Raw genomic sequence first — 72,089 nt, forward strand, 5'->3', positions numbered from 1 at the left:
CCGATTACGCCCTGTTTGTCAGGATCAGCCTCCAGATCTTTTCTGGGTTTATAATTTTTCTGATCGAAGCATCTTCACAGATATGGCAGAATCTTCCATCTCCACGTAAACCTTGTCATCTCGGTGAGTCTAATTTCTTCTTACGCATTGTACTATGACAATGTGAACACGGGTTTGTTAGCGTTGAGCATGAGTAACGGCTGTAGATGCATGCGCATGTCATCGTCGTAAAAGTTTTGGAGTCAGTTTTAAAGTTTTCTAAAAAAAATTTGGCAAATCCCTGAGATAGGTTATCGAATTATAATCAATAGGGGACCAACCACCGCACACAGGTGGCCAGTAACCTAGGGAATGAGTTGTAAACTATAGAATTAGAAATCCTTATATTTTTGACAATGAAGAGGGTTTTAACACTTGCTTCTTTTTACAAATAATTAATAAGACAACCCGTTGAAGGACCTGTCTCACATTTAATGTGGATGAAACTTACCCTCTATCGATAAGATAGATCACTTATTGATCACTGGGGGATCTGTTTGCTGGGATCCGCACTGATCTCAAAAACAGGGCCCTGAGGATGTGACCTCTGGTCGAGCATTCATACTTCCTCTCTACTCATTCTCCGTCAAGACAGTGCTTGGCCATAACGAACAGTGCGATAAGAGAATGAATCTAAACGGTGGTGTCCATATTCGACCTCTTGTCCATTTAGACAAGGATATGTCATTCTCTGTCCTCCGTAGTACACGCCTGCGCAAGGCAATCTTGCCTTGCGCAGGCGTGCACTACGGAGGACATAGAATGAACTTCAATCCAATATTGCGGCCAGCATGCAGCCAGCGGGTAAGGAAAGGGTGAATCAAACACCTGAAAACTCCGCCCATATGACCGAAAACCAGTCCCGCCAAATTAAGGTGACAGGTTCCCTTTAAAACAGAAGTGAAGCACGTGTGCAGTAAAATAGTTGCTGGAATTGACACAGTTAGCCTTGTATGCGGAGTATGGGGCAGGCTCAGCTTCTGAGCCTGCTTCCAATATGGGTAACTGACATATCACACTATAAAGAAGTTAAACATTGTGCTGCTTGCTCTATATACATTTTAATCAAATTACTTCCCCTTAGTGATCATTTTAAAACTTTTCAGACCCAGCTAAAAAAAAAAAAAAAGTAATAATTTTTGACCGGTTTTAAAAAATAAAAAAATAAAATGCAGATTGCCTTTAATAAGTGTTTTCTTTATTATTATTATTTTTTTTTTTTAAAGTAAGGTCATAGGATTCACTTTTTGCTTCTCATTTCCTATTGCAGTAGGGAAACAAGGACGAAAAAGACACATTATGAACCAGACAGTGTGTGAACGACCAAAAAATAAAAAAAAAGTCGGCAAAAAAGCCTCCACTCTAAAATGGCCCAAAAAAGACAAGGCGGCGGTTATAAACATCTCTATAAAGCAGGTGAGACAAAATTCCTTCATCTGGGTGTCTCCTGGCTTTTGCCGAACCACAGTTTGTTTTTTACATTTCTGGATTCTGAGAGCCAAAAGTTTTTTCGTTTTACCTGGACGTAGTTGTATAAAGAGTTGTGATTCGTGCAATGATTTGTAGTATTCAGTTATTCGGGAGAGCTATTTTGGTGCTAATAAAAGTTAATAACTTAGAAAAACAATTGGCGGAAAACTAAACAAAACAATAATAAAAAAAAAAAAAAAAAAACAGCAGCAATTCTGCCATTGCTTTTATACTCTTTATACTTTGTGTCATTACCCCAAGCAGCAAAAAACTAACTACTTTTTCTCTATGGGGTGACAATGGCAACACCAAAGACGCTTAGCTTTTTTTATTTCCTTTATGGGTTAATACTTTCACACAATAACAGCTCATTTCGTAAGAAAAAAACACGTTTTCTGAATTTCACATTGAGAGAAGCATAACCTTGATTTTACTGGAGATAGATTTGCTGGTTTGATTTTTATTTGGACGCGTTGCATACTTTTTTTTCTTCTAAAACCATTATTGCTGATCATCTTTTTCTTTTAATGGCAGAACAAAAACAGCAATTCCATATTATTTTATTGCGCTTTTAAGAGGATTACAGGGCATTTTGTAAATTGCATAAAAGGGTTATTCCCAGAATTGAAAGCCTTCTGATACGGAAAAGTTTATTGATTGCTAGACGTCCAATCGGCAATGATGGGGTTGCGCCAGCCAGATTTATCGAAAGAAAAGTCTGGAATGCCAGGAGGTAAGGAGATTCTTGAATGCCGGGAGGTAAGGAGATTCTTGAATGCCGGGAGGTAAGGAGATTCTTGAATGCCGGGAGGTAAGGAGATTCTTGAATGCCGGGAGGCAAGGAGATTCTTGAATGCCGGGAGGCAAGGAGATTCTTGAATGCCGGGAGGTAAGGAGATTCTTGAATGCCGGGAGGTAAGGAGATTCTTGAATGCCGGGAGGTAAGGAGATTCTTGAATGCCGGGAGGTAAGGAGATTCGTGGGGCTTTTATCCAATGGTCATAGATTACTGATCTGGCCGACTGACCAGAGTCTTTGGAATCAATTCTTCCATCTCTAGTTACATTTAATGACATAATTTGGCTCCAACTGTGATCAAAATGAAGGCAATGTGCACGACCACCTAACGAGCTGAATGCTAGTGGTCACACATGCTCAGTCCCTCTACCCACAGCCCAATCTCTGTAAAATGATCCTCTGTTCACGGCACAGCAGACAACAGAACAAAGGAGAAGGGAAGCAGATCAGCACCTGCAGCAGTGTAGTGGTTTAACTAAGAAGACTCCTACAGGGAAGTAAGGGACTGTAATATAAGCTGCCAGAAGGGGAAGTGGATTGATTTTTATTGTCATAAGCCTGTTTTAGCACTGCGAAAAGGAACACAAGAAAGTGAAAAATGATGAGGGTTCTGTTTTCGAAGCTAGAAACAATGAGTATTACTTTAAAGCCCTTTTTCCACAAAATGATTGATGATACAACCTCTAGAACAGCATTCCATAAATACAGCGCCTCTTCATACAACGACACGCCACGTGGTCGCAGCTTGGTAAAATACACCACATCATACCAAGCCTTTGCTGTGTGAAGTCAGTCATCCACGAAAGTTGAATGAAGGGAGATGCATGTGTAAGAAAAGGCCAACACTGTTACGTCGCTTGATTTGTTTAATTTTTTTCAATTAGAAAAGCAATATAAAAAAAACCCACATGGGTAAAATGCAACATGCTGATCTGTACAATAGGACGTGTGAAAGTCGAGGATATATGGCTGAACTTGGTTTCTAAAAATGGTACTGCACAGGCAACTGTATATCCATGTGTCTTCAAGTGATCTTCCTAGTTCCTGCAATGTCAAAAACAAATGTTTAACGATTAAAATCATTGAATAAAATGCTGTAAAAAAATCTTTGAAAGTGTAGATTTAGGCTATTTTATTGCAAAGAAATTCCCAATATTTCACTATTAACTGTACCGCTCCTTAAAGCGGCAGGATTATGGTAATAATTTGGGTATGTGCGCACAGGGGACTGTAGAGAGGTTATCAAATCTGCCTTGAAATTTGAAGGATGCTGCAAATTTTACCCTTTAAAATGCAAGGGATGAGACGTAGTAAATTCAGAGCATTTCTGCAACAACTTGCGCTTGATTTGGGGCAAATTTTGGGGAATACCTTACGGATTTATCCTTAGGAGGAAATGTAAAAAAGCAGCATGACGACACTCCAAGCGAGCCACACTGGTTGTTAGCGATTACCGTATATTCATTAAATTACAGTCCTACTTGCTTCCAGCTTTCCTTAGGGTATGTGCACACGTTCAGGTTTTTTCGCGATAAAAACGCTATAAAAACTCATTAAAAACGCACACATTATGCATCCTATCATTTAGAATGCATTCTGCAATTTTTGTGCACATGATGCGTTTTTTCCCGCGAAAAAAAACGCATCGCGGTAAAAAAAAAAAAGCAGCATGTTCATTAATTTTGCGGTTTTTTAGCGTTTTTCCCGCTATTCTATGCATTTGGAAAAAACGCAAAAAAAAAAAAAAGCATCAAAAACGCGCAAAAAACGCGCGTGGATTTCTGGCAGAAATGTCCGTTTTTTGTCAGGAAAATTTCTGCCAGAAATCCTGACGTGTGCACATAGCCTTAATCCTATAATGTGAGCATGATTCATGGGGATGAGAAGTGATCGCTAGGTTCCTAAAGAAAGTCTAACACCGGGATCAACAGAGTATTGGTGAGCATGGAGGCCATCTGTCACTATGCCAGGGGAATTCTGGAAACTAATGTTATAAAAGACAATAAATCTACACCTTGTTGCTAAGATAATAAAAATATGTAAACACATGAAATCGTCCATAACATTGAAAGTCTGACAAGAAGAAGTGAACAGATCATTTTCTCGTAACAGCGGCAATTGTAAAGCAGTGGGATGTATCAGGCAGTAAGTGAACAGTCGGCTCTCGGAGTCCATATGTGGAACACATGAAAAATAGTTAAGTGTAATGACCGGAACAACAAAGTTGTGATGATGAATGACAATGTTAAAGCACCAACAAAATGGCAGCTCTTTTGGCGTGTTCTCGGGATACGGCACATCTTGTGGGGTGCGTGTTGGGATACGGCACATCTTGTGGGGTGCGTGTTGGGATACGGCACATCTTGTGGGGTGCGTGTTGGGATACGGCACATCTTGTGGGGTGCGTGTTGGGATACGGCACATCTTGTGGGGTGCGTGTTGGGATACGGCACATCTTGTGGGGTGAGTGTTGGGATACGGCACATCTTGTGGGGTGCGTGTTGGGATACGGCACATCTTGTGGGGTGCTTGTTGGGATAAGGCACATCTTGTGGGGTGAGTGTTGGGATACGGCACATCTTGTGGGGTGCGTGTTGGGATACGGCACATCTTGTGGGGTGCGTGTTGGGATACGGCACATCTTGTGGGGTGCGTGTTGGGATACGGCACATCTTGTGGGGTGCGTGTTGGGATACGGCACATCTTGTGGGGTGCGTGTTGGGATACGGCACATCTTGTGGGGTGCGTGTTGGGATACGGCACATCTTGTGGAGTGTTCCCAGGATACGGCACATCTGGTGGGGTGTTCCCAGGATACGGCACATCTGGTGGGGTGTTCCCAGGATACGGCACATCTGGTGGGGTGTTCCCAGGATACGGCACATCTGGTGGGGTGTTCCCAGGATACAGTCACATCTGGTGGGGTGTTCCCAGGATACGGTCACATCTGGTGGGGTGTTCCCAGGATACGGCACATTTTGTGGAGTGTTCCCAGGATACGGCACATCTGGTGGGGTGTTCCCAGGATACGGCACATCTGGTGGGGTGTTCCCAGGATACGGCACATCTGGTGGGGTGTTCCCAGGATACGGCACATCTGGTGGAGTGTTGCCAGGATACGGCACATCTTGTGGGGTATTCCCAGGATACGGCACATCTTGTGGGGTGTTCCCAGGATACGGCACATCTTGTGGGGTGCTCCCAGGATACGGCACATCTGGTGGGGTGTTCCCAGGATACGGCACATCTGGTGGGGTGTTCCCAGGATACGGCACATCTGGTGGGGTGTTCCCAGGATACGGCACATCTGGTGGGGTGTTCCCAGGATACGGCACATCTGGTGGGGTGTTCCCAGGATACGGCACATCTGGTGGGGTGTTCCCAGGATACGGCACATCTGGTGGAGTGTTGCCAGGATACGGCACATCTTGTGGGGTATTCCCAGGATACGGCACATCTTGTGGGGTGTTCCCAGGATACGGCACATCTTGTGGGGTGTTCCCAGGATACGGCACATCTGGTGGGGTGTTCCTAGGATACGGCGCATCTTGTCGACTGTTCTGCGATGGGTCTTGTGGGGTGTTTCAGGAATACAACACTGTGGTGTGTGAACAGTATACGGCACATCTTGTGGGGAGCGTGCCAGGCTACGGCACATCTTGTGGGGAGCGTGCAGGGCTATGGCACATCTTGTGGGGAGCGTGCCGGGCTATGGCACATCTTGTGGGGTGTGAAAAGTTTACGGCAAATCTTGTGAGGTGTTTCTGGTATGTAGTACTTCCCAAAAAGTGGTCCAAACAGCTGTACAAGAGAACTAACAGCAGGGTCTCAGGGGTCCAAGACTCACTGAAGCTTGTGGGGATTGAAGGTTTGCCATCTGGTCCGACCTCAAAGAACAGCTACTAATTGCAGAACAAGGTTTGGATGGCCATGACAGAATGGTGTCCGGGGACACAGTAATTTAATGGCTGATGGGTGAATATTATAGTGGATCTTTTAGCAAATTACACAATACAAGCTCTATACATTAATAAATAGATCTCTTAATCCTGATGAGGCTGGTGTACCTACTTTGACAATCTAGAATGGCTGTATAATACTTTGTGAATTTAATTATTAAGAGGTTGTGCACTACTAGGAAAACCCCTTCTTGGTCACAATGTTTGGCTCCCATAAAATAATAAAGCTTATACTCATCTCCCGTGCCGATGCCGTTCCCTCAGTGTCAGCACTCATGTTCCCGGGGCTCCTGTGTGGCTGTATGACACGTGACCGCGGCCAATCAGCGTTGGCGTCACTGTCCCCATCTTCGGACAAATCCAACATGAAGAGGAAGTCCGGGCTGCAGCTGATCTCGGACGTCCTCTTCATGCTCAATTAGACAGAAGGCGGAGACAGTGCGGCCGCTGCTACGTGTCACAACAGCAGCCCGTAAGCCCAGGGAGAGCGAGTGCAGACACCGTGGGAATGGCGCCAGCACGGTAGGCGAGTATAAGGTTTATTATTTTATGGGAGAAAAAACATGAGGAATGAGAAGAAGATATCCAAGTAGTGTGCAACTTCTTTAATATCCACCCACCTCTCCTTATTGAAAGCTCCTCAACGTCCTCTCCTCTCGGGTGTTGCTGGAATCTCACCCTGCTCACTACAATCTGCAGCTGTTAGAAAGGCTGGGTGGGCAGATTGAATACACTTGGACTCATGAGCTCTCTCATTCTATAGCTGAACTCATAAAAAGTTTACATTAATAAACGGATTATTTAGACATTGTCATATGGGTTTTCAAAGCAAGTTCATCAGCCTCAAAGTTTAAGACCCCTATTTAATAACATATGCAGTTTATATTGTAAAATCTGGTAACAGACTTGTTACGGAACCCCACTGCACCAAGAATATGTTGTGCAGTTATATGTATGTATAATAGGTTCCATGTGAGATGCATGTCCCTAATGCATCAGCCCACAGGCTGCGCCCCTGGGCAGAGGGGACACGATATTCCCCTTTTGTCCTCCCCCACCTTTGTAATTCCCACAGTAAATATTGGCAGGCTCCGGCCACCTGTGGCTATTGTAATGTATGTCTGGCCTGCCGCTTTTCTATTGGCCTGCCCTCTGTATCTGTGTGATATATTCTGTGTCCTGTGAGTAAAGTGTTGTCATACTGGAAATATGTGGAGAAGCAGTGATCTTTTATATGCACCCATGTAACCAAGTGATTCCAGCCAGCGTCCTTCATTCAGACTCCAGCCAAAGCAGAGTGGACCTCCTGAAACACGGGGTGGTACTGAAAGAGGTACCCCAGTTTGGTAGACCCCGTTAAACTGGTGGCAGCAGTGGGATATGATACCCCATCTACAGGAGGAAAGGAATGAATGGAAAACAACTACCAGAAGTTAAAGAGGAATACATTAAAAGATCTGGTGGAAGCCCGAGGGTTGATCGCCAACAACAAAACAAAAGCGGATTTGATAGCAGCCATTATGAAACAGCGACCAGAACCAGCCAAGATTGAGGCCATAGCCAAACGGCCCACCCCATGCACTAAAACCCAGGTCATGGCGTTTCTAGGGACACTGGGGTATTACAGGAAATTCGTTCCCAATTACAGCAGCGTAGCCAAACCCCTCACTGATCTGACCCGTAAGAACCAACCCCGCCAGGTAACCTGGACCCCAGAGTGTGAGGAAGCCTTCCGCAACTAGAGGATGCCCTCACCAATACCCCTGTATTGGCCGCACCCGATCCAACTAAACGTTTCCTTGTTCACATAGACGCTTCTATGTTTGGATTGGGGGCAGTACTGAGCCAAGTCGGGCTGGACGGCCAAGAACACCCGGTAGCTTACCTGAGTCGGAAACTACTGCCCCGAGAAGTAAGCTATGCGGCCATCGAGAAGGAGTGCCTGGCGGTAGTATGGGCACTCAAAAAGTTGCAACCATATTTGTATGGAAGACAGTTTTCCCTCCTAACGGACCATAATCCTCTAGTCTGGCTTAATCGGGTCTCCGGAGACAAAGCCAGATTGCTGCGCTGGAGTTTAGCCCTACAACCTCTGGACTTCACCATCCACTACAGACCCGGCAAACAAAACGGTAACGCCGATGGACTAAGTCGACAAACGGAACTTGTACCAACCCCATAAACTTCGGTCATCCCCAAACCGATCCGTTAAGGATCAGACTGTGTATGCCGATCGCGTCGCTGAAAAGGGGAGCCGTGTTACGGAACCCCACCGCACCAAGAATATGTTGTGCAGTTATATGTATGTATAATAGGTTCCATGTGAGATGCATGTTGCTAATGCATCAGCCCACAGGCTGCCCCCTAGGCAGAGGGGACACGATATTCCCCTTTTGTCCACCCCCCACCTTTGTAATTCCCACAGTAAATATCAGCAGGCTCCGGCCACCTGGAGGGGAGCAGAGACGAGCTGTAGATGGAGCCGGCAGCAGGTAATCAGGGGGTGATCAGGGGGGCAGGGGGTGACCAGGGGTGATCACTGGGGGGGTGATCACCAGGGGACAATGGAGCTGCCAGGCGCGGGGGGGGGGGGGGGGGGGGGCTGGGATAGGAGAGGAGCAAATGGAGGCAGCAGTAGCAGGTGATAAAGGAGTGCAGGGGGCGATCAAAGCCACCCCCCTGGGGTAGAGTATAGATCCCCCTGCACCTGCGTGTCGGGTGACCTTTCACTAACCCCGGTCATCCAAACCGCAGTAACGCAATCCTTCTGTGACACAGAATATGCGTCACAGGTCGGATTGGCTCCGACTTTCATGACGCCTTCGCTGTGTCACGGGTCGGGAAGGGGTTAATCCCCGAGGCACCTTTGTCAGGTCTGGGAGGCCTGAAAACCACCCCAGCCTGTCTGACTATCCCTGGACATAAGGAGGGGGCTGGGGAGGACAGGAGCTGGGTAGTCAGTTCCTGTGTGATGAGGATGGTGTGAACACAGCACGTCAGAGAGAAGGGGATATGGACTTTATCCTCTGTCTGCTGGATTATTGGACTCTCATCTCCTTGGACATTTTATCCCGTTACTGAACTGCATTTGTGTTCTGGACTATTGTATCCTCAGGGTGGTGGATTGTTTATGGACCTTTTAGTTTTGCCTATAATAAAGGTCTTGGGATTGTTCACACTTCCCTCGCTCTGTTGCTTGTGTGGTATTGGAGAAGGACCCCGTGACAGTACCTAATCACTAACAGGCAGGTAGTTACTGTGATGCGGCTGCAGTGCAGTGTAGCGCAACCTCCACCAAGGGGAGCTGGCGAGGGAAGAGACCGCACACTCACAGCGCAGCAACACTGAGCAGCCGCAAAGGTGTCCAGGTAATGAAAGAGTGGTCAGACAAGCTGAGTCAGAACCTGTCAGAACCAGAAGTGACAGCAATGCACATAGAGACAAGCCAGAAGTCAGAGCCAAACGAGAGCGCGGTACCCAAAAAGTGAGAAGCAAGACTAGGTCGGGGTACAAGCCAAAGTCAGTCGGGGAACGTGGTATCACGAGACGGAAAGCAAAAGGCGGGGTTCATAGATCAGGCCGAGTCATACACTGTAGGGAAACAACCAGACGGACACTAAATCAGGGATAGGGAATGGGTCTAATACAAATACGGGATATCAGAGGCAGAAGGATCCCCAGGGTATACGGGTCAGCTGCCCTAGCCTGGAAGCATGAACCATCACTGACGCTGGCCAGCAGACTGCAGAGGACTTAAAAAGCCCAGCCAGCTCCAAAACAAGGCCAAGGGGATTAACCACCGCATGACCAGTCAAGAGAGAGAATAGCAGAAAACAAACCCCAAACTGGATCATGATAGTTACTAATTACCTTCCTGGTGTGCTTGGCACCATTCTTCCCCAGCACAGAGCGGTCACAGACCGCTCCTATTGGCGATTCAGCTGCCTCTGCTGACATCACGTCGACAGAGCAGAGAATTCTTTCCTGCTCCACTCAATTGACAGGGCAGGACTTCCGACATCATTCTGATTGACAGTCAGATTCCTAGTTCCTAACTGGGGGAGCCGGCTGTCAATCAGAATGAGGTCGAAAGTCGCACCCCGTCGACAGAGGCAGGCAAGAAAAGAAGCCACGGCTCTGTTGACGTGACATCAGCAGAGGCAGCTGAATCGCAGGCAGGAGCGGTCTGTGACCGTTCTTTGCCGGGGAAGAACGGCGCCGTGCACAACAGGCAGGCAAGCATCAACTATCTGACTGATCGTGCTTAGGCATATTTTTTGTTTTGAGAAAATCCCGGATATGCCCTTTAAGAGATATTTGTATTCTTGGGACTTTACACTGTGAAAACTGCTAAAAATCAGATATTCCTTAAAAGCCCACACTTTTACATTACAGAACTGCACATCTGGCAATTTTTGTGTATACATTAAAAATGTTTTTTTTCTAGGAAATACATTTTTCCTCCCCATCAGCATCAGCTAGGCTACCCGATACTGACCCCGGTGATTGGCAGCAGCAGTAACATGCATGGTGCAAGTGAACGGCACCACACCAACATGTCAAAAAAAAAAAAAAAAAAAACACGTCCAGGGCAGAAAAACCCTTTAAGGAAAGGCCCAATATTAACCCCGAAGATATCAATTCTCATCATTGAACCATTACACTTCCCGGCTTTACAGCAGTCTGTATTCTGCCCAGGACACAGAAGAAAGCCTACAAACAGGCCGCTTCTACTCTACTACCAGATCACTGCTGCTGGCGGACAGACAGCAGCGGTATATGTAACGGTACACAGCTCTAAGAAGTCATATACATATACAAATCATTACTTACTGGTTTTTTTTAATCAGAGGTTCATATCACCGGGTCACGGTCTAGAACATAAATACATATACATGGTCACAGAGGGAGAAGTGGTGATTATTTCACTTCATCTACACCATGTATTTGGGGGTAAACAGCATTTTTACAATTAGGTTTCACTAAAAATCTTACATCCTTTGCTTCCATAGCCTGTGTTTTTGAGTTAACTAAGAATCAGTCAGTGAGCTTTAAACCTCATAAATAAGTTACAAACGCAGAACGAGCTCACCGACATGTTCTAGGTTAACTCATACAGAAGCCAGCTATGTGCAGGGAAACAAAAAAATCTTGAAAAAGATAAATATTTTTTTTTTTTTTTTCTATAGAACCACATTGTAAAAATGACAACTCAAAATACATGCTTTTATGTAAAAAAAAAAAAAAAAAAAAAGGCCCTAAAATGTATAAATATCCTTAACAGATCATGCATGTAAAGCTTATAGTATAAAATGATTGCAAAATTACTAAAATAAATTACAAAATTATAAAAAGTGCAGCAAAATATTATAAGCTATATATATATATATATAATACACACATGGTAGAATCATCTCCGTTGTGTTATTGGCATAGTTATATGGAACAACCTTGGCTTCTTAGTCATATTAGAATATGAAATGAATATGCTGCAGGCAGATTTACTAAGGTGCACAGCGTGAACATTGGATATATATCAGTAGTCCATCACCACAAACATGAAAGATCCAAGTAACAGATTATGCAGTTATCAACATCCAAATTGTCAGATCCCTGACCGCTCTCGCCTTCCTAGGCTATTGGAAGTAAGGCTGGGTCCACATTATTAAAAAAAAAAAAAAAAAAGGGTGATAATTTTCTTTTAAGTGGGGGTCCGAGTGCGGAGACCTGCACATATCAGCAGAACAGGGATTTGTTATCCCCATTACGCTCCCTTCATTCTTTATGCGACTGCTGGAAAAACGGCGAGTGCAGCGCTCAGCAGCTCAATAGAGCATGAATGGAGAGCGGGTCGCACATGTGCACCGTTCTAAAAGGGATAAAAGTGTCCAGTCTTCCAATCACTGATCAACAAGTTATCACCCATCAAGTTTCACCCTTTAATGTGCCACCCCTAAAATGACTCCAAAAATATACATATTCTCTATAATATATCATGTCCAGAACATGGCATCATTATTTTTCCTTTTGATCTCAGTCTTAAAAAAAAAAAAAATCGGTATTTTAGCGTCATATAATGCATGAATATGTCCAGATTGGATTAATAATATGCTCGTGTGATTGAGACTGTTTTGGAACAAGAATAGTTGAAATTGGAAAAAACATGAAGTATTTGTTTAACAGTGTAGTTTAGACTGTGCAAATGGGCAATAGGTGAAAACTTGCTGATCAATGGCAGTCTACCGCTGGGACTTATACGGATTCTAAGAACCTGCGTACGAAATTATCGATGGCAGTCTACCGACAGAACTTTCACCAATTCCAATAACTGAGATATGTACTGATTGCAGTCAGTCTACCACTGAGGCTTTCACCTATTCCTACAACTGCTAGGACTTTCACCGATTCCAAGAACCGGCCTAGGTCATGAGAGATAGCACTCTACCACTGGCGCTTTCACCTATTCCAATAACCGAGCTATGTATTATTGCAGTCTACGGCTGGAACCTGCACCGATTCCAAGAACCAGGCTGCGCAAATCAAAGGACCACCCTAGGTCATGAGAGATAGCATTTTCTACCACTGGCACTTTCACCTATTCCAATAACCAAGCCATGTAATGATCGATGGCAGTCTACCACTGGGACTTTCACCGATTCCAAGAACCAGGCTATGTAAATCAATAGCAGTCTACTGCTAGGACTTTTGCCGATTCCAAGAAACGGCCTAGGTCATGAGAGGTAGCAGTCTACCACTGGGGCGTTCAAAGATTCCAAGAAAGGGTCTAGATCATGAGAGACAGCATTCTACCACTGGGGCTTTCATCTATTCCAATAACCGAGCTATGTAATGAGCGATGGAAGTCTACCGCTGGGACCTTCACCGATTCCAAGAACCAGGCTACGTAAATCAATAGCAGTCTACTGCTAGGACTTTTGCCGATTCCAAGAAACGGCCTAGGTCATGAGAGATAGTCTACTACTTAGGCTTTCAAAGATTCCAAGAAAGGGCCTAGGTCATGATAGTCTACCAGTTGGACTTTCACTTACTTCAAGAACAAAGCAACGTAATGATAGATGTCGGTCTACCGCTGGGACTTTCACCGATTTCAAGAATCGGGCTACAGAATGTCCTGTTAAAAGTGAGAGGTGTCCGCCTTGTACTTGGCTATTTCCTGTACTCCCTGTATTCCCGGAGACAATGAGGAAAGCGATGGTACGTATGCGGGAAAACTCCACTCCGTCCTAATTGGGCAGAACTGAGCCTCTTCTCAAGATCAATGAGGTTGGAATGAATCCTACCGATCAGCAGGTTATCACCCATCGTACGCATAGGTGATAACTTGCCCAGTTGGAACAATTTTATTTATTTTTAATACTGTTCAAACGGTCACTAAACAGCTGATTCGACATTTTAGTGTACTTTTTTTTCTATTATTTGCTGGAGCCACTTCTAAGAAGACATTTTTTAAGTAAAGTTTTAAATAACAAGAACAGATTCTACGTGAGGGGGGGGGGGGGATTATAAGAGCTTTAACCATCTCTTTTTCTGTTTCTCAAAAGCTTGCGAATACGAGAAATGTGAACCCAGCCTAGGGAAAGATTCAGTAGCCCGACATTCATGGTCCGAGTACTTGCCGCGGTGACTGGACCAGCGGCAGATCTCCTGACCCGAAATCACCACATCATAGTCAGAAATGAGGCAGATAAGTTCCGGTCAAACCCCTTCCCCGATACAACTAGGACTGTGAATTTCGGACGTCGAACTCGACTTAACCCGCTCATGCGGTCATTGCACCTCTCAATTTGGATGATGTACTCAAGGCCTCATTCACGTGGAGGAAACGTGTCTCCCATAGTGTCATGGTGATCACAGTTTAGCTCACTTGCACTTTGGGGTCTCCAAGTCTTGTAGTCTATGGACAAAAAATACAGCCACGTTGTAGACATCTGAATGAGGCCTTCTATCAGTATGAAAAGATACTGAAAAATTAATGACCGCTCACACCTTATCGATTCCTTCTACTGGTTGTGGACCAATATACAGCACTCTGGCACATAAACAGGGTTCTCCACCCAAAATGAACCATTAAACTACCTCTTTGTTGCTTTACTAATAAAGGTATTCCCATCTTGTAAAAAAAAAAATATATCACTATATGACCATGATACGAAATAATTTTAAGATTGATGGAGATCCGACCTCTGGGACGTTAAATGATCCAAAGAATGAAGGAGCCTGAAAGGCAACAGCAGCAAACATTGCACTGCACAGTGGGTGCAAGGTGTGGAACAGGGAAAGCAGTGACGTTAATTCTCGGGATCGAGAAAAAAAGCAGTGACATATTTTAGCTATGTTTCATCATTTTAAAAGTCGGCCATCTTTTCAACTATTTGGTGGACTGCCCCCGTTTTTGGGCCACACCTGAAGTAAACAGATCTTATGCGAAGTCATATTTTTTTGGCACGTTGGGTGGAGGGTACCTACACGGAAGTTCTGTTATATTGGTCCTTTCAACCCTTTTTTTTTTTTTTAAGTAGTCACCTTCTGACCCATAATATAGGAATCTCCGGTAGTGAGGCCGATCAGATACCACGCCAGTGATGTTTACTCTATAGGTCCCTGAACTTTGCAATTCCAAGTTATTGCAGAATTTCATGCATACATTCACCCGAGAAGGTGAAAGAAAGACAGAAAAGCAAACAATTAGTAAAAAATATATATATATATATATAAATCCCCGTAATATATGGAGACAATGGTGCAAAGTGTAACATTATGGTCTTCATATAGTGCATGCAGTTATGGTTCAGGCTGTGCAGACAATCCCCCCCAAGAAGCGCCCTGAGCATTAGTAAATCTGCCAGTCAGAGGTGAATCATGCAAACATGGTGGACTTTTTGATGCAGCGTGACCTTGATTTAGGTCTTGTAGAGCTGAAAGATCCAATAAGCTTCTTTGATATTAATCCTCTGGGTAGGATTTCCACCTCTGACTCTCATAAGTAACCCAATCATTTTCCTGGTAATAAAATAGAAAGCAAGGCTTTTAAGGCTCGTGAGAGGCTGCGGACACATAAACATAAATAATAAAAACAGGATAAAAGTCATCACAGTATAAAAGTAAGATAAAAGCATGAAGCTGCTCATCTCTTCCCTTATAGGTGTAGTAATAATAATAATATTAGTAAATGCCTTCAATTAGAAATGTAGTATAGTTCTTCAGGTTAGCTATGTTGCTTATTCCATGTGCAGTAGCTTAGGTATCCATGGTCACGAAGATTAACAACTAATTGTAACCAAGGTTACCTAAGCTACTGCAATGCCCTGCACAAGGGGTGGGCGACATAGCTAATCAGAAAAACTATACTACATTTCTAATTGAAGGTATTTGATAATAATAATACAATTATTACACCTACTACATATTGCGATAGGATGTTGAAGATGGCAGTAGCCCTTTACCAATGTGGGTGCTACAGCAGAGATTTTTTGGCCAGGGTTATAATTGTTATCATGTAATACATGATTTCAATTAATTAACAGAATTATCTCTTTAAAGAGAACCATAAAGGTCCAGCCAGATTGGGTAGGTGCGGCCTAAATTCCGACCACCCTTCAAATAAGGGTATTATTTTTAGTCCTGCATTGGGTAGGCAGAGTTTTGGCTGTGTGCACCGAAAGGGAACCAATAATTCAATTGATGCTTCCCAATCCACAAGAGACAAGAATCAGAGCCTGGCGGCACAAATGCAGTTGGGTAAGTTTTTAGCGAAAACCTTCTGGTATCTCAGGGAAAACATAGATTGACGAGTTGGCTTGAGGACCATAAGACTAGACATGACTACTCCAATGCCGCCACCCGGCCGGCTTCTCCCAACTCCCTACTAGTTGATGGTCAGGTCTCTGTCATTTGTTTATAAGGGTGACACCTGTCAATCAACCAGAGCCGAGCAGGGAGAAACCAGCCAGTGCCGCACCAGACTGGCCAGGTCTTCCCCCATCGTTCCAGGACGGATCTTCAGGCTATGTTTTCTCTATTATGCTGGAGTGTTTCGTAGAAAGACGTAACTGGCTGCGATTGTGCCACCAGTCTCTGGAATTGGCAGCATGAAATGAGAGGCAGGTTCCCTTTTAGACCAGAGATACATTCGCAATCACATGAATCAGGGCTCAAATGGAGACCAACCGATGACTCGCTGATCATCCTTGGTCCAGCAGTGGAAACCCCAGCAAGAGTCTACTCATTTCACCTGGAGCAGACCCATTGAACGGGCAGTATTAAACAATGTTGCTTGAATTAAATAGTGGACCATGTAATGCCAGGTCTCAAGTGGTTGCACCTTCCTCGTTCACATCCATATACCCTATCCAAGATGTCCTCTTAGTTCTCCTGATGGGTCTGTAGACAATGTGGTTGTTCTGCTTGGCCAATGATTTGTCACACTTTATGCATTTACCAGTGGGACTAATAATACATTTCCCTTGCTCGTATTTTATCTTTACTCACAGTTCTTCTACTTACCTGAGTCGCTGTGCTTCTTGTATAAAAATACTCCTCCGCCCAAAACCAAAACCGCGCCTGCTATCGAACCGATGACAATGCCTACTATTTGACCGACAGTCAATCCTTCGTTAGGATCTAAAAAGGAGACAGAAGAGCTGGATCAAATTAAACTTACTCAAAATACAATATAAAATAGTGCAAAAATGTGTCCCTGGTAAACGGGTTTGGCTTCCTGATCTTTAGGTATATTGCGATAAGAAGTTTGCATTGAGGGTCAAATTAAACTCATTTCTAAAACACTGGGTTTGATTTAAAAAGCGACATGTGCCATAAATCTAGCCAAATTTGTGCCTAAAAACTGCCTTTCATGCCTTGCACCATCTATAGGTGTTTAAGACCCCTTTTGAACATGTTCCACAAGAGGAATGTCCTAGAGGGAAACGAGTGGAGAAAGGGCCAAGGTCTAGTGGAAAGCAAGTGGAGAAAAGGGTACAGTCTAGAGGGCAGTAAGTGGAGAAAAGGGCAGGATCTAGCGGGCAACGAGTGGAGAAAAGGGCAGGGTCTAGCAGGCAGAGAGTGGAGAAAAGGGCAGGGTCTAGCAGGAAGTGAGTGCAGACAAAGACAGGGTGTAGCAGTAAGCGAGTGGATAAAAGGGTATGGTCTAAAAGAGAAAGACAGGGTCTAGCAGTAAGCGAGTGGAGAAAAGGGCATGGTCTAAAAGGAAGAGAAAGACAGGGTCTAGCAGTAAGCGAGTGGAGAAAAGGGCATGGTCTAAAAGGAAGAGAAAGACAGGGTCTAGCAGTAAGCGAGTGGAGAAAAGGGCATGGTCTAAAAGGAAGAGAAAGACAGGTCTAGCAGTAAGCGAGTGGAGAAAAGGGCATGGTCTAAAAGGAAGAGAAAGACAGGTCTAGCAGTAAGCGAGTGGAGAAAAGGGCATGGTCTAAAAGGAAGAGAAAGACAGGGTCTAGCAGTAAGCGAGTGGAGAAAAGGGCATGGTCTAAAAGGAAGAGAAAGACAGGGTCTAGCAGTAAGCGAGTGGAGAAAAGGGCACGGTCTAAAAGGAAGAGAAAGACAGGGTCTAGCAGTAAGCGAGTGGAGAAAAGGGCATGGTCTAAAAGGAAGAGAAAGACAGGGTCTAGCAGTAAGCGAGTGGAGAAAAGGGCACGGTCTAAAAGGAAGAGAAAGACAGGGTCTAGCAGTAAGCGAGTGGAGAAAAGGGCATGGTCTAAAAGGAAGAGAAAGACAGGGTCTAGCAGTAAGCGAGTGGAGAAAAGGGCATGGTCTAAAAGGAAGAGAAAGACAGGGTCTAGCAGTAAGCGAGTGGAGAAAAGGGCATGGTCTAGATGGAAGCAAGTGGATAAAGGGACATGTTCTAGCGCAAAGAGAATGGAGAAAAGGGTATGCTCTAAATCATGATCTTGTGCACTAAATTTTCACCACAATTTTCATGTATCTTTGTGTAAGTCAACTAACAAACGGTATACACTTAAGACTAGGCAGTACAAATTTAGGTCAAATTTATCAAGCAGTATGAGACAACACTAATAAATTTGGTACATTTTCAGACTGTTCAAAACATTTACAGCATTTGTAAACCTGCCAAAGTATGTGTAACACCTAATGTGTAACATCCCACGTCTGGTCCCAGTGGGCTCAGTAGCTAAGCTTGTATCATACCAGGCATATGTTGGCTGTGATACACAGTCACCATCTACTATATTTGGCATTAAGACTTCCATAAATGTCCAGAATTGTTTTTTTTTTTTTTTTTTTTTTACTGTTTTTTGTTGGTTGGCTGCTTCCTAAAAACATGCAATAAAAGGCAACCAAAATGTTGTATATACCCCAAAATGGAATCACTAAAAACATCAGCTTACTACACATTATAGAAGGCCTCACATAGCACCATTTACAGAAAAGTAAAAAAGTTAATGCGTCTCCGAAAATGGTGACACAAAACCAATTTTTTAAAAAAATTTTTTATACAAAATATCTTAACATTTTCTTCTCAAGTAAAAAAAAAACATGTTTGGTATTACCATGATCGTAATGACCTGGAGAATTATACTGCCTAATGAACTCTTTAAAAGCAAACACAAAAAAATAATAATTGCAGGGTGTGCCCTTTACAGATGTCCAGGCGGGATCTCGAGGCTTAAGTAGTAATTGACAGTGGCATTTCAAGGGGTTATTAGGAACGTACGACGCCAGCTCAGGTCTCAGCTGTTAGCAGCCGGGTAAGGCTTTGTGCACTCATTGAGTAAATGGAAGCAGAAATTTTTTGAAACTCTTGGCAGGAAAGACGCAACTGCAAAGACACGCGTTTTTGATGCATTTTTTGACTGATTTGAGTGAGGTCAATGGTGAAAAATGCTGTCAAAAATACACAGAGAATTGACATCGAGCTGATTATTTTCTGCACCAAATCTGCAAGTCAAAAATATTTAACGTGTGCTCGGGACTTCAAGGTTTCTCATTCACTTTGCTGGCACCGGGATTGCTTCAGGTTTTTCTAGCAAATCTGCACAAGCCGTAACACAGCCCGCATTTGCCCTGTTTCTAGAAGGCTCAGCTACTGAGCCCTTTTCGCACAACTTGACACGCACCAAGACGTACGTTTCCATCGAGGAGCAATGAGGTTTTAAATGAACAGAGGAACCTTTAGTAGACTTTCCTCGCCTTAGTTCCCAAAAAGCACGGATTCAATTTTCAATAGAGGAGACCTCTATTTCATGCTTCTCCCAGCCGCTGGATCTACTAGAGGCGATGACTTGCCAATAGTGTGTGCATTAACTTCATCTCCTGTAGTTCCCGCAATCCACTGCTTAAATTTTCACAGCTCATGTTCTAGGACAAACAAGGAGGCAAGTGCCATCTTGCTATTTTATGCCTTTCCCAGCTACCGGATCTACTAGGACTTGCCAGCATGTGCTCTAACTTCACTTTCCTTACTTCTCACAATGCACTGCTTAATTATTTACTGCTATCGTGCTATAAGAAACAAGGAGACAAGAGAAGAGAGTTAGAAAAACTTGTAGACAAGCCTAGGGTGAATAGAGAGTGAGCTAGCAGACATTGCAAAAAAGGGTGAGAAGGAAAGGGGAAACACGCTGATATGGTTTCATAAGTGGACAGGCATATGAAAATAAGAGGACAATATCGAAATGCAGAAGAGAGCCCTGAAGCTTAGTCAATTGGATGGAATTTCACACTGTGTAAGAGACGGCAGAAAGAACAGGCTTGGAAATGACATGCCCTCTCTTCCTGTAAGCCATCTTGCTTGTCTGTAACTTCAGATGGATTAGACTCGATAACAGGCAGTGCACATGAAGTCGCAAAGAGGGGTGACAGCAATCAGTCTAAACTTTAAAGCAATTTGCAGGCAAAAAACTCAAAACATTATTGATTGAATAAAGTGCATCATAATTTTCATAGCAGCTAAATTAATAATCTAGTAAGCAAAAGTTTGTTGCAACAACAGTGATTGTTTAAGAAGTCATCACACATTGATAACGTCCGTTTGTCTCACCCTTTTGACCTGGATCTTTCTCAGAAGTATCTAAAAAAATAATGTCAAAGCAGACAAGCTGATCATTAAGCAAGCTACGGTAGATGCAATCTCTAAAAAAAAATACTACACCTATCTTACTTAAGGTAGGCCACGAAAAACAGAACTGTTTCCCTTCTGTGGTTTGCACACAATAATAACTTTGCCAGCGACTATGCAAAGTTGTGCCCATCTTATGATTAGGAATATCGTCTGCAACACTACAGGTTCCATATTCTGGGCATGAATTTTATTTTTTTATTTCAGTTTTGGACACTGTCTGGGAATTAGTTTTGTTAACTCTACTCATCATATAATGCCACAAATAAAGGGTCAACACGGTTAGCTCTGTTGACGATCGGTCATAACCTCTTGCTCAACGTATGGTTTTCCGTGAAAATCACAATGTTGGACAAGTCACCCTAAGAAATAATTCCCAAACTCGTGATCAGTTAAACTGTCCTGGAAGATGTCCATGTTGCAAATTGCAGCTTTCAGCAGAATCATCAACAACCTTTGGTAGAATTTTTACCGTTGACGGAGATGTGCCGTGTAGCTCTTCATCTGATAACATCCGGTCACCACTGGCACCAGCTTATCGTGGGGATGCAGTGTGTAGCACCCCCACCAATGTGATATTGAAGACCAATTCTAAGAATAGGCAATCAATATAAAAGTACTGGACAACCCATTTAACAGTTTACACAGAACCTCTAGTATTTCTATTCCGCCAACAATCCATGTATTGATCATGAAGTGGTTGTTCGTGCAACTCGTGTAAACGTTATGCCAGCACTACTGATTTGTAAGGAAACACACCAAGTTATATGGAACGGAGTTTCATTGTTTATGGTGCATTGTATGGAGTCCAATGATCATATCCGGTAGCTAATTACAATATGATACACCTTTCTCTTCTTCGCTTATCCCTTGCACAGCTAGCACATGGTACGTCCATATGTTGCACTCTTGATAAGCACTGGCCTGGATTTTTTGCGCATCAGCCATTGTTAATCCAAGAAACTCAGTATGGGGTAAGTTTTGATCCCATTGCAGTACCAGTCAACTGTAATTATAATTGTTCCACAATATTGGGATGATTTGTTTCAGAAGATCTATACATTATTGTATCCCTGGCTCCAGAATATCTCTGTATACTGCATTGATTTTCCATGGTATGCACTGACTTTACCCAGCTCTCCCTGGCTCCAGAATATCTCTGTATACTGCATTGATTTTCCATGGTATGCACTGACTTTACCCAGCTCTCCCTGGCTCCAGAATATCTCTGTATACTGCATTGATTTTCCATGGTATGCACTGACTTTACCCAGCTCTCCCTGGCTCCAGAATATCTCTGTATACTGCATTGATTTTCCATGGTATGCACTGACTTTACCCAGCTCTCCCTGGCTCCAGAATATCTCTGTATACTGCATTGATTTTCCATGGTATGCACTGACTTTACCCAGCTCTCCCTGGCTCCAGAATATCTCTGTATACTGCATTGATTTTCCATGGTATGCACTGACTTTACCCAGCTCTCCCTGGCTCCAGAATATCTCTGTATACTGCATTGATTTTCCATGGTATGCACTGACTTTACCCAGCTCTCCCTGGCTCCAGAATATCTCTGTATACTGCATTGATTTTCCATGGTATGCACTGACTTTACCCAGCTCTCCCTGGCTCCAGAATATCTCTGTATACTGCATTGATTTTCCATGGTATGCACTGACTTTACCCAGCTCTCCCTGGCTCCAGAATATCTCTGTATACTGCATTGATTTTCCATGGTATGCACTGACTTTACCCAGCTCTCCCTGGCTCCAGAATATCTCTGTATACTGCATTGATTTTCCATGGTATGCACTGACTTTACCCAGCTCTCCCTGGCTCCAGAATATCTCTGTATACTGCATTGATTTTCCATGGTATGCACTGACTTTACCCAGCTCTCCCTGGCTCCAGAATATCTCTGTATACTGCATTGATTTTCCATGGTATGCACTGACTTTACCCAGCTCTCCCTGGCTCCAGAATATCTCTGTATACTGCATTGATTTTCCATGGTATGCACTGACTTTACCCAGCTCTCCCTGGCTCCAGAATATCTCTGTATACTGCATTGATTTTCCATGGTATGCACTGACTTTACCCAGCTCTCCCTGGCTCCAGAATATCTCTGTATACTGCATTGATTTTCCATGGTATGCACTGACTTTACCCAGCTCTCCCTGGCTCCAGAATATCTCTGTATACTGCATTGATTTTCCATGGTATGCACTGACTTTACCCAGCTCTCCCTGGCTCCAGAATATCTCTGTATACTGCATTGATTTTCCATGGTATGCACTGACTTTACCCAGCTCTCCCTGGCTCCAGAATATCTCTGTATACTGCATTGATTTTCCATGGTATGCACTGACTTTACCCAGCTCTCCCTGGCTCCAGAATATCTCTGTATACTGCATTGATTTTCCATGGTATGCACTGACTTTACCCAGCTCTCCCTGGCTTCTGAATGTCTCTGTATACTGCATTGATTTTCCATGGTATGCACTGACTTTACCCAGCTCTCCCTGGCTTCTGAATATCTCTGTATACTGCATTGATTTTCCATGGTATGCACTGACTTTACCCAGCTCTCCCTGGCTTCTGAATGTCTCTGTATACTGCATTGATTTTCCATGACTGAATTCTAGAATGCATTTGGCTACTCATCACTACTACAATATTATCATCATCTGCACCATCTAATCGAGCTGTTCTCCTCTTCCCACAGGTATGCACTGACTTTACCCAGCTCTCCCTGGCTTCTGAATGTCTCTGTATATTGCACTGGCTTTTCTATGCTTCCCCTGGATCTGAGTGTCTTGGTGCAGCACATATAATCCTTTTAGTATGCTTTCTTACCTATCAGCTTGTTTCCATGACCTGTTTTCATGTATCTCATTGTGTGATCCTGGCATCTCTTTGAGTGGTCAGTCTTACCCCTCCCTCACTTTATGACCTTTGCTTAACTCTCTACATCTGGTCTCCCATACCCAGCCACCCCCTCATTCACACCTGATTGCCCTTAACTGGGGATATATTCACATGCAGGAGTCTGCTATAGACTCAGTCTGCTGCAAATCATCTTTTAACTTCCATCTTTTAACTTCCATCTTTTTAATTATGATTCTGAATTAGACTGAATTGGACTGGAATTGACTGGAAGGTAACAGAACACTAACCACTACAATGTTTCGGTTTCTTTTCTCTTTCACCCCCATACTACTTTCCTTCTTACAATCTCCTGCAATCACTCCACCTAGTAAGGAACTAGTCATTTCTTCCTCCATACTCCCCAGCCACCTCACCTTCTCCTCTGAACTGTTCCTCCACATACAATCCTTTTTATCCAGACACACACGGCCACATCATGTCCTATCCTGCTCCCACCTTCTAATGATCTGTCTGTTACTCCTCATTGCTGGCGACGTATCCCCAAAGCCCGGCCCTCCCCAATTCATCCCCACACTCGTTTCTAACCCCCTGCCACGATCCTCCGCACGTTTTCCCAACCACGACAACCTCATACCCATTCATCCAGCCCCCACTCCCCCGCTCCCCCTACTTGGAGCACTATGGAACGCACGCTCCATCTGCAACAAACTGCCATTTATCCATGACCTCTTCATCACCAACAAACTCTCCTTCCTCGGCCTCACCGAAACCTGGCTCACCCCCTCTGACTCGGCCTCTCCAGCTGCGCTCTCCTATGGCGGATTCCACCTCTCTCACACCCCTCGCCCCAGCAACAAACGCGGTGGAGGAGTTGGCTTGCTCCTGTCCGACACCTGCTCCTTTACTCCAATCCCGCTACCACCCTCCGCTACTCTTCCCTCGTTTGAGGTGTACTCTGTCCGCATCTATTCCCCCTCCAACCTCCAGCTGGCTGTCATCTACCGCCCCCCAGAACTAGCCATCTCCACCTTTCTCGACCACTTCACCACCTGGCTACTTCATTTCCTCTCTGTTGACATCCCCACTATCATCATGGGTGATTTCAATGTCCCCATTGACACTTTCACCTCAGCTACCTCTAAACTTTTATCACTGACTGCCTCCTTTGGCCTCACTCAATGGTCCTCAGAGGCCACTCACAAAGATGGCCACACGCTGGACCTCATCTTCACCCGCCTCTGCTCCCTTACTAACCTCACTAACACACCCCTCCCCCTGTCTGACCACAACCTACTGACATTCTCGTCCCTCTCCTCTCCTAGTGTGCAACCCCCACTCCACAAACTCACTCACCCTCGCAGAAATCTCAAACATCTCAACTTACAATCACTCTCTGAGTCCCTTCTCCCTCTCACAGACATAGCCTCCCTTCATGACACAGATGCTGCTGCCACTTTTTATAACACCACAATAACAACAACACTCGATTCGGCCACCCCACTCATGCATAGTAAAACTCATACAATTAACAGGCAGCCCTGGCTGACCAGCCTGACCAAAGAATTGAGACGGGCTTCCAGGATTGCCGAGCGGAGATGGAAGCGATCCCACTCTGCCGACCACTTCACTGCATACAAGCAGTCCCTCGCCAGCTTCAAGTCTGCGCTCACTGCCGCAAAACAAACTTACTTCTCATCCCTCATATCCTCCCTGTCCCACAACCCTAAACAGCTTTTCAACACTTTCAATTCTCTACTCCGTCCCCCCGCACCTCCTCCCTCCCCCCTCATTTCTGCTGATGACTTCGCCTCTTTCTTTAAACAGAAGATCGATACGATCAGAGAAAGCTTTGGCCCACAGCGCCCACTGCCCCTCTTAGCTGCTCAACCCTGCTCCTCCAAAACCAGCTTCTCCACCATGACAGAAGATCAGCTCTCCACCCTCCTGTCAAGATCACACCTCACCACCTGCACGCTTGACCCGCTCCCATCCCACCTCATCCCTAACCTTTCCACGGTCTTCATCCCAACCCTAACGCACCTCTTCAACCTCTCACTCACAACAGGTGTCTTTCCCTCATCCTTCAAGCATGCCAAGATCACACCCATCCTCAAAAAGCCCTCCCTCGACCCATCCTCTGTGTCTAGCTATCGCCCAATATCTCTTCTCCCTTATGCCTCCAAATTGCTGGAGCAACACGTCCATCTTGAACTGTCCTCCCACTTCTCCTCCTGCTCCCTCTTTGATCGGTTACAATCAGGCTTCCGTTCCCATCACTCAACTGAAACTGCCCTAACTAAAGTCACCAATGACCTACTAACTGCCAGGAGCAAGCGACACTACTCTGTCCTCCTTCTCCTGGACTTGTCTTCTGCCTTTGACACTGTAGACCACTCCCTTTTGCTACAAATCCTCTCATCTCTTGGCATCACAGACTTGGCCCTTTCCTGGATCTCGTCATATCTGACAGACCGAACATTCAGTGTCTCCCTCCCCCACACCACCTCCTCACTTCGCCCCTTGTCAGTCGGTGTTCCTCAAGGCTCTGTTCTAGGACCCCTACTCTTCTCCATCTACACTTTCGGCCTGGGACAGCTCATAGAATCCCACGGTATGCAGTACCATCTCTACGCTGACGACACCCAGATCTACCTCTCCGGACCTGACCTCTCCTCCTTGCTTACCAAAATCCCGCACTGTCTGTCTGCCATTTCAGCCTTCTTTTCTGCTCGCTTTCTACAACTGAACATGGACAAAACAGAATTCATCATCTTTCCCCCATCTCACTCTACCCCTCCACCAGACCTATCCATCAATGTCAATGGCTGCTCACTATCCCCAGTCCCACACGCCCGGTGCCTCGGGGTGATCCTCGACTCTGCCCTCTCTTTCAAGCCACATATCCAAGCCCTTGCCTCCTCCTGTCGTCTCAAACTCAAAAATATTTCCCGGATCCGTGCTTTCCTTGACCGCAACACTGCAAAAACGCTAGTGCATGCCCTTATCATCTCCCGCCTCGACTACTGCAACCTCCTACTCTCTGGACTCCCCTCTAGCACCACTCCAATCCATCCTACACTCTGCTGCCCGACTAATCCACCTGTCCCCCCGCTATTCCCCAGCCTCTCCCCTGTGTCAAGCCCTTCACTGGCTTCCTATCGCCCAGAGACTCCAGTTCAAAACCCTCACACTGACATACAAAGCCATCCACAACCTGTCTCCTCCATACATCTGTGACATGGTCTCCCGGTACCTACCTACACGCGACCTCCGATCCTCGCAAGACCTCCTTCTCTACTCCCCTCTCATCTCTTCTTCCCATAACCGCATCCAAGACTTCTCCCGTGCTTCCCCCATACTCTGGAACTCTCTACCCCAACACATCAGACTCTCGCCTAACATAGAAACCTTCAAAAAGAACCTGAAGACCCACCTCTTCCGACAAGCCTACAGCCTGCAGTGATCCTCAACCTACTGAACAGCCGCGCAACCTGCCCTACCCTCTCCTAGGGTATCCTCACCCACCCCCTGCAGACTGTGAGCCCTCGCGGGCAGGGTCCTCCCTCCTTATGTACTCGTGTGCCTGGTTATCTGCTCATGTTTAATGTATTTGTCTATATTTGCCCCGTATTCACATGTAAAGCGCCATGGAATAAATGGCGCTATAAAAATGTATAATAATAATAATAATAATAATTATTGGTTTTCTGTTTTAGCATCTTGGGTTAAGCTGTGTGCATAAACTGCGAATGTCCAAGATGATGTGAATACTTGTATTCTAACTGGAATCAAGTCTAAAAAGAAAGTGCGAAGGAAGAAAGAATTTAATGTTGCATATGGGGACTTTCATTAGGAAAATGGTAACATTGGGGAAACCAGAGAATATGGAGGCCACAATAAGATGACTCGGGGCTGATGGAATGTTTCTAGAAGGGTGTGCATATTACATCAAGGGATAGGTGGGTGTTGGCTAGTGAGACTAGGACTTACTGTAACTTCAGACACAGCTAGAATTCCTGAAGCTCCCTGGGATGTCCCAGCCACTGCGGGACCCAGGCAATACGGACTGATACGTACACGAATGTGTTTGGACCTTTCTGGATTGTCCTTCTGGGACTACGGAGGGGACCCACTGGTATCTTCTTCGGACTACTTAACTCCCCTGATGATGCTCCCTCATTGGAGTTGAAACGCGTAGGGAGAAGGAATATCTTTAGGACTACACGTTGGTTGGTGGATTCCCATAGCAGGGCTCACTTGGGGCCTGTCCTTGTTAGGACAAGAGTCCTTTTAAGGGTTTACAGGGAAGATAGCTGCGGTGTACCCTTCCCTATCCTTGGCCCCCATTTATTTGGAACCACCACCCTCATGGACTATGAGGGACTGTTTCCATATGTCCGTTTGATATGGTAAGACCGATCCAATTTTTACTTTGAGCACTGGTTCACTTGAGCACTTTTTGTTTTTGTTGTTATATGTGTCTTATTAGGATCCTAGCTTTTAAGTAACATTTATTAAAGGTTATGTTTTAATCTAGTGGATATCCTCCATAGCTAATTCTTGTATTTTTCCTGAGGATAGAGACGGGGCCAGTTCGTTTATAGGCTCTAGCTATTCTTGTGTTGGCTAGTGAGAAATTATTTTCCCTTGGAATTAACGATTCCTTCTATAGTGAGAATCTATGCGGATAGAAACAATACTCAAGTCTGCGACTGGTTATCTTGCTAAAAAAAAAAATCCCATATGGACTCATAATCCATGTAGCAAATGGGAAATCATGAGATGAATGTTGGTGCCAATCATAGGAATATTATGTGTGCAAGCAAATTCCAATGATCCACTTACATGCACCCTCACTTCAATGGACATGATGCACTGGAACAGGACCACATGGCTCTCTAAATCTAGTAAATGTAGGCAATGCGCCACTGTTTATCCCACACACAATTGGTGTCCAAAGACTTGGTGGTCTATTTTTTTTGTGCATCATCCATATTACATCACTTCCAAACAATGCATGCTTGTTACTGGTACGGGAGGGTCCAAAAGTAAACCAGAGGAATACATGAATGCGCTTGTGTGTATTACGGCATGCTAGACACAATCATACAACACTGGTGCCCTCTGCAAAGGCTGCCACCCAACTGGCAGGGAAGCATTGGCACCATCCAATAAAAATGAAAGCTGAGCTCCGATTGGGCATCAAAGCCAGTTTTCAACACGTTATGATTAGAGATGGAAGAACCCAAACAGTAAAGTTCATCGTCCATACCGAACACCATCTTGGCACCGTCCAGGTTGAAAGTTGTTTATCCCCCAGACTTGGATTACGGCGTGGGACAGAACGTTGGACAGGTGAGGGATATTGTTCTTTTTTAGTTTTGTTTTATTACAGGAGACGAGGGATCCAGTGGAATTAGACGTTAGGCGAGTATAACTGTGTTTAGTATTATTAAATAAAAAGGTAAAACTGTGTTTTGTTTAATTTTTCTAATAAAGGAATTTATTCTGATGTGTCATTATTTACCTTATATCTATAGGATTAGTAATGGATTAATAGATGCCTCTCCATTACTAACCAGTGGGCTTGATGTCACCGGACAATACAAAAGTGACATCAACCCCACTTGCCACCGCTACAGGGTAAGTGGGAAGAGCTGAGTAAAGCTCCAGGATTGGCGCATCTAATAGATGCGCCTTTTCTGGCAGGTTGCAGGCTGATATTTTTAGGCTGGGGGAGGTCAATATCCATGGCCCCTTAACAGCCTGAGAATACCAGCCCCCAGCTGTCTGCTTTAGCAAGGCTGGTTGTCAAAAATGAGAAGACCCCACTTTTTTTAAAAAAAATGATGTATTTAAATAATTAAAAAAGAAGTGTGGCGACTCTACTCTATTCTTGATAACCAGCCTTGCTAACGCTGACAGCGGAGAGTTGCAGCCCCCAGCTGTGAGTTTTGCCTGGCAAAATAACAAAAATGCAAAGGAATCCAAGCCATTTTTTCTTAATTATTTATTTACAAAGCAGGAGTCGGCTGATAAATACTTCTATCATCCGCTCCTGCTGTCCTTTATTAGTGGCAGCAGGCGTTGGCTGATGTGAGCAGTAGTCCCATCATCTGACACCAGTGACCAGAGGTAAACTTTATACCTCCGAACACAGCTGCGTGCTCACGCTGTCTTTTGACAGCGTGAGAACTGCGGCTCTGACCGGCAGTGATTATTATACTACTTATCAGAAGCAGTGTTTGCCATACTGTCATGCACATGACAGTGCGGCAAACACTGGATGTTCGGGCCCCCCATTCAAGGGAATGGGGTACGGGCACCAAAACTTTTTGTAACTGTTTGGCCGAATGTGACAGACTCGAACATCCAGGTGTCTGCCCATCTCTATTTATGATAAATGGGCCCTATAAGAGCATCTTGTACAAACCACACAAGTGAAAAAAGGTTGTATTTTTCTGGCCCACGGTAGGGTGAGTATATCTGGTCAAGTTGACGTAGCATTTTTCAAGGCTCTTTAATATGTTGAATGTTCACTTACAGGGTGGATAACTTTAGGGGGCACTAGGAAGGCAATTTTGTTCCATCTATAGAAAACCCACTGTGCCAAAAAGCATTCTCTGTGGCTTCCCATACACTAGATCTTCGCAAGGGGAACCGGTAAACTTCCCTAAGAGCCATGAAAAGTGTTAAAGAATAGTGTGGGTGCTCTAAATGAGATGATACTATATGGCACAAGCAAATAAAGATGGGCAAATGCAAAAAAAAAAAATGAGCAACTACAGTATGGAATTAAACAGACACCTATATGGTCTGTGATTACCCCGTAAGTGGAAAAACACTCACCCGGAGTAGTTTCTACTTTCTCTGTAAAAAGATGTGAATAAACACATTAGTAAAAGTATCACACAGACTACAACACAGCTCGCAAGAAAAAAAAACTCTATAACATATTAGCAAAATAATATTTCACATTCGCTTTTTAATGCCGAGAGTGTCGTATTCTGTAGGGCATCGATCCGGTATGCCATCCTTTCGGGGGGTTTTGCACAAATTGCCACTCATGCGAGGAATGGTTGAGTGTTCAAGAAAACAAACTGAAATTGTAAAAAATATATATATATTTTGCTTGTGTGAACAGGAGTTCTGCTTTCAGCTGCCGCGCTCTCCTGGCTCTGGCTCCCAAAATCTCAGGGGGTCGGTGTGAGCTAAGGGTCTTACTCTAGCCTAGCTTCATTTGAGGTTTGAGCAAAAAGTTCCATTTGGTTCATAATCTTCTATTGTGTGTTTGTTTCTGCTCACTAGTTTTGCAAGGCCTGATTTCTCCACTTTTGTTCTCCTGCCCATCCTGATCTCGACCTGATCCTTGCTTACGACTGTACCATGACATTATTCGAAAAATCCAGATTGTTTGTGTATTGGCCATTGCTGCTGAATGCTACCAGGGTAGCGGCTGGGAAAGTCCATAAACACTTGAAAGGGCAAAGTGTGAAGTATACATAATGCCTAACGATTCTCATCATGGCTTAGCCCCAAGTTAGATCCTTTCGTAACCCTCTTCTCGACTAATTTATCCAAAAGTGTGTTAGGTAATGGGGTGAAAAGTGGGTATAGACATTTTTTTTTCTATGTGGCAATAATGTGTTAGCATACAGTGGAGACAATGTTGAGCAAATATTTGCAAGACCCTCATAGTCGCCAACCAAAACCCTGCGAACTTCCACCTCCACCCGCTGGCATCTATACTGATTTTAGGCCCGGTGCGGAGCCATGTGTGCATCCTGCTGTTAAGTAGTTGTCATATCAGACCTACAAATCAAATGTGGTGCCAGCAGCTGGGATGATGAGGTTCGCCGGGCTCTGATTAGAGGCCATGGACTATCGAAGTGGTCATATTAGGGTCCTGCTGATCTTTTTGATCATCTCTAGTGGTGCCACTTTTGAGCCCGTTACAGGATTGGAGCTCAAAAAAAGTAAAAGGATTCCTTGTGAGGTTCAGTGTAAAGAGATTTATACATTTTTCTATTTTAGAGCGTCGGGTCAAGTTGTCCAGAAGAGGTTATAAACGGTTATTCTTGTGTGCAAGATGGGCAGCAGAAAGTCAGAAGGATGTTACGAGAAAGGATTTGATGTTTCGAGAGTGGTTCGAGAATGTTCTTCACGAAAATGGCCGTAGCAAAAAGAATACAGCCTGTGGAGATCACAATAAGACAACTGGGTAGATGATGGAGAGATTAGCAGGGTGCGGAAATCTGAGGTAACAGGTTAAATGGATATTAAGAAAATCACTGATCCTGCAATGATAACAGTAGCAATAAATGGGATCCAACTTTCGGGATAGATGTGGGATGGAGCCATTGGTGGGACCTGTATGTGACGCACACGGGGGCTCCTCCTCACTCTTCCTAGACAAACTATGTCAAGTGAAGAAAAGAAGGATCAAGGGTTGGAATTCAACCAGGCAGAGATGCCGTTCTCCTCATAGAGAACAAATTAAATATCCACTGGAAAGGTAACAAGAAAAAAGAATGACCGGCACTGAGATACACTGAACCGCAGTCGGAAGTCTGCCTAAATGATCTGCTTGAGCAGGACGGATGAGGTCTCCTTTGTATGAGTTGTGGGTGGTGCTGTGCATACATCAGAGCTAGTCCATAACCATAGAATAAAGGAAAAAAGATGCAGCACTCACCCATAAACTTCTTCAAAATGTGTCCTTTATTCCGCGATACAAGCCTTACAGAGTGTCAAACGGCATTCGCAGGGGTCTGTGAGGGAGCAAGAGTGAGAAGAGACCGGACTACGGCCGTTTCGCGCTACGGCGCTTCTACGGGTCCAAGGCTTGTATCGCAGAATAAAGAACAAATGAAAGCTTGGTCATCTCGAACTTTCTTGTGTTTTTTTTGTGTGTTCAGTCAACAATTAAATAAGGCTAATGGGGTAAAGTTCCTCATTGTATGGTAGAGGGTGCACCATGTTTGTGGGCAACTTTCCTTCCCCCATATAATTTCATGACAACTATGGTACGCCCGTTAGCTTTAATAAGGACAAGGACTTCATCTGATTTCTTTAGAGATTGCTTCTAGAACGCCTTTTAGATCACTTATTCCACTTTTACTTTATTTGAAAGATCTTCATGTGGATTGAAATGTTGGGAGAAATTGACAATATGCAGGTATGTTTCATAGAATACATATTCAAAAGGGAATGTGAAATCCCTCGAAAAAAAAAAAAAGATAATTTTTTATGGTATATAATATGAAAAATAGGGAAGCAGTCATGTCATTATGGCTGCTGCTCTCAGATCACAGTAATGACCAGCCAGCACAAATTTGGGTACAAGTGATGCAGTGGAGACCTCATCCAGCGGCGAACACACGTCATTAGTGACATCACCGCTCCAGACAGAGCGCCCATATCTGTGCTTACCGGTAATTACTGTGATCTGAGCGCCGCAATGACATGACGGCACCACTCAGATCACAGTGAGGGAAATTATAGCTCAGCCATCTGTGCAGGGCTACAATAAAATGGCACTTAGCTCCAGTTAGAAACCCAGGGTGTGTGTAGAGTTCCCAGCTGATGCGGCCACAGAATAGGACTTTGCCGTCGGTGTACGACCCTAGTCTCCTAAGTCCTGGGGCTGCCATATTTGCGGTAAGTGCCGTTCTCCAAGTTGTAAAAATTATATATATAAAAAAAATAATAACTTTTGAATTTTTACACTTAGAAATAAACTTTTCAACAGAAATTCAAAACATTAAAAATAAAAATTTGTGACGCATTCACGTCAAGGACTGTCCACCAGAGTGCTGTGGGTCCGCATTACACATCAAGTTTGGATACACGATAAAGTCCACTTACCATTTATCGTCAAGGACGTTGTCTCATGTGACAGACCAGAGGTTGTTTGCACGCTCACTGTGTAAAAACCACTATGGTCCTTCTGGGCATTTTTGATCTGAAATGATCCATTAGTAAAAATGTCGGCTTCCTTAAAGATCTGGCTTCCGTTTCTTCTCTCCTTATTTGAATTGAGCCATATGATCTGTTGGTCCGAATTTGTGTTCTGCCCTTTGTACCAGCTCAATAACAGGAATTGGTCAATTATTTCGGTCACTTTCAGGATAACAGTATCGTTTACGAGAGGCGACGATGGATAAACATCTATTTTAATTCCGAAGATTGAATGCATCCATGTTGCCACAAACACTGCAAAATACAAAGGAAAAAAAAATGGAGACAAGATTGACAAGAGATCTGCCATCTACTACCCAAAGTTGGCCATACACATTAGACAAATCACCAAAGTCAGGGGGACCCAAGCTGGGTTGACAACCATCCAGATATTCGAAATGGGGCATTTTTTGAAGTAGAAGAACGTACACAGATTATTTTGATTGTATGGGTTGTAGACATGTAGCATCACCGATATAATCAAAGGTTTATCATGATTTCCCAATAATTCTGTAAAAAATATTGTCTTTACGTAATTTTTTGGTAAGCTGTCCAGAAAAAAGAAAATTAAGTGGAGCAATATGTAAAAGTAGACGTGGGAATTGGTAGACATGGCTGCCGGCTAAAAAAAAAAAAAAATGTTCCGTTGACCATTATAAAGTACTAGCTATTAAACCCGTTCTACGCCCGGGTGGCGAGCATTTATATTGGTATATGGTCTCCATCCTGTCATGTGCTGCTCCATCCTGCGTCCCCATCCTGTCATGTGCTGCTCCATCCTGCTTCCCCATCCTGTCATGTGCTGCTCCATCCTGCGTCCCCATCCTGTCATGAGCTGCTCCATCCTGCTTCCCCATCCTGTCATGAGCTGCTCCATCCTGCTTCCCCATCCTGTCATGAGCTGCTCCATCCTGCTTCCCCATCCTGTCATGAGCTGCTCCATCCTGCGCCCCCATCCTGTCATGTGCTGCACCATCCTGCGTCCCCATCCTGTCATGTGCTGCTCCATCCTGCGTCCCCATCCTGTCATGTGCTGCTCCATCCTGCTTCCCCATCCTGTCATGAGCTGCTCCATCCTGCTTCCCCATCCTGTCATGAGCTGCTCCATCCTGCGCCCCCATCCTGTCATGTGCTGCACCATCCTGCGTCCCCATACTGTCATGTGCTGCTCCATCCTGCGTCCCCATCCTGTCATGTGCTGCACCCATCCTGCGTCCCCATCCTGTCATGTGCTGCTCCTATCCTGCTTCCCCATTCTGTCATGTGCTGCTCCATCCTGCGTCCCCATCCTGTCATGTGCTGCACCCATCCTGCGCCCCCATTCTGACATGTGCTGCACCCATCCTGCGCCTCCATTCTGTCACTGGCTGCTCCCACCCTGCGTCCCCATCCTGTCATGTGCTGCTCCCATCCTGCGCCCCCGTTCTGTCATGTGCTGCTTCCATCCTGCACCCCTGTTCTGTCATGTGCTGCTCCCATCCTGCGCCCCCGTTCTGTCATGTGCTGCTGCCATCCTGCGCCCCCGTTCTGTCATGTGCTGCTTCCATCCAGCAGCCCCGTTCTGTCATGTGCTGCTGCCATCCTGCACCCCCGTTCTGTCATGTGCTTCCCTATTCTGTCATGTGCTGCTCCCATCCATATGCCCCATACGCTGCTCCATAAAGGTTTATGGCCCCCATCAGGTGGCGTAAGTAACAAATAGCTGTGGCATGAAGTGCCACAGCCTCATGGCACAGCAATTTGTTACTTACGCTACCTGATTCCTTTCGGGCGCCAATGTCTTGCTCCTCCTGGTGCCGGAATCGGCGCCTGCGCAGTCCGCGCTTTCCGGCGCCATTTTCTTGAAGACACACTGCTGGCTTCCGGCTGTGTGTCTTCAAGAAAATGGCGCCGGAAAGCGCGGACTGTGCAGGCGCCGATTCCAGCACCAGGAGGAGCAAGACAATGGCGCCTGAAAGGAATAGCGTAAGTAAAAACTCACTATGGCGGCGGATTATTTGCATAATCAGGGTGCAAATATGTAGACGGCGTCCCCGTGCTCCCGACCCCCTGCCTCGGCGGCATTTTTTCTATAATGTAACGCTAGGAGCGTCGCGCCTGCGCAGTCTATTAAGGCTTCAGACAGAGTGACGCTCCCAGCGTTATATTATAGATATAACCAGCTTAAAAGTTTTACGGTAATTATAACATACTAGATGGTGGCCCGATTCTAGCACATCGGTAATTCTAGAATATGCATGTCCACGTAGTATATCGCCCAACCACATAGTATATTGCCCAGTCACGTAGTATATTGTCCAGCCACGTAGTATATTGTCCAGCCACGTAGTATATTGCCCAGCCACGTAGTATATTGCCCAGCCACGTAGTATATTGCCCAGCCACGTAGTATATTGCCCAGCCACGTAGTATATTGCCCAGCCACGTAGTATATTGCCCAGCCACGTAGTATGTTGCCCAGCCACGTAGTATGTTGCCCAGCCACGTAGTATATTGCCCAGCCACGTAGTATATTGCCCAGCTACGTAGTATATTGCCCAGCCACGTAGTATATTGCCCAGCCACGTAGTATATTGCCCAGCCACGTAGTATATTGCCCCGCCACGTAGTATATTGCCCAGCCACGTAGTATATTGCCCAGCCACGTAGTATGTTGCCCAGCCACGTAGTATATTGCCCAGCCACGTAGTATATTTCCCAGTCACGTAGTATATTTCCCAGTCACGTAGTATATTGCCCAGCCACGTAGTATATTGCCCAGTCACGTAGTATATTTCCCAGTCACGTAGTATATTGCCCAGCCAAGTAGTATATTGCCCAGTCACGTAGTATATTGCCCAGTCACGTAGTATATTGCCCAGTCACGTAGTATATTGGCCAGTACAGAGCCACGTAGTATAGAGAGTTAAAAATAAACATATACTCACCTATAGCCCGTTGAAGTCCTGCTATACTCACCATCCGCCGCCTTTCCCGCTCCTTGCCACGCTCCTGGGATCACTCCATTGCAAGCGGCAGCTTCCAGTCCCAGGACCGGTGTGAGCAGGACCTATGATGACATCGCGGTCACATGACCGTGACGTCACGGCAGGTCCTTGTCGCACACCAGCTCTGGGACGGGACCGGAACCTGCCACTTGCAATGGAGCGGTCCCGGGAGCGTGGAGAGGAGCGAAAAAGGCGGTGGAGGGTGAGTATAGCAGGGTTTTTTTAATTATTTTTAACATGACCTATTTTTACTATTGATGCTGCATAGGCAGCATCAATAGTAAATAGTTGGGGACACACAGGGTTAATAGCAGCGGTAACGGAGTGCGTTACACCGCGGGCCGTTACCGCTGCCATTAACCTTGTACCTTGTGTGAGCGGTGAGTGGAGGGGATTACGGAGCGGGTGTCAGGCAGTGAGTGCAGGGGAGTAGGGGAGGGACTAATTGGACTGTGCCCGTCGCTGATTGGTCGTGGCAGCCATGACAGGCAGCTGCCGAGACCAATCAGCAAATGAATAACCGTGACAGAAGGACAGACAGACGGAAGTGACCCTTAGACAATTATGAATATAGATAGGAGGTGATTTATCTATTAACAAGATGCAAAGTGAACGAACAAAAGAAAAATCTAAATCCCGGCAATATTTGGTGACCGCCCTTTGCCTTCATCAATACTTATACGCGCTTGTACAGTTTTTGAAGGAACGCAGAAGGAGGTTGTTCCAAACATCTTGGAGAACTGACCCCAGATCGTCTGTGTATCCTTCTGCCTCTTCATGCAGTCCCAGACAGACTAGGTAATGCTGAGATCAGCGTTCTTCGGGCCGTATCATCACTTCTAGGGCTCCTTGTTCTTATTTACGCTAAAGATCACTCTCAATGACGTTTGCTGGATGTTTAGGGTTGTTGACCAGCCGCAAAATAAATTTGGAACCTATAAGACGCCTTCCTGATGGTATTTTACACGATGCATAAGTATCACCATAAGTATCACCACTAATCTTGTCAAAAATTCCCAACTCCATTTGCTGAAGTGTAGCCACGATCTGTACTTCCCTGTTCCTGTAGACCTTCATTAGCCCTTCAGGAGCAAACTGCTTTTTGTTACAGCCAAATATTTCACATTTTAACTATCGGTTCAGTGCTCCTGCTTCCATTTTTCTCCACCTCAGTTACTGTTTTCATGCATACTTGAGTCGATTGGCCTCGTTTCCATGTCAAAGGTTTGACCACATTTCTTCCATGAAGCAAACCTCTATCAGGCTACTCCAAACAGTAGATTGGTGGAGCTGGTCCTGCCAGTTGCCACCAGTTCTGAGATGATGGCACTGCTGGACATGTTCCTAACTTGAAGGAAAGTAATCAAGATGTGTCTTTCATCTGTTGCACTAAGTTTCCTTGGTAGACCACTGAATCTACAGCCCTTAAGGTTGCCCATTTCTCGGTACAAATACAGGCAGATACTTATTCATCTTGTAATACCATCAGGGAGGCGTCTAATTGGCTCTAAATTTATTCTGCAGCCAGAAAATGATCTCAAACATCCAACCAATATAATTAAGAACTATTTTCGGCGTAAAGAAGAACAAGGTGTCCTGGAAACGATGATCAGGCCCCACAGAGCCCTGATCTCAACATCATCTAGTCTGTCTGGGATCTGTGGTTACTTTTCCAAGACATTTGGGACAACTTCCCTGCCAAAAAAACTGTGTGCAAGGACATCTACCTAAAATATTTTTTTAATACATCGCAATGTGTCGTTTAGGGGAAAAAAACGCATCCTGCAAAGTTGTTTGCAGGATGCGTTGTTGCCCCATAGCGTAACATTACCGACGCATTGCGACGTATTGACACACGTCACAACCTTCGTACGACGGTTGCGCCGTGTTGTGGCGGACCGCCGGGAGCAAAAAACGTTAAATGTAACGTTTTTTGCTCCAGACGGACCGCTTTTTCCGACCGCGCATGCGAGGCCGGAACTCCGCCCCCACCTCCCCGCACCTCACAATGGGGCAGCGGATGCGCCGGAGAATGCATCCGCTGCACCCGTTGTGCGGCGCTAACAATGCTAGTGTCGGAATCTCGGCCCGACGCAATTCGACGGGCCCGAATTCTGACGCTAGTGTGAAAGTAGCCTTACACTTCTATTTTTTAAACCAATCATGGAGCTGTAAAAAGATGGAGATCCTTAGAAGGGAACCTGGTTGCAGATTCATGGGTGAAGCCCGGGCATGGGTGGTATGTATCAGATACTGGCTGCATTACTGCAGCGTTTCTGAGAAAACATAATTGTAGAAACAAGAAGACGACCATGGACAGTGCTGAAACATGCCTCATTAAAACGGATTATCTAGAACTTTTACTATTTTTGTGGATAGGACTAAGAACTTTCTGAACGGGGACGACCTATGCCACCGATTCATCTGCTTCATCTCACCGGTCGTCAACAGAACAGCTCCTTCTCTTGCGCTCTGCTCTATTGACGGGGAGTCACTGCAGACGTCATGCCGACTGACATCTGGGAGTTGGCTAACAATCAGCATGACATTGGCAGCGATGCCCCATCAATAGAGCAGAGCGCAAGAGAAGGAGCTGCTCTGTTGTCATGAAGTCAGCAGAAGCCGCAGAATTGCTTGCAGGAGCGGTCCGTGAACGCTTTGAGATGGCAGAGATCGGTATTGGTCAGAACATGCAGGCAGTTAGCAACTACCTGCCTGTAAGTTCTTAGCCAGGAGGATAGACTGAGGGTCTATTCCTGTAACTGGGCTTATTATTATGTTGGTCCGACCCCTTGGAACACCAAGTTGATTTAGACTACCCTAGGCTCCATCAGACAGTGCACTCAAGTCAGAGTCAAAGCGGTGTCCCCGGAAAACAGAAACTCTGAAGACTGAGACTTGGAGCTGAATGTGCACCGCTCACACTTTTTTTTTTAGCTAATCATCTCTTTTTCTGGCATTTAGCTTTAGATCAGTTGAACGGAAAGCTATTTCTGCACAAATCTCCAATGATACAGAATAGAGAACAAAGCTCGTTCTGCGACTACGAAAAAAAAACAGGAAATAATGCAAATTATCTGCTGCTTGTAATAACTTGTCTTGTGTGGAGGCTGACCCAAGTATCTGAATTGCAAGATAATTTCCAGTTGGAACCGACCCAGAAAAACAATCTAACCTTACAAGGGTTTATAGGGATGTACAAGCAGCACAAAAAGCGAGCGTAAAGCAGCCCCTCTTGGATTGGACCACAGGATTTTACACTAGGACAAGACTACTGCACTGCGTCTGGATGCCAAAGTTTGATGCCCTATTTCGAACCCTAACGTGGCGGTGGACACATTCCTGTAGACCAGCAGCGTGCTACGAAGCTCCAGGAGCCTGTCAATAAGAACCACATCAAATACAAGACCAAAAAATAAGGTCTGGCACCAACAAAAACTTTCTAGGCACGCCAGCTTCTCATATTTATCCAGTTCTGATTCAATGGGGTCACAACCTACTAGGGTCAGACTCAAGCTGTCCTCATATTACACTGATGTCTACTCACCTGGACGAAGATTCTGGGGGAAAATAGACTTTTTAAGTGGAACCAGGTTCCCCAGATCCACCCAAACCACCACCACCATGTATTTATTGTTATCTCTTTACCCTTACTATTAAACCCGTCTTATTGATTACTGCACGGGCCAACATAATTTTAAACTGCTAATTAGTGGGTGACTAGTCATGGTGGGGTTGTTTCCTACTCCTTGTAGGAGTGACTACCGTAATTTATAAGAGCGGTGTAACCACTAGAACACTGCAGGTGATGCCAATTAGCTGAAGATGTCCCCTCTGTCATTTTCAGTTGGATGCTGGCTCAGTGAAGAGATGCTTGGCTGTGATGCTCTTGCCTTTGTGCATACACAGAGTAGAGTATGGATTCAACAGGAAGCCTATGCCTCTCCATTGATTCCATACTCTACTCTGTGTGCATGCTCAGGCAAGAGACCAGAGCTCCGGTCACCTGAGACAATCACCATATATATCATACATACACATACATTTGTTAGGTTGAACAATATATATATATATATATATATATATATATATATATATATATATATACTAGCTGAAGAGCCCGGCGTTGCCTTGGCATAGTAAATATCTGTGGTTAGTTATAGCACGTCACTTCTCTTATTTTCCCATCACGCCTCTCATTTCCCAATCACATCTTCTCCTTCACATCTCTCATTTTCCCCCTCACACCTCTCATTTTCTCCCTCACTCCTCTCATTCCCACCTAACACTTGTCATTTCGACCTCACATCTGTCATTTTCCGATCACTACACTATTTTCCCTCACTCCTCTCATTTTGCACTCACACATTTTCATTTTCACCTCACACCTCTCATTTTCACCTCAGTATATACATGTTTGTCATCTCCCTTATATATAGTATACACCTGTATGTCATCTCCTGTATATAGTATATACCTGTATGTCATCTCCCCTGTATATAGTATATACCTGCTGTGTCATCTCCCCTGTATATAGTATATACCTGTATGTCATCTCCTCCTATATATAGTATATACCTGTATGTCATCTCCTCCTATATATAGTATATACCTGTATGTTATCTCCTCCTATATATAATATATACCTGTATGTCATCTCCTCCTATATATAGTATATACCTGTATGTCATCTCCTCCTATATATAAAATATATACCTGTATGTCATCTCCTCCTATATATAGTATATACCTGTATGTCATCTCCTCCTATATATAATATATACCTGTATGTCATCTCCTTCTATATATAGTATATACCTGTATGTCATCTCCTCCTATATATAGTATATACCTGTATGTTATCTCCTCCTGTATATAGTATATACCTGTGTGTCATCTCCCCTGTATATAGTATATATCTGTGTCATCTCCTCCTGTATATAGTATATACCTGTATATCATCTTCTATATATAGCATATACCTGTATGTCATCTCCTCCTATATATAGTATATACCTGTAGGTAATCTGCTCCTGTATATAGTATATACCTGTGTGTCATCTCCTCCTGTATATAGTATATACCTGTATGTCATCTCCTCCTGTATATAGTATGTACCTGTATGTCATCTCTTCCTTTATATAGTATATACCTGTGTGTCATCTCCCCTGTATATAGTATATACCTGTATGTCATCTCCTCCTGTATATAGTATGTACCTGTATGTCATCTCTCCTGTATATAGTATATATCTGTGTGTCATCTCCCCTGTATATAGTATATACCTGTATGTCATCTCCTCCTGTATATAGTATGTACCTGGGTGTCATCTCTTCCTTTATATAGTATATACCTGTGTGTTATCTCTCCTATATATAGTATATATCTGTGTGTCATCTCCCCTGTATATAGTATATACCTGTGTGATGTCCTGTATTAGACCTCGGTCACACGTTATTTGCTCAGTATTTTTACCTCAGTATTTGTAAGCTAAATTGGCAGCCTGATAAATCCCCAGCCAACAGGAAGCCCTCCCCCTGGCAGTATATATTAGCTCACACATACACATAATAGACAGGTCATGTGACTGACAGCTGCCGTATTTCCTATATGGTGCAATTGTTGTAGTTTGTCTGCTTATTAATCAGATTTTTATTTTTGAAGGCTAATACCAGACTTGTGTGTGTTTTAGGGCGAGTTTCGTCTGTCAAGTTGTGTGTGTTGAGTTGTGTGTGGCGACATGCATGTAGCGACTTTTGTGAGATGAGTTTTGTGTGGCGACATGCGTGTAGCAACTTTTTGTGTGTCAAGTTGCATGTGACAGGTTACTGTAGCAAGTTGTGTGCAGCAAGTTTTGCGCATGGCGAGTTTTGCGCGTGGTGAGTTTTATGTGTGGTGCCTTTTGAGTATGTGCAAGTTTTGTGTGAGGCAACTTTTGCATGTGTTGCAAATTTTGTGCATGTGGCAATTTTTCCGCATGTGCAAGTTTTGCGTGTGGCGAGTTTTCCATGAGGTGAGTTTTGCACTTGTGGCGAGTTTTGCGTGAGCCTATTTTTTGCATGTGGCGAGTTTTGCGCGTGGTGAGTTTTGAGCGGCGACTTTTGTGTTTCGACTTTTATGTGGCGAGGTTGGTGTATGTGTGGTGAAATGTGTGCTGAGGGTGGTATATGTGTTCAAGCATGTGGTAGTGTGTGGCGCATTTTGTGTGTGTGTTCATATCCCCGTGTGTGGTGAGTATCCCATGTCGGGGTCCCACCTTAGCAACTGTACGGTATATACTCTTTGGCGCCATCGCTCTCATTCTTTAAGTCCCCCTTGTTCACATCTGGCAGCTGTCAATTTGCCTCCAACACTTTTCCTTTCACTTTTCCCCATTATGTAGATAGGGGCAAAATTGTTTGGTGAATTGGAAAGCGCGGGGTTAAAATTTCGCCTCACAATATAGCCTATGACGCTCTCGGGGTCCAGACGTGTGAGTGTGCAAAATTTTGTGGCTGTAGCTGCGACGGAGCAGATGGCAATCCCGGACATACACACACACACACACATTCAGCTTTATATAGTAGATGTTCACTCGTTGCCTACTCCTGGCCTAATGTATATTGATGAGGTGCACCAAAGAAATAAACACTCTCCTCAACACATTGTTTTCAGAATCAGTCCATTCCTCAACCCCCAATCTACTAAAATATTAGAGCATGACCTAATCATCTCCCGCCTCGACTACTGCAATATCCTCCTCTGTGGCCTTTCTGCTAATACTCTCGCACCTCTTCGGTTCGTACTTAACTCTGCTGCCCAAACTAATCCACCTCTCTCCTGCTCCCCTCTGCAAATCCCTTCATTGGCTCCCAAATTCCCAATGAACCCACTTCAATCCAAAGGTACCGTTACACTAAACGACTTACCAACGATCACGACCAGCGATACGACCTGGCCGTGATTGTTGGTAAGTCGTTGTGTGGTCTCTGGGGAGCTGTCACACAGACAGCTCTCTCCAGCGACCAACGATCAGGGGAACGACTTCGGCATCGTTGAAACTGTCTTCAACGATGCCGAGGTCCCCGGGTAACCAGGGTAAACATCGGGTTACTAAGCGCAGGGGCGTGCTTAGTAACCCGATATTTACCCTGGTTACCATTGTAAAAGTTACACTACATACTCACATTCCGATGTCTATCACGTCCCCCGCCGTCAGCTTCCCGCACTGACTGTGTCAGCGCCGGCCGTAAAGCAGAGCACAGCGGTGACGTCACCGCTGTGCTTTACGGCCGGCGCTGACAGTCAGTGCGGGGAAGCTGACGGCGGGGGACGTGATAGACATCGGAATGTGAGTATGTACTGTTTGTTTTTTTAACTTTTACAATGGTAACCAGGGTAAATATCGGGTTACTAAGCGCAGCACTGCGCTTAGTAACCCGATATTTACCCTGGTTACAAGTGAACACATCGTTGGATCGGCGTCACACACGCCGATCAAGCGATGACAGCGGGTGATCAGCGACCAAAAAAAGGTCCTGATCATTCCCCAACGACCAACGATCTCCCAGCAGGGGCCTGCTCGTTGGTCGCTGTCACACATAACGAGATTGTTAGCGGGATCGTTGCTATGTCACAAAAAGCGTGGCGTTGCAACAATATCGTTAACAAAATCGTTATATCTGAAGGTGCCCTAACACTGATCTCCAAAGCCATCCATAATTTGTCTCCTCCACATTTCTCTGAACTAATCTCCTGTTATCTCCCACTATGTAATCTCCAGTCCTCCCAAGGTCACCTTCTCCCCTCTACACTTGTACGTTCCTCATCCAATCGCCTGAAGACTTCTTCTGAGTATCCCCCAACTCGTAGAATTCTGTGGCACAACACATCCAATCATCCCTTACATTCGGAAATTTCAAGCAGAACTTGAAAACCCATCTCTCTGAAATAGCTTACAGCCTGGAATGACCTCGCTTCCACCTCCCCAACACCATTGGAGCTACTGCAACCCCTGGACCTACGGTATCCTTCTCCATTATCAAGTAGAATGTAAGCCCGCATGGGCAGGGTCCTCGCCCCTCTGTACCTGTCTGTCACTATTAGTTTGATCATTGTGATTTCTGTGTTTTGCAAGTAGTCCTCTCTCATGTACAGCACCATGGAATCAACGGTGGTCTAAAAATAAATAATAATAATACCCCAGAACCTCAATGACCTGATGGCCGCCCTTCAAGAAGAGTGGGATGTCGTGCCTCAGTAGACAATAACTCGCCTTGTGAACACCATGAGACACCGTTGTCAAGCCGTAAATGATGCTCAAGGCCACATGACAAGTTGTGGATACATTGACGTTTTTTGGAGGGTATACTCACCACTGTTCTTGGCTTTAGCTTCAATAAATTGTTTGAGAATGAGGAAATCACCATTGCTTGCTTCTACTTAAAAGTCCTACTTTTTTGATAAAATATCGTGGTAACGTGAACGTTTTACGTTTTCTAGAAATTTCGCCCAAAAGCCAAATATCCCTGTTTGTGAGAACTGCATATAGACAAGGTATGAATGAATGAATGAAGTGAACAACGGCAGCACTCACCGATCTTCTAAACAGGTGCCTTTATTGGTTAAAAATCTTCACGGCTCGGGGGTGAATGAACGAGAATGTGGGAGTAGAACGACGGCCGTTTCGCGCCGGTCTGGCGCTTCAACGGGTTCAACTGAACCCGTTGAAGCGCCAGACCGGCGCGAAACGGCCGTCGTTCTGCACCCACATTCTCTTGTTCATTCACCCCCGAGCCGTGAAGATTTTTAACCAATAAAGGCACCTGTTTAGAAGATCGGTGAGTGCTGCCATTGTTCACTTCATTCATTTATGACATCTGTCTTCTTGGCTGAAGCACCCGAGATCTGGAGGCCAGCTGGGGCTCATCAGCCTGGAGCGGAGGCAGTCAGCTGCAGCAGCGGTGCGGTCAGCTGTGTTTCTTTGTTCTTTCTCGTATAGACAAGGTATTGTTACCCTTTCATTTGCCATCACTATCAGAATATCTTGCTTCTTTTTATTAACCACAATGACTTACGTGTCATGATCCCAATGGCAGGGGATCACAAAAGGACAAGCACAAAAACAAAACAAGCTCTAGGGTGATGGAACCTGAGCTGACCGCGATCCTGAACCTCAACACACAACTAGCAGTAGCCGGGGAACGTGCCTACGATGATTCCTAGACGTCTCGCGCCAGCCGAAGGATTAACTTCCCCTATTAGAAGAAACACAGACCTCACTTGCCTCCAGAGAAACACCCCACAGAAATAGCAGCCCCCCACATGTAATAACGGTGAAATGAGAGGAAAGCACATACGTAGTTATGAAAATAGAATCAGCAAAAATGAGGTCCGCTAAAGCTAGATAGCAGAGGATACAAAAGTGAACTGCGCGGTCAGCGAAAAACCCTTCAAAAAACCATCCTGAAATTACTTGAACTCATGTGCCAACTCATGGAACATGAGGAGTAATTTCAGCCCACTAGAGCAACCAGCAGCAAGGAATCACATATCTGCAAGCTGGACTAAGACAAAAATTAAGCAAAACGTGGAACAGGAAAATCAAAACTTAGCTTGTCCTGAAGAAAACAGACGCAGGGAGCAGAGGTAAAAAGACACGCTGATTACATTGATAGCCGGCGAGGAAATGACAAAAAAGCCAGGTTAAATAGGAAACTCCCATAACCTGATGGAACAGGTGGACACCAGAGACCGCAGAGAACACAAGTCACCCAGTACCATCAGTAACCACCAGAGGGAGCCCAAAAACAGAACTCACAACACTTACGGTACTTTTCTTGGAAAGGTTTCTTACGTTACCTGTTGTGAAATGTAATATTAAGTGCAGGGCACGCACCCAAAACATACAGACTCTGGTCCACCTTGTTCGCCTTTAGAGAAGGACTTCATTATTACATTTTTGTTAAACCCCTTCAGTAAAAGGTGGCACTGGCTTCTCGCATAATGGCAAGGTGCTAAAACAGTCACAATTAATCTGGCCACTAATCCGGGAGACCACAGGAGGTTGCAGATTTCATTTCCCACTGGATGAAGAACTGACACCTACTGCCACAGATTAAAGAACGAGGTGGAGTCGGTCTATCAAAATACCAGAAGATCCTGGAGTAATTAGAGGGTGTGAGAGGGACTTAACCATAACCAAACCGTGCGATCTCGCTCTACCCACAGCTGGCAGCGGGCGGAGAGCATTATTGTAGTCCTAGATCCTCGTCATCTACATAAATTCCCACAAGGAGCTCATAAGTCTCCAACTTTACCCCATAGACCCCCGGTCAGTGACCTCTCATCCAGCCAAATCAGAACTCCTTCTTTGCACTGATGAAGGGCAAACACCCCGAAACATGTGTCTGCAAATACAGTTCATGGTTTGGCTTTTATCCTAAGTCATGGGACAAGGCTCGTTAAAAAGTCGCTATTGACTTTATGGATTGCTAAAAGTTAGAGATCTTGTCCTCTGTGCACAGTATTTGCATATCTCTGGAAGGGATACTGTAATCTACTATATAATTGTCCAAGGGTCACTTCCGTCTTTCTGTCTGTCCTTCTGTCTGTCCTTCTTTCTGTCACGGATATTCATTGGTCGCGGCCTCTGTCTGTCATGGAATCCAAGTCGCTAATTGGTCGCGGCAAAACGCCCACGACCATTGCCACGACCAATCAGCGACGGGCACAGTCCGGCGGCAACATGGCCGCTCCTTCCTCCCCACAGTCAGTGCCCGCTCCGTACTCGCCTCCAGTCAGCCCTCACACAGGGTTAGTAGCAGCGTTAATGGACCGCACTATCCCGCGGTGTAACGCACTCCATTAACGCTGCTATTAACCCTGTGTGACCAATGTTTTACTATTGATGCAGTCTATGCGGCATGAATAGTAAAAAGATCTAAAGTTAAAAATAATAAAAAATCGTTATATACTCACCGTCCGTCGGCCTCTCGGATCCACAACAGGCCTTTCCTGCTCGCGACGCTCCTGTAACCGGTCCATGCTGCGATCTCGCGAGATGATGACGTAGCGCTACGTCATCATCTCGCGAGACCGCAATGCACTCTCGAGACCGGAGCGCGCGAGGAGCGACGCTAACCGCTTCGCTTGGATCCGGAAGGTAAGTATATAACTATTTTTTATTTTAATTCTTTTTTTTTTTTTAACAGGGATATGATGCCCACATTGCTATATACTACTTGGACTGGGCAATATACTACGTGGGCTGTGCAATATACTATGTGGCTGGGCAATTTCCTACGTGGCTGGGCAATATACTACGTCACTGGGCAATATACTACGTGGCTGGGCAATATACTACGTGACTAGCCAGTATACTACGTGGCTGGGCAATATACTACGTGGCTGGGCAATATACTACGTGGCTGGGCAATATACTACGTGGCTGGGCAATATACTACGTGGCTGGGCAATATACTACGTGGCTGGGCAATATATTACATTACTGGTCAATATACTACGTGGCTGGGCAATATACTACGTGACTGGGCAATATACTACGTGGCTGGGCAATATACTACGTGGCTGGGCAATATACTACGTGGCTGGGCAATATACTACGTGGCTGGGCAATATACTACGTGACTGGCCAATATACTACGTGGCTGGGCAATATACTACGTGGCTGGGCAATATACTACGTGGCTGGGCAATATAATACGTGGCTGGGCAATATACTACGTGGCTGGGCAATATACTACGTGGCTGGGCAATATATTACTACATAGCTGGGCAATATACTACGTGACTGGGCAATATACTACGTGACTGGGCAATATACTATGTAGCTGGGCAATATACTACATGGCTGGGCAATATACTACGTGGCTGGGCAATATATTACTACATAGCTGTGCAATATACTAAGTGACTGGGCAATATACTATGTAGCTGGGCAATATACTACATGGCTGGGCAATATACTACGTGGCTGGGCAATATATTACTACATAGCTGGGCAATATACTACGTGACTGGGCAATATACTACGTGACTGGGCAATATACTATGTAGCTGGGCAATATACTACATGGCTGGGCAATATACTACGTGGCTGGGCAATATATTACTACATAGCTGGGCAATATACTACGTGGCTGGGCAATATACTACGTGGCTGGGCAATATACTACGTGGCTGGGCAATATACTACGTGACTGGGCAATATACTACGTGACTGGGCAATATACTACGTAGCTGGGCAATATACTACGTGACTGGGCAATATACTACGTGACTGGGCAATATATTACTACATAGCTGGGCAATATACTACGTGGCTGGGCAATATACTACGTGACTGGGCAATATACTACGTGGCTGGGCAATATACTACGTGACTGGGCAATATACTACGTAGCTGGGCAATATACTACGTGGCTGGGCAATATACTACGTGACTGGGCAATATACTACGTAGCTGGGCAATATACTACGTGGCTGGGCAATATACTACGTGACTGGGCAATATACTACGTGACTGGGCAATATACTACGTGACTGGGCAATATACTATGTAGCTGGGCAATATACTACGTAGCTGGGCAATATACTACATTACTGGGCAATATACTACGTGGCTGGGCAATATACTACGTGACTGGGCAATATACTACGTCACTGGGCAATATACTATGTAGCTGGGCAATATACTACATTACTGGGCAATATACTACGTGGCTGGGCAATATACTACGTGGCTGGGCAATATATACTACGTGGCTGGGCAATATATACTACGTGGCTGGGCAATATATACTACGTGGCTGGGCAATATATACTACGTGGCTGGGCAATATATACTACGTGGCTGGGCAATATATACTACGTGGCTGGGCAATATATACTACGTGGCTGGGCAATATATACTACGTGGCTGGGCAATATATACTACGTGGCTGGGCAATATATACTACGTGGCTGGGCAATATACTACGTGACTGGGCAATATACTACGTGACTGGGCAATATACTACGTGACTGGGCAATATACTACGTGACTGGGCAATATACTACGTGACTGGGCAATATACTACGTGGCTGGGCAATATACTACGTGACTGGGCAATATACTACGTGACTGGGCAATATACTACGTGGCTGGGCAATATACTACGTGGCTGGGCAATATACTACATTACTGGGCAATATACTACATTACTGGGCAATATACTACGTGACTGGGCAATATACTACGTGACTGGGCAATATACTACGTGACTGGGCAATATACTACGTGACTGGGCAATATACTACGTGGCTGGGCAATATACTACGTGGCTGGGCAATATACTACATTACTGGGCAATATACTACGTGACTGGGCAATATACTACGTGACTGGGCAATATACTACGTGACTGGGCAATATATTACTACATAGCTGGGCAATATACTACGTGGCTGGGCAATATATATTACTACATAGCTGGGCAATATACTACGTGGCTGGGCAATATACTACGTGACTGGGCAATATACTACGTGGCTGGGCAATATATTACTACATAGCTGGGCAATATACTACGTGGCTGGGCAATATACTACGTGGCTGGGCAATATACTACGTGGCTGGGCAATATACTACGTGACTGGGCAATATACTACGTGACTGGGCAATATACTACGTGACTGGGCAATATACTACGTGGCTGGGCAATATACTACGTGGCTGGGCAATATACTACATGGACATGCATATTCTAGAATACCCGATGCGTTAGAATCAGGCCACCATCTTGTTATTCTTAAATTTTTGGTTAGTCCACAAATACTTTATTAGATTATCGGCACTCCTACCATTGTTTTCATGGAACATGACCTCAATCGGTATACATTTTGAGTCTAACGGCAAAGACTCAGGGTCCTCTATTTTCACCAGGGCTGTGGAGTCAGCGTCGTGGAGTCGGAGCCCACTTATGTGGAGTTGGAGTCGGAGGTTTGGCTTACCGACTCCACAGCCCTGATTTTCACCATATATCGACACTGACTGAGATCGTTATCCAAATATCACTACATTGCCAGAACCACAGTAACGTGCAGAGAATCAGGTGCCTATACATTAAACGTACAAACCCAAAAGTGGCCATTGAGGATTGCAGATCAAAATAAACGTGTCAAAGTTACAATCGTTTTGCAAAAACTCCGTTTCTGCATCCTCGGCATTTGACCACAGATTCTGCACAGAAAAGTTCCGGATCAGCTGCACTAAATAACCCAAAGTCTAATTTGATTTTTGAACCTCTTTGGTGGAAAGGCCAATGCAGAATGTCCTAAAATCTATGCTCTCCCCCATGCATGGTACTGTACAGATCTGCAGAATTTTGGTGCAGATTTGTATTTAAACCCGAACTTGAGGCCTGAAGAACACAGAAATCTCGCGGAGAGCTGCAACAGCAGATAACAATCGCCCTACAGACACGGGATGACACCGCTATACTATATCTCTGTAGCACATGCATAGGCGGCACAGCGAGATAATAAACTATGCAGGAATCTCACACCGAGAAAAAAAAAAACTCATTTATTGAGGCAAAAGTCCCCATAAAAAGCTGATGTGAGCTCCTACAAACCACCGTGGAACCACGTGACCCCCTCATACAGCCCGAGCTGTGGGGGTAATACACTATATACTCACTCCAGGAGCGGACACAGACAGAGGGGGCCCTGTACAACAACATTAACCACTGGTGTAGGGGTTGTCCATCTGCAGAGATCAGTGATTGGCTGCAGTGCTGTCAAGGCGACATCAGCGCTGCAGACGATAACAGACACTGGGGAGAAGTGGCGGAGACTCAGCGCTGGACCCGGAAAGGAAGAGGAAAGAACAGCATGTCTGGGGTTAAAACAAACTGCCTCAGGGATTGGGTTTTCCAAAATGGGAAATCCCTTTACCTGCGCAGTATCAATGACTCACAGGGTTCGCATTACAAGATAGAGATTACCTAAGGTGGTTAAAAAAAAAATGGAAAACCCCTTGAATAGTGATTTTTTTTTTTTTTTTTTGTCTCAACTCTTAAAATATGTAATAAAAGGTGATCAAAAACGCTCATCAACCTAAAAAATGACAGCTCGTCTCGCAAGAAAAAAAAAAAAAAAAAAAAAGCGCAATCAACAGACAAATAAAAAATAAATATAAATAATGGATTTCGAAAGCCGGCAGTGAAAAAAAAAAATACAGAAAATTAAACAAAATAAATAAAATACTAAATTAAATGCATAAAATATACGAAATATTAAATACATTATGTAAACAATGAAATACTAAATTAAATGAATGTGTACATTAAATACAAAACATTTTATAAACAAAATACTAAATTAAATATGTAATATCTAAATCACGGTAAATCTATTACATAAACATAATACAGTAAACAATTATACACACATTAAATACAATACAAAAATGAAGCAAACATAAAATATATCATTAAAACACATAAAACAAATATAATAAAAATAATTTGCAAATATTGCACAAGAGTCGATATTTCCATCAATCGCTGTTGCAAGCAGCAGGGTTACTGCATAGTTGTGGTCAGACTACAACTCTCAGCGTACAGCACCTGCTGGGGGTTGTAGTTGCTCCCTACATTGCTATTTTGTTTCTTTTCCTTAGTTAAATGACTTCTGCACATAGAAGGAGACGGGTAGCGCCAGCCATGTGTAGAGGCCTAGGGCCGCCGCCCGTATGGGGCGTCCTGCAACTATCACCCCCATCATGGCCCTCGGTGTTACATACGGGGGGATAAAGGAGATATCTAATCATTACCTGACAGGACAGAGACCCTCATGGTGCGCAGTGTTTCGTCCTCCCCGTCGTCCTAAGGCGGAGACACCGGAAGCTGTGCAGGAGGTTTTACTACTACTACTTTCGTTTTCGGCGGCTGGGGTCACCATGGCAACCAAGATGGCGGCGCCCTTGTTCCGGGAAAGAGGCCTAAAGCTCAGAGCTACCAGGAAGGTGGCGGAGGACAGAGACAGAGCTCAGTGCAGCTATAAACTGCTGTACGGCACCAGGGCCGGCTATAGTGACTATACCTGCAGTATACAGCGTTATTACCATGGGTGCTGTATATACCTGCAGTATACAGCGTTATTACCATGGGTGGCCTATATACCTGCAGTATACAGTGTTATTACCATGGGTGCTGTATATACCTGCAGTATACAGCGTTATTACCATGGGTGCCCTATATACCTGCAGTATACAGCGTTATTACCATGGGTGCAGTATATACCTGCAGTATACAGCGTTATTACCATGGGTGCTGTATATACCTGCAGTATACAGTGTTATTACCATGAGTGCTGTATATACCTGCAGTATACAGTGTTATTACCATGGGTGCTGTATATATCTGCAGTATACAGCGTTATTACCATGGGTGGCCTATATACCTGCAGTATACAGCGTTATTACCATGGGTGCCCTATATACCTGCAGTATACAGTGTTATTACCATGGGTGCTGTATATATCTGCAGTATACAGCGTTATTACCATGGGTGGCCTATATACCTGCAGTATACAGCGTTATTACCATGGGTGCCCTATATACCTGCAGTATACAGTGTTATTACCATGGGTGCTGTATATACCTGCAGTATACAGCGTTATTACCATGGGTGCTGTATATACCTGCAGTATACAGCGTTATTACCATGGGTGCTGTATATACCTGCAGTATACAGCGTTATTACCATGGGTATTGTATATACCTGCAGTATACAGCGTTATTACCATGGGTGCCGTATATACCTGCAGTATACAGTGTTATTACCATGGGTGCCGTATATACCTGCAGTATACAGTGTTATTATCATGGGTGCCCTATATACCTGCAGTATACAGTGTTATTACCATGGGTGCCGTATATACCTGCAGTATACAGTGTTATTATCATGGGTGCCCTATATACCTGCAGTATACAGCGTTATTACCATGGGTGCCCTATATACCTGCAGTATACAGTGTTATTACCATGGGTGTTGTATATACCTGCAGTATACAGCGTTATTACCATGGGTGGCCTATATACCTGCAGTATACAGCGTTATTACCATGGGTGCTGTATATACCTGCAGTATACAGTGTTATTACCATGGGTGCCCTATATACCTGCAGTATACAGTGTTATTACCATGGGTGCTGTATATACCTGCAGTATACAGTGTTATTACCATGGGTGCCGTATATACCTGCAGTATACAGCGTTATTACCATGGGTGCCCTATATACCTGCAGTATACAGTGTTATTACCATGGGTGCTGTATATACCTGCAGTATACAGTGTTATTACCATGGGTGCTGTATATACCTGCAGTATACAGCGTTATTACCATGGGTGCTGTATATACCTGCAGTATACAGTGTTATTACCATGGTGCCCTATATACCTGCAGTATACAGCGTTATTACCATGGGTGCCCTATATACCTGCAGTATACAGTGTTATTACCATGGGTGCCGTATATACCTGCAGTATACAGCGTTATTATCATGGGTGCTGTATATACCTACAGTATACAGTGTTATTACCATGGGTGCTGTATATACCTGCAGTATACAGTGTTATTACCATGGGTGCTGTATATACCTGCAGTATACAGTGTTATTACCATGGGTGCTGTATATACCTGCAGTATACAGTGTTATTACCATGGGTGCTGTATATACCTGCAGTATACAGTGTTATTACCATGGGTGCTGTATATACCTGCAGTATACAGTGTTATTACCATGGGTGCTGTATATACCTGCAGTATACAGTGTTATTACCATGGGTGCTGTATATACCTGCAGTATACAGTGTTATTACCATGGGTGCTGTATATACCTGCAGTATACAGTGTTATTACCATGGGTGCTGTATATACCTGCAGTATACAGTGTTATTACCATGGGTGCTGTATATACCTGCAGTATACAGCGTTATTACCATGGGTGCTGTATATACCTGCAGTATACAGCGTTATTACCATGGGTGCTGTATATACCTGCAGTATACAGTGTTATTACCATGGGTGCTGTATATACCTGCAGTATACAGCGTTATTACCATGAGTGCTGTATATACCTGCAGTATACAGTGTTATTACCATGGTGCCCTATATACCTGCAGTATACAGCGTTATTACCATGGGTGCCCTATATACCTGCAGTATACAGTGTTATTACCATGGGTGCCGTATATACCTGCAGTATACAGTGTTATTACCATGGGTGCTGTATATACCTGCAGTATACAGTGTTATTACCATGGGTGCCGTATATACCTGCAGTATACAGTGTAATTACCATGGGTGCCCTATATACCTGCAGTATACAGTGTTATTACCATGGGTGCTGTATATACCTGCAGTATACAGCGTTATTACCATGGGTGCTGTATATACCTGCAGTATACAGTGTTATTTCCATGGGTGCTGTATATACCTGCAGTATACAGCGTTATTACCATGGGTGCTGTATATACCTGCAGTATACAGCGTTATTACCATGGGTGCTGTATATACCTGCAGTATACAGTGTTATTACCATGGGTGCTGTATATACCTGCAGTATACAGCGTTATTATCATGGGTGCTGTATATACCTGCAGTATACAGTGTTATTATCATGGGTGCTGTATATACCTGCAGTATACAGCGTTATTACCATGGGTGCTGTATATACCTGCAGTATACAGCGTTATTACCATGGGTGCTGTATATACCTGCAGTATACAGTGTTATTACCATGGGTGCTGTATATACCTGCAGTATACAGCGTTATTACCATGGGTGCTGTATATACCTGCAGTATACAGCGTTATTACCATGGGTGCTGTATATACCTGCAGTATACAGCGTTATTACCATGGGTGCTGTATATACCTGCAGTATACAGCGTTATTACCATGGATGTTGTATATACCTGCAGTATACAGCGTTATTACCATGGGTGCTGTATATACCTGCAGTATACAGTGTTATTACCATGGGTGCTGTATATACCTGCAGTATACAGTGTTATTACCATGGGTGCTGTATATACCTGCAGTATACAGCGTTATTACCATGGGTGCTGTATATACCTGCAGTATACAGCGTTATTACCATGGGTGCTGTATATACCTGCAGTATACAGTGTTATTACCATGGGTGCTGTATATACCTGCAGTATACAGCGTTATTACCATGGGTGCTGTATATACCTGCAGTATACAGCGTTATTACCATGGATGTTGTATATACCTGCAGTATACAGCGTTATTACCATGGGTGCTGTATATACCTGCAGTATACAGTGTTATTACCATGGGTGCTGTATATACCTGCAGTATACAGTGTTATTACCATGGGTGCTGTATATACCTGCAGTATACAGCGTTATTATCATGGGTGCTGTATATACCTGCAGTATACAGCGTTATTATCATGGGTGCTGTATATACCTGCAGTATACAGCGTTATTACCATGGGTGCTGTATATACCTGCAGTATACAGTGTTATTACCATGGGTGCTGTATATACCTGCAGTATACAGCGTTATTACCATGGGTGCTGTATATACCTGCAGTATACAGCGTTATTACCATGGGTGCTGTATATACCTGCAGTATACAGCGTTATTACCATGGGTGCCCTATATACCTGCAGTATACAGCGTTATTACCATGGGTGCTGTATATACCTGCAGTATACAGTGTTATTACCATGGGTGCTGTATATACCTGCAGTATACAGCGTTATTACCATGGGTGCCCTATATACCTGCAGTATACAGCGTTATTACCATGGGTGCTGTATATACCTGCAGTATACAGCGTTATTACCATGGGTGCTGTATATACCTGCAGTATACAGCGTTATTACCATGGGTGTTGTATATACCTGCAGTATACAGCGTTATTACCATGGGTGCTGTATATACCTGCAGTATACAGCGTTATTACCATGGGTGTTGTATATACCTGCAGTATACAGCGTTATTACCATGGGTGCCCTATATACCTGCAGTATACAGCGTTATTACCATGGGTGCTGTATATACCTGCAGTATACAGCGTTATTACCATGGGTGCTGTATATACCTGCAGTATACAGCGTTATTACCATGGGTGTTGTATATACCTGCAGTATACAGTGTTATTACCATGGGTGCTGTATATACCTGCAGTATACAGCGTTATTACCATGGGTGTTGTATATACCTGCAGTATACAGTGTTATTACCATGGGTGCTGTATATACCTGCAGTATACAGCGTTATTACCATGGGTGTTGTATATACCTGCAGTATACAGCGTTATTACCATGGGTGTTGTATATACCTGCAGTATACAGCGTTATTATCATGGGTGCTGTATATACCTGCAGTATACAGTGTTATTACCATGGATGCTGTATATACCTGCAGTATACAGTATTATTACCATAGTGCCCTATATACCTGCAGTATACAGTGTTATTACCATGGGTGCTGTATATACCTGCAGTATACAGCGTTATTACCATGGGTGCTGTATATACCTGCAGTATACAGCGTTATTACCATGGGTGCTGTATATACCTGCAGTATACAGCGTTATTACCATGGGTGCTGTATATACCTGCAGTATACAGCGTTATTACCATGGGTGCTGTATATACCTGCAGTATACAGCGTTATTACCATGGGTGCTGTATATACCTGCAGTATACAGCGTTATTACCATGGGTGCTGTATATACCTGCAGTATACAGTGTTATTACCATGGGTGCTCTATATACCTGCAGAATACAGTGTTATTATCATGGGTGCTGTATATACCTGCAGTATACAGCGTTATTACCATGGGTGCTGTATATACCTGCAGTATACAGTGTTATTACCATGGGTGCTGTATATACCTGCAGTATACAGCGTTATTACCATGGGTGCTGTATATACCTGCAGTATACAGTGTTATTACCATGGGTGCTGTATATACCTGCAGTATACAGTGTTATTACCATGGTGCCCTATATACCTGCAGTATACAGCGTTATTACCATGGGTGCTGTATATACCTGCAGTATACAGCGTTATTACCATGGGTGCTGTATATACCTGCAGTATACAGCGTTATTACCATGGGTGCTGTATATACCTGCAGTATACAGCGTTATTACCATGGGTGCTGTATATACCTGCAGTATACAGCGTTATTACCATGGGTATTGTATATACCTGCAGTATACAGCGTTATTACCATGGGTGCTGTATATACCTGCAGTATACAGCGTTATTACCATGGGTGCTGTATATACCTGCAGTATACAGTGTTATTACCATGGGTGCTGTATATACCTGCAGTATACAGCGTTATTATCATGGGTGCTGTATATACCTGCAGTATACAGTGTTATTACCATGGGTGTTGTATATACCTGCAGTATACAGCGTTATTACCATGGGTGCTGTATATACCTGCAGTATACAGTGTTATTACCATGGGTGCTGTATATACCTGCAGTATACAGTGTTATTACCATGGATGCTGTATATACCTGCAGTATACAGTGTTATTACCATGGGTGTTGTATATACCTGCAGTATACAGCGTTATTACCATGGGTGCTGTATATACCTGCAGTATACAGTGTTATTACCATGGGTGCTGTATATACCTGCAGTATACAGTGTTATTACCATGGATGCTGTATATACCTGCAGTATACAGCGTTATTATCATGGGTGCTGTATATACCTGCAGTATACAGTGTTATTACCATGGGTGCTGTATATACCTGCAGTATACAGTGTTATTACCATGGGTGCCCTATATACCTGCAGTATACAGTGTTATTACCATGGGTGTTGTATATACCTGCAGTATACAGCGTTATTACCATGGATGCTGTATATACCTGCAGTATACAGTGTTATTACCATGGGTGCTGTATATACCTGCAGTATACAGTGTTATTACCATGGGTGCTGTATATACCTGCAGTATACAGTGTTATTACCATGGGTGCTGTATATACCTGCAGTATACAGCGTTATTACCATGGATGCTGTATATACCTGCAGTATACAGTGTTATTACCATGGGTGCTGTATATACCTGCAGTATACAGTGTTATTACCATGGGTGCTGTATATACCTGCAGTATACAGTGTTATTACCATGGGTGCTGTATATACCTGCAGTATACAGCGTTATTACCATGGATGCTGTATATACCTGCAGTATACAGCGTTATTACCATGGGTGCTGTATATACCTGCAGTATACAGTGTTATTACCATGGGTGCCCTATATACCTGCAGTATACAGTGTTATTACCATGGATGCTGTATATACCTGCAGTATACAGCGTTATTACCATGGGTGCTGTATATACCTGCAGTATACAGTGTTATTACCATGGGTGCTGTATATACCTGCAGTATACAGCGTTATTACCATGGATGCTGTATATACCTGCAGTATACAGCGTTATTACCATAGTGCTGTATATACCTGCAGTATACAGTGTTATTACCATGGGTGCCCTATATACCTGCAGTATACAGCGTTATTACCATGGGTGTTGTATATACCTGCAGTATACAGTGTTATTACCATGGGTGCTGTATATACCTGCAGTATACAGTGTTATTACCATGGGTGCTGTATATACCTGCAGTATACAGTGTTATTACCATGGGTGCTGTATATACCTGCAGTATACAGTGTTATTACCATGGGTGCTGTATATACCTGCAGTATACAGTGTTATTACCATGGATGCTGTATATACCTGCAGTATACAGTGTTATTACCATGGGTGCTGTATATACCTGCAGTATACAGTGTTATTACCATGGGTGCTGTATATACCTGCAGTATACAGCGATATTACCATGGGTGCTGTATATACCTGCAGTATACAGTGTTATTACCATGGGTGCTGTATATACCTGCAGTATACAGTGTTATTACCATGGGTGCTGTATATACCTGCAGTATACAGTGTTATTACCATGGGTGCTGTATATACCTGCAGTATACAGCGTTATTACCATGGGTGCTGTATATACCTGCAGTATACAGCGTTATTACCATGGGTGCTGTATATACCTGCAGTATACAGTGTTATTACCATGGATGCTGTATATACCTGCAGTATACAGTGTTATTACCATGGGTGTTGTATATACCTGCAGTATACAGCGTTATTACCATGGGTGCTGTATATACCTGCAGTATACAGTGTTATTACCATGGATGCTGTATATACCTGCAGTATACAGTGTTATTACCATGGATGCTGTATATACCTGCAGTATACAGTGTTATTACCATGGGTGCTGTATATACCTGCAGTATACAGTGTTATTACCATGGATGCTGTATATACCTGCAGTATACAGTGTTATTACCATGGGTGTTGTATATACCTGCAGTATACAGCGTTATTACCATGGGTGCTGTATATACCTGCAGTATACAGTGTTATTACCATGGGTGTTGTATATACCTGCAGTATACAGCGTTATTACCATGGGTGCTGTATATACCTGCAGTATACAGTGTTATTACCATGGGTGTTGTATATACCTGCAGTATACAGCGTTATTACCATGGGTGTTGTATATACCTGCAGTATACAGTGTTATTACCATGGGTGCTGTATATACCTGCAGTATACAGTGTTATTACCATGGATGCTGTATATACCTGCAGTATACAGCGTTATTACCATGGGTGTTGTATATACCTGCAGTATACAGTGTTATTACCATGGGTGTTGTATATACCTGCAGTATACAGCGTTATTACCATGGGTGCTGTATATACCTGCAGTATACAGTGTTATTACCATGGGTGTTGTATATACCTGCAGTATACAGCGTTATTACCATGGGTGCTGTATATACCTGCAGTATACAGCGTTATTACCATGGGTGCCCTATATACCTGCAGTATACAGTGTTATTACCATGGGTGCTGTATATACCTGCAGTATACAGCGTTATTACCATGGGTGCTGTATATACCTGCAGTATACAGCGTTATTACCATGGGTGCCCTATATACCTGCAGTATACAGCGTTATTACCATGGGTGCCCTATATACCTGCAGTATACAGTGTTATTACCATGGGTGCTGTATATACCTGCAGTATACAGTGTTATTACCATGGGTGCTGTATATACCTGCAGTATACAGCGTTATTACCATGGGTGCTGTATATACCTGCAGTATACAGTGTTATTACCATGGGTGCTGTATATACCTGCAGTATACAGTGTTATTACCATGGGTGCTGTATATACCTGCAGTATACAGTGTTATTACCATGGGTGCTGTATATACCTGCAGTATACAGTGTTATTACCATGGGTGCTGTATATACCTGCAGTATACAGCGTTATTACCATGGGTGTTGTATATACCTGCAGTATACAGCGTTATTACCATGGGTGCTGTATATACCTGCAGTATACAGTGTAATTACCATGGGTGTTGTATATACCTGCAGTATACAGTGTTATTACCATGGGTGTTGTATATACCTGCAGTATACAGTGTTATTACCATGGGTGTTGTATATACCTGCAGTATACAGCGTTATTACCATGGGTGTTGTATATACCTGCAGTATACAGTGTTATTACCATGGGTGTTGTATATACCTGCAGTATACAGTGTTATTACCATGGGTGTTGTATATACCTGCAGTATACAGCGTTATTACCATGGGTGCTGTATATACCTGCAGTATACAGTGTTATTACCATGGGTGCTGTATATACCTGCAGTATACAGCGTTATTACCATGGGTGTTGTATATACCTGCAGTATACAGCGTTATTACCATGGGTGCTGTATATACCTGCAGTATACAGTGTTATTACCATGGGTGCTGTATATACCTGCAGTATACAGCGTTATTACCATGGGTGTTGTATATACCTGCAGTATACAGTGTTATTACCATGGGTGCTGTATATACCTGCAGTATACAGTGTTATTACCATGGGTGCCCTATATACCTGCAGTATACAGCGTTATTACCATGGGTGTTGTATATACCTGCAGTATACAGTGTTATTACCATGGGTGCTGTATATACCTGCAGTATACAGTGTTATTACCATGGGTGCTGTATATACCTGCAGTATACAGCGTTATTACCATGGGTGCTGTATATACCTGCAGTATACAGTGTTATTACCATGGGTGTTGTATATACCTGCAGTATACAGTGTTATTACCATGGGTGCTGTATATACCTGCAGTATACAGTGTTATTACCATAGTGCCCTATATACCTGCAGTATACAGCGTTATTACCATGGGTGTTGTATATACCTGCAGTATACAGTGTTATTACCATGGGTGTTGTATATACCTGCAGTATACAGTGTTATTACCATGGGTGCTGTATATACCTGCAGTATACAGTGTTATTACCATGGGTGCTGTATATACCTGCAGTATACAGCGTTATTACCATGGGTGCTGTATATACCTGCAGTATACAGTGTTATTACCATGGGTGCTGTATATACCTGCAGTATACAGTGTTATTACCATGGGTGTTGTATATACCTGCAGTATACAGTGTTATTACCATGGGTGTTGTATATACCTGCAGTATACAGCGTTATTACCATGGGTGCTGTATATACCTGCAGTATACAGTGTTATTACCATAGTGCCCTATATACCTGCAGTATACAGCGTTATTACCATGGATGCTGTATATACCTGCAGTATACAGTGTTATTACCATGGGTGCTGTATATACCTGCAGTATACAGTGTTATTACCATGGGTGCTGTATATACCTGCAGTATACAGTGTTATTACCATGGGTGCTGTATATACCTGCAGTATACAGTGTTATTACCATGGGTGCTGTATATACCTGCAGTATACAGCGTTATTACCATGGATGCTGTATATACCTGCAGTATACAGTGTTATTACCATGGGTGCTGTATATACCTGCAGTATACAGTGTTATTACCATGGGTGCTGTATATACCTGCAGTATACAGTGTTATTACCATGGGTGCTGTATATACCTGCAGTATACAGCGTTATTACCATGGGTGTTGTATATACCTGCAGTATACAGTGTTATTACCATGGGTGCTGTATATACCTGCAGTATACAGTGTTATTACCATGGGTGCTGTATATACCTGCAGTATACAGTGTTATTACCATGGGTGCTGTATATACCTGCAGTATACAGCGTTATTACCATGGGTGCTGTATATACCTGCAGTATACAGCGTTATTACCATGGGTGCTGTATATACCTGCAGTATACAGCGTTATTACCATGGGTGTTGTATATACCTGCAGTATACAGCGTTATTACCATGGGTGCTGTATATACCTGCAGTATACAGCGTTATTACCATGGGTGCTGTATATACCTGCAGTATACAGTGTTATTACCATGGGTGCTGTATATACCTGCAGTATACAGTGTTATTACCATGGGTGCTGTATATACCTGCAGTATACAGTGTTATTACCATGGGTGCTGTATATACCTGCAGTATACAGTGTTATTACCATGGGTGCTGTATATACCTGCAGTATACAGTGTTATTACCATGGGTGCTGTATATACCTGCAGTATACAGTGTTATTACCATGGGTGCTGTATATACCTGCAGTATACAGTGTTATTACCATGGGTGCTGTATATACCTGCAGTATACAGTGTTATTACCATGGGTGCTGTATATACCTGCAGTATACAGTGTTATTACCATGGGTGCTGTATATACCTGCAGTATACAGCGTTATTACCATGGGTGCTGTATATACCTGCAGTATACAGCGTTATTACCATGGGTGTTGTATATACCTGCAGTATACAGTGTTATTACCATGGGTGCTGTATATACCTGCAGTATACAGTGTTATTACCATGGGTGCTGTATATACCTGCAGTATACAGCGTTATTACCATGGGTGCTGTATATACCTGCAGTATACAGTGTTATTACCATGGGTGCTGTATATACCTGCAGTATACAGCGTTATTACCATGGGTGCCCTATATACCTGCAGTATACAGTGTTATTACCATGGGTGCTGTATATACCTGCAGTATACAGCGTTATTACCATGGGTGCCCTATATACCTGCAGTATACAGTGTTATTACCATGGGTGCTGTATATACCTGCAGTATACAGTGTTATTACCATGGGTGCTGTATATACCTGCAGTATACAGTGTTATTACCATGGGTATTGTATATACCTGCAGTATACAGTGTTATTACTATGGGTGCTGTATATACCTGCAGTATACAGTGTTATTACCATGGGTATTGTATATACCTGCAGTATACAGTGTTATTACTATGGGTGCTGTATATACCTGCAGTATACAGTGTTATTACCATGGGTATTGTATATACCTGCAGTATACAGTGTTATTACCATGGGTGCTGTATATACCTGCAGTATACAGTGTTATTACCATGGGTGCTGTATATACCTGCAGTATACAGTGTTATTACCATGGGTGCTGTATATACCTGCAGTATACAGTGTTATTACCATGGGTGCTGTATATACCTGCAGTATACAGTGTTATTACCATGGGTGCTGTATATACCTGCAGTATACAGCGTTATTACCATGGGTGCTGTATATACCTGCAGTATACAGTGTTATTACCATGGGTGCTGTATATACCTGCAGTATACAGCGTTATTACCATGGGTGCTGTATATACCTGCAGTATACAGTGTTATTACCATGGGTGCTGTATATACCTGCAGTATACAGTGTTATTACCATGGGTGCTGTATATACCTGCAGTATACAGTGTTATTACCATGGGTGCTGTATATACCTGCAGTATACAGTGTTATTACCATGGTGCCCTATATACCTGCAGTATACAGTGTTATTACCATGGGTGCTGTATATACCTGCAGTATACAGCGTTATTACCATGGGTGCTGTATATACCTGCAGAATACAGTGTTATTACCATGGGTGCTGTATATACCTGCAGAATACAGTGTTATTACCATGGGTGCTGTATATACCTGCAGTATACAGTGTTATTACCATGGGTGCTGTATATACCTGCAGTATACAGTGTTATTACCATGGGTGCTGTATATACCTGCAGTATACAGCGTTATTACCATGGGTGCTGTATATACCTGCAGTATACAGTGTTATTACCATGGGTGCTGTATATACCTGCAGTATACAGTGTTATTACCATGGGTGCTGTATATACCTGCAGTATACAGTGTTATTACCATGGGTGCTGTATATACCTGCAGTATACAGTGTTATTACCATGGTGCCCTATATACCTGCAGTATACAGTGTTATTACCATGGGTGCTGTATATACCTGCAGTATACAGCGTTATTACCATGGGTGCTGTATATACCTGCAGAATACAGTGTTATTACCATGGGTGCTGTATATACCTGCAGAATACAGTGTTATTACCATGGGTGCTGTATATACCTGCAGTATACAGTGTTATTACCATGGGTGCTGTATATACCTGCAGTATACAGCGTTATTACCATGGGTGCTGTATATACCTGCAGAATACAGTGTTATTACCATGGGTGCTGTATATACCTGCAGTATACAGTGTTATTACCATGGGTGCTGTATATACCTGCAGTATACAGTGTTATTACCATGGGTGCTGTATATACCTGCAGAATACAGTGTTATTACCATGGGTGCTGTATATACCTGCAGTATACAGTGTTATTACCATGGGTGCTGTATATACCTGCAGTATACAGTGTTATTACCATGGGTGCTGTATATACCTGCAGTATACAGTGTTATTACCATGGGTGCTGTATATACCTGCAGTATACAGCGTTATTACCATGGGTGCTGTATATACCTGCAGTATACAGTGTTATTACCATGGTGCCTATATACCTGCAGTATACAGTGTTATTACCATGGGTGCTGTATATACCTGCAGTATACAGCGTTATTACCATGGGTGCTGTATATACCTGCAGTATACAGTGTTATTACCATGGATGCTGTATATACCTGCAGTATACAGTGTTATTACCATGGGTGCTGTATATACCTGCAGTATACAGTGTTATTACCATGGGTGCTGTATATACCTGCAGTATACAGTGTTATTACCATGGGTGCTGTATATACCTGCAGTATACAGTGTTATTACCATGGATGCTGTATATACCTGCAGTATACAGCGTTATTATCATGGGTGCTGTATATACCTGCAGTATACAGTGTTATTACCATGGGTGCTGTATATACCTGCAGTATACAGTGTTATTACCATGGGTGCTGTATATACCTGCAGTATACAGTGTTATTACCATGGGTGCTGTATATACCTGCAGTATACAGTGTTATTACCATGGGTGCTGTATATACCTGCAGTATACAGTGTTATTACCATGGGTGCTGTATATACCTGCAGTATACAGTGTTATTACCATGGGTGCTGTATATACCTGCAGAATACAGTGTTATTACCATGGGTGCTGTATATACCTGCAGTATACAGTGTTATTACCATGGGTGCTGTATATACCTGCAGTATACAGTGTTATTACCATGGGTGCTGTATATACCTGCAGTATACAGTGTTATTACCATGGGTGCTGTATATACCTGCAGTATACAGTGTTATTACCATGGGTGCTGTATATACCTGCAGTATACAGTGTTATTACCATGGGTGCTGTATATACCTGCAGTATACAGTGTTATTACCATGGGTGCTGTATATACCTGCAGTATACAGTGTTATTACCATGGGTGCTGTATATACCTGCAGTATACAGCGTTATTACCATGGGTGCTGTATATACCTGCAGTATACAGCGTTATTACCATGGGTGCTGTATATACCTGCAGTATACAGCGTTATTACCATGGGTGCTGTATATACCTGCAGTATACAGCGTTATTACCATGGGTGCTGTATATACCTGCAGTATACAGTGTTATTACCATGGGTGCTGTATATACCTGCAGTATACAGCGTTATTACCATGGGTGCTGTATATACCTGCAGTATACAGCGTTATTACCATGGGTATTGTATATACCTGCAGTATACAGCGTTATTACCATGGGTGCTGTATATACCTGCAGTATACAGCGTTATTACCATGGATGCTGTATATACCTGCAGTATACAGTGTTATTACCATGGGTGCTGTATATACCTGCAGTATACAGCGTTATTACCATGGGTATTGTATATACCTGCAGTATACAGCGTTATTACCATGGGTATTGTATATACCTGCAGTATACAGCGTTATTACCATGGGTGCTGTATATACCTGCAGTATACAGTGTTATTACCATGGGTGCTGTATATACCTGCAGTATACAGCGTTATTACCATGGGTGCTGTATATACCTGCAGTATACAGCGTTATTACCATGGGTGCTGTATATACCTGCAGTATACAGCGTTATTACCATGGGTATTGTATATACCTGCAGTATACAGCGTTATTACCATGGGTGCTGTATATACCTGCAGTATACAGCGTTATTACCATGGGTGCTGTATATACCTGCAGTATACAGCGTTATTACCATGGGTGCTGTATATACCTGCAGTATACAGCGTTATTATCATGGGTGCTGTATATACCTGCAGTATACAGTGTTATTACCATGGGTGTTGTATATACCTGCAGTATACAGCGTTATTACCATGGGTGCTGTATATACCTGCAGTATACAGTGTTATTACCATGGGTGCTGTATATACCTGCAGTATACAGTGTTATTACCATGGATGCTGTATATACCTGCAGTATACAGTGTTATTACCATGGGTGTTGTATATACCTGCAGTATACAGCGTTATTACCATGGGTGTTGTATATACCTGCAGTATACAGCGTTATTACCATGGGTGCTGTATATACCTGCAGTATACAGTGTTATTACCATGGGTGCTGTATATACCTGCAGTATACAGTGTTATTACCATGGATGCTGTATATACCTGCAGTATACAGCGTTATTATCATGGGTGCTGTATATACCTGCAGTATACAGTGTTATTACCATGGGTGTTGTATATACCTGCAGTATACAGCGTTATTACCATGGGTGTTGTATATACCTGCAGTATACAGCGTTATTACCATGGGTGCTGTATATACCTGCAGTATACAGTGTTATTACCATGGGTGCTGTATATACCTGCAGTATACAGTGTTATTACCATGGATGCTGTATATACCTGCAGTATACAGCGTTATTATCATGGGTGCTGTATATACCTGCAGTATACAGTGTTATTACCATGGGTGTTGTATATACCTGCAGTATACAGCGTTATTACCATGGGTGCTGTATATACCTGCAGTATACAGCGTTATTACCATGGGTGCTGTATATACCTGCAGTATACAGTGTTATTACCATGGGTGCTGTATATACCTGCAGTATACAGCGTTATTACCATGGTGCTGTATATACCTGCAGTATACAGTGTTATTACCATGGGTGTTGTATATACCTGCAGTATACAGCGTTATTACCATGGGTGCTGTATATACCTGCAGTATACAGTGTTATTACCATGGGTGCTGTATATACCTGCAGTATACAGCGTTATTATCATGGGTGCTGTATATACCTGCAGTATACAGTGTTATTACCATGGGTGTTGTATATACCTGCAGTATACAGCGTTATTACCATGGGTGCTGTATATACCTGCAGTATACAGTGTTATTACCATGGGTGCTGTATATACCTGCAGTATACAGTGTTATTACCATGGATGCTGTATATACCTGCAGTATACAGTGTTATTACCATGGGTGTTGTATATACCTGCAGTATACAGCGTTATTACCATGGGTGCTGTATATACCTGCAGTATACAGTGTTATTACCATGGATGCTGTATATACCTGCAGTATACAGTGTTATTACCATGGGTGTTGTATATACCTGCAGTATACAGCGTTATTACCATGGGTGTTGTATATACCTGCAGTATACAGTGTTATTACCATGGGTGCTGTATATACCTGCAGTATACAGTGTTATTACCATGGATGCTGTATATACCTGCAGTATACAGCGTTATTACCATGGGTGCTGTATATACCTGCAGTATACAGCGTTATTACCATGGGTGTTGTATATACCTGCAGTATACAGTGTTATTACCATGGGTGCTGTATATACCTGCAGTATACAGCGTTATTACCATGGGTGTTGTATATACCTGCAGTATACAGTGTTATTACCATGGGTGTTGTATATACCTGCAGTATACAGTGTTATTACCATGGGTGCTGTATATACCTGCAGTATACAGCGTTATTACCATGGGTGCCCTATATACCTGCAGTATACAGTGTTATTACCATGGGTGTTGTATATACCTGCAGTATACAGCGTTATTACCATGGGTGCTGTATATACCTGCAGTATACAGCGTTATTACCATGGGTGCCCTATATACCTGCAGTATACAGCGTTATTACCATGGGTGCTGTATATACCTGCAGTATACAGCGTTATTACCATGGGTGCTGTATATACCTGCAGTATACAGTGTTATTACCATGGGTGCTGTATATACCTGCAGTATACAGTGTTATTACCATGGGTGCCCTATATACCTGCAGTATACAGCGTTATTACCATGGGTGTTGTATATACCTGCAGTATACAGCGTTATTACCATGGGTGCTGTATATACCTGCAGTATACAGTGTTATTACCATGGGTGCTGTATATACCTGCAGTATACAGCGTTATTACCATGGGTGTTGTATATACCTGCAGTATACAGCGTTATTACCATGGGTGCTGTATATACCTGCAGTATACAGTGTTATTACCATGGTGCTGTATATACCTGCAGTATACAGCGTTATTACCATGGGTGCTGTATATACCTGCAGTATACAGTGTTATTACCATGGGTGCCCTATATACCTGCAGTATACAGTGTTATTACCATGGGTGTTGTATATACCTGCAGTATACAGTGTTATTACCATGGGTGCCCTATATACCTGCAGTATACAGTGTTATTACCATGGGTGCCCTATATACCTGCAGTATACAGTGTTATTACCATAGTGCTGTATATACCTGCAGTATACAGTGTTATTACCATGGGTGCTGTATATACCTGCAGTATACAGCGTTATTACCATGGGTGTTGTATATACCTGCAGTATACAGTGTTATTACCATGGGTGCTGTATATACCTGCAGTATACAGTGTTATTACCATGGGTGTTGTATATACCTGCAGTATACAGTGTTATTACTATGGGTGCTGTATATACCTGCAGTATACAGCGTTATTACCATGGGTGCTGTATATACCTGCAGTATACAGCGTTATTACCATAGTGCCCTATATACCTGCAGTATACAGCGTTATTACCATGGGTGCTGTATATACCTGCAGTATACAGTGTTATTACTATGGGTGCTGTATATACCTGCAGTATACAGTGTTATTACCATGGGTGTTGTATATACCTGCAGTATACAGCGTTATTACCATGGGTGCTGTATATACCTGCAGTATACAGTGTTATTACCATGGGTGTTGTATATACCTGCAGTATACAGTGTTATTACCATGGGTGCTGTATATACCTGCAGTATACAGCGTTATTACCATGGGTGCTGTATATACCTGCAGTATACAGCGTTATTACCATAGTGCTGTATATACCTGCAGTATACAGCGTTATTACCATGGGTGCTGTATATACCTGCAGTATACAGCGTTATTACCATGGGTGCTGTATATACCTGCAGTATACAGTGTTATTACCATGGGTGCTGTATATACCTGCAGTATACAGTGTTATTACTATGGGTGCTGTATATACCTGCAGTATACAGCGTTATTACCATAGTGCCCTATATACCTGCAGTATACAGTGTTATTACCATGGGTGCTGTATATACCTGCAGTATACAGTGTTATTACCATAGTGCCCTATATACCTGCAGTATACAGTGTTATTACCATGGGTGTTGTATATACCTGCAGTATACAGCGTTATTACCATGGGTGCTGTATATACCTGCAGTATACAGCGTTATTACCATGGGTGTTGTATATACCTGCAGTATACAGTGTTATTACCATGGGTGCTGTATATACCTGCAGTATACAGTGTTATTACCATGGGTGCTGTATATACCTGCAGTATACAGCGTTATTACCATGGGTGCCCTATATACCTGCAGTATACAGCGTTATTACCATGGGTGCTGTATATACCTGCAGTATACAGCGTTATTACCATGGGTGCTGTATATACCTGCAGTATACAGCGTTATTACCATGGATGCTGTATATATCTGCAGTATACAGCGTTATTACCATGGGTGCTGTATATACCTGCAGTATACAGCGTTATTACCATGGGTGCCCTATATACCTGCAGTATACAGCGTTATTACCATGGGTGCTGTATATACCTGCAGTATACAGCGTTATTACCATGGATGCTGTATATACCTGCAGTATACAGTGTTATTACCATGGGTGCTGTATATACCTGCAGTATACAGTGTTATTACCATGGGTGCCCTATATACCTGCAGTATACAGCGTTATTACCATGGGTGTTGTATATACCTGCAGTATACAGCGTTATTACCATGGGTGCTGTATATACCTGCAGTATACAGTGTTATTACCATGGGTGCTGTATATACCTGCAGTATACAGCGTTATTACCATGGGTGTTGTATATACCTGCAGTATACAGCGTTATTACCATGGGTGCTGTATATACCTGCAGTATACAGTGTTATTACCATGGTGCTGTATATACCTGCAGTATACAGCGTTATTACCATGGGTGCTGTATATACCTGCAGTATACAGTGTTATTACCATGGGTGCCCTATATACCTGCAGTATACAGTGTTATTACCATGGGTGTTGTATATACCTGCAGTATACAGTGTTATTACCATGGGTGCTGTATATACCTGCAGTATACAGTGTTATTACCATGGGTGCTGTATATACCTGCAGTATACAGTGTTATTACCATGGGTGCTGTATATACCTGCAGTATACAGCGTTATTACCATGGGTGTTGTATATACCTGCAGTATACAGTGTTATTACCATGGGTGCTGTATATACCTGCAGTATACAGTGTTATTACTATGGGTGCTGTATATACCTGCAGTATACAGCGTTATTACCATGGGTGCTGTATATACCTGCAGTATACAGCGTTATTACCATAGTGCCCTATATACCTGCAGTATACAGCGTTATTACCATGGGTGCTGTATATACCTGCAGTATACAGCGTTATTACCATGGGTGCTGTATATACCTGCAGTATACAGCGTTATTACCATAGTGCCCTATATACCTGCAGTATACAGCGTTATTACCATGGGTGCTGTATATACCTGCAGTATACAGTGTTATTACTATGGGTGCTGTATATACCTGCAGTATACAGCGTTATTACCATGGGTGCTGTATATACCTGCAGTATACAGCGTTATTACCATAGTGCTGTATATACCTGCAGTATACAGCGTTATTACCATGGGTGCTGTATATACCTGCAGTATACAGCGTTATTACCATGGGTGCTGTATATACCTGCAGTATACAGTGTTATTACCATAGTGCCCTATATACCTGCAGTATACAGTGTTATTACCATGGGTGCTGTATATACCTGCAGTATACAGTGTTATTACTATGGGTGCTGTATATACCTGCAGTATACAGCGTTATTACCATAGTGCCCTATATACCTGCAGTATACAGTGTTATTACCATGGGTGCTGTATATACCTGCAGTATACA

The 72,089-nt window shown here is 43.7% G+C and overlaps 1 protein-coding gene across 6 annotated transcripts; it reads right to left on the minus strand.

Moving 5' to 3' along the window:
* Positions 1 to 3,159: 3,159 nt before the first annotated feature.
* On the minus strand, positions 3,160 to 52,166 carry LOC138651305 (carcinoembryonic antigen-related cell adhesion molecule 3-like). 6 transcript variants are annotated; one of them, XR_011315465.1, is made up of 8 exons: positions 52,033 to 52,166; positions 33,136 to 33,483; positions 30,118 to 30,138; positions 20,302 to 20,331; positions 16,791 to 16,907; positions 15,182 to 15,287; positions 11,100 to 11,140; positions 3,160 to 3,351 (listed from the first exon to the last, which is right to left on the minus strand). XR_011315465.1 is itself a non-coding variant. In XM_069741396.1 (7 exons), the coding sequence occupies exons 1-6, from the start codon at positions 52,052 to 52,054 to the stop codon at positions 11,121 to 11,123; spliced, it is 558 nt and encodes a 185-aa protein (XP_069597497.1). In that variant the 5' UTR covers positions 52,055 to 52,166; the 3' UTR covers positions 3,160 to 3,351; positions 11,100 to 11,120. The 6 variants fall into 6 exon arrangements, 3 of the variants coding, with proteins under 3 accessions (XP_069597497.1, XP_069597498.1, XP_069597499.1); XR_011315466.1 differs by lacking the exon at positions 20,302 to 20,331; XM_069741396.1 differs by lacking the exon at positions 15,182 to 15,287.
* Between the last annotated feature and the right edge of the window lie 19,923 nt (positions 52,167 to 72,089).

The sequence above is a fragment of the Ranitomeya imitator genome, chromosome 10 (genome assembly GCF_032444005.1).
Source record: "Ranitomeya imitator isolate aRanImi1 chromosome 10, aRanImi1.pri, whole genome shotgun sequence".
Lineage (NCBI taxonomy): Eukaryota > Metazoa > Chordata > Amphibia > Anura > Dendrobatidae > Ranitomeya > Ranitomeya imitator.

Excerpts from the sequence above, each read along its gene's own strand:
- LOC138651305 (XM_069741396.1), bottom strand. The coding sequence starts at position 52,054 with ATGAGGGTCTCTGTCCTGTCAG. Across the intron at positions 20,332-30,117 it reads GAAAGTAGAAACTACTCCGG|ATACTTCTGAGAAAGATCCA; the intron begins GTGAGTGTTTTT and ends TTATTTTTTTAG. Across the intron at positions 11,141-16,790 it reads CAAGAAGCACAGCGACTCAG|ACCGTGACCCGGTGATATGA; the intron begins GTAAGTAGAAGA and ends TTTATGTTCTAG.